Source organism: Malus sylvestris, chromosome 10 (genome assembly GCF_916048215.2).
Source record: "Malus sylvestris chromosome 10, drMalSylv7.2, whole genome shotgun sequence".
Classification (NCBI taxonomy): Eukaryota; Viridiplantae; Streptophyta; class Magnoliopsida; order Rosales; family Rosaceae; genus Malus; species Malus sylvestris.
Window position 1 is genome coordinate 453,437 of NC_062269.1, and position 71,436 is coordinate 524,872.

The following is a 71,436-nucleotide window of genomic DNA, read 5'->3' on the forward strand; positions in this document are numbered from 1 at the left end:
CAGTTGAAACAAGAAGAAATACCAAGAGAATGACACCTTTTTCTGGTTCAACAGTGTCAAACATCTCCAAATATACCTGGGCAGCATTGCAATTATATGTCAAACAAGGCTCACGAGCAGATATCCTTTGCACTGAAAAAATATATAAAATCAAATTAAGTAAAAAATAAATTTAAAAAGATTACAATAAAAACAAAAGTAACAACTAACCAAATAAGTCACCACCAGTGAAACGGTCATCGATGTTTGCAGAAACTAAAGCTCTTAGTAAGTTAGTTTTAGAAAAATCATCAAAGCTTTCAATCCCACCACTCATTTCAAACTTGTTAATCTGATCAACCCTAAGATAATAATAAAACTATACTCAATAAAAGCTAAGAAAAATCCAAATATTTTCACAAAAGAAAAACAAAAATTACTTATAAAACTAAGAAAAATACTTGCAACAAATTTTTTTGAGATCTTGAGCTAAAGTAGAGCCAGAACCAAGAAAGCCACAATTACGATGTTCAGAAGCCATGGAAACATCCAACACTTATGGAATTCTTAGATTCACACTATAAGCTTTTGGAACCTAGAAACCGTGAACTAAGAGTCATGAAACTTTAAGATTAATAAATAAACAAACAAATCAATAAAACAAAACATACCGATTTGTCAAATCCACAAATAAAGCAACACGAATTCGAATACTTATATCTGAACTTCATAGTATCAACATCACTACAGTTAGGATTTGACTCCAACTTTTTAGGGATTGTTCCATTTGATTCAGCAAATTTAAACGTGCCACTTGAGCAACTTCATACAACAACAACAACAACAACAAAGCCTTTTCCCACTAAGTGGGGTCGGCTATATGAATCCTAGAACGCCATTGCGCTCGGTTTTGTGTCATGTCCTCCGTTAGATCCAAGTACTCTAAGTCTTTTCTTAGAGTCTATTCCAAAGTTTTCCTAGGTCTTCCTCTACCCCTTCGGCCCTGAACCTCTGTCCCGTAATCACATCTTCGAACCGGAGCGTCAGTCGGCCTTCTTTGCACATGTCCAACTCACCGGAGCCGATTTTCTCTCATCTTTCCTACAATTTCGGCTACTCCTACTTTACCTCGGATATCCTCATTCCCAATCTTATCCTTTCTCGTGTGCCCACACATCCCACGAAGCATCCTCATCTCCGCTACACCCATTTTGTGTACGTGTTGATGCTTCACCGCCCAACATTCTGTGCCATACAACATCGCTGGCCTTATTGCCGTCCTATAAAATTTTCCCTTGAGCTTCAGTGGCCTACGACGGTCACACAACACGCCGAATGCACTCTTACACTTCATCCATCCAGCTCGTATTCTATGGTTGAGATCTCCATCTAATTCTCCGTTCTCTTGCAAGATAGATCCTAGGTAGCGAAAACGGTCGCTTTTTGTGATCTTCGCTAGATTGCTCCGGTCATTAGTGTGGATAAGTATATAAATGGATAGAGATAGGAAAGCAAACACAAGATGTACGTGGTTCACCCAGATTGGCTACGTCCACGGAATATAAGAGTTCTCATTAATTGTGAAGGGTTTACACAAGTACATAGGTTCAAGCTCTCCTTTAGTGAGTACAAGTGAATGATTTAGTACAAATGACATTAGGAAATATTATGGGAGAATGATCTCGTAATCACGAAACTTCTAAGCATCGGAGTGTGGTGTCGTCTTGACTTGCCTTATCTGTCTCATAGGTAGATGTGGCATCTTCTCTGGAAGTACTCTTCCTCCATCCAGGGGTGGTATCTTTAACTGGTGGAGATGCACAAGGTAATGTATCAATTTCACTTGAAGCTTACTTGTAGTTTCAGGCTTGGTCAAGCACGATACAAACCATGTAGTAGGAGTCCCCCAAGTCGCCGAGCTAGGGGGTCTGCTGAAAGAGGTGACAGACAAGGTAAGCAATCAGAGCTCCGACTGATTGTTCACCTTCTCCCCATCTTGCAGCAGCATGAAGGATAAAGAGAAGAAAAATGAGAAGAGATGATATGAGATACTTTTGCTTTTGAAGAAGTAACTTTCCACAGGCTTATTCTTGAACTGAGCTGGAGGGTTTTCTGGTTTCCTCCAGAGTATAAGGCCGACTGAAGAATTTGAGGGTCAAAACAAGTCCATCAAATCTAGAGTACGTTCCACCCTGCTGATATGGGATACTTTTGCTTTTGACAGAGTAATGGATGTATCGGCACGTGTGCTGTTACGCTTGTCTCCACATGCTTCCTTGTATCCTTCGCACTTGCCCTATCTGTTCCTCAAGCAGATGCGGAATCTTCCCTGGAAACATAAGATGTTGAAGATGAGTACTCGAGAGCAATGCCAGGTAAGTAATCAGGTACGGGGTTCCAGGCAGTCAGTTCCTGGCTGGAAGCTTGATTCCAAGTGCTGACTGATTGCTCTCTTTCTCCTTGTCTTGCAGGTAAAAACAAGGCCAAAGGAAAAGACATGGAAAAAGCATGATATGGGATACTCTTGCTTTTAACCCTGATGATATGAGATATTCTTGCTCTAGTATAGCTTGTTTGCAGAGGTATTATCGGGGGGAAAGAAAGCTGAATATTTCGAAAGGCTTCGTTGGGAGTGCCCTCTCAGATATGATGAAGGGTTGAGCATTTTTGCAGGTCTGCCTGTCCGTTGGGGATGGAGGTCGACATATATAGGAGTCTCCCTAACAAAAAGTAGTAATGCTATTCCTTTACCCTGCTTGGTCATAGCACGGTAGTGGGAGCTGCCAGTTTCACATGTTTTAACTCTGTCAGAGCACTTTGAAAAAATGGTCTGTGGTATCTGGCTCTCGAGATTCGGAGAACGATGCCTCTTCGATTTTTGAGAAAGCAATCATGCTGGGGGTCTGGCTCTCGAGATTCGAAGAGCAGTGTCTCTTCGATTTTTGAGGAAGTAATCATGTTGGGAGTCTGGCTCTCGAGATTCGGAGGGCGGTGCCTCTTCGATTTTGGAGCAAGCAATCTTGTTGGGAGTGTTGTCTCGAATGTGAGTAAAGGTTGGGCATGTTTGCTAGTCTACCTTGCCACGAAGCACAAAGGTTGACACACAGGGACTTTCCAATTATCCAGCAATGGTACTGTTCCTTTACCCTCTCTTCGATTTTGAGAAAGTAGTCATGTTGGGAGTCTGGCTCTCGAGATTCGGAGGACGGTGCCTCTTCGATTTTGGAGCAAGCAATCTTGTTGGGAGTGTTTTCTCGAATGTGAGTAAAGGTTGGGCATGTTTGCTAGTCTACCTTACCACGAAGCACAGAGGTTGACACACAGGGACTTTCCAATTATCCAGTAGTGGTACTGTTCCTTTACCCTTGTAGGTAATAATATGGTAGCTAGACCTTCAAAATTTATGTGTCTAAACTTTGTTAGTGTTGTTTCTTTGCTATTCTTTTACCTTTCTTGGTCAGAGCGATGTAGTGGGAGCTGCAAGCTTCACGTGCTGAAATTTGGCAGAGAACTTTGGCAAAGTTATCTGTGATACCCATGAGCTAGTGTTGCGTGTGGGAATTGGGTGATTGAACAGTAAGATTGATGTGCTTTCTACTTCACCAGAAGTCTTCGACAGAATGCCCATAATTTCTGCAAAGCTGAGTGTGCGTGTGACAGGTGCTGACAAGGCTAGAAAAGTAGGTGCCTCTTCGATTTCTGAGATCGGCCCTCGTGGTCTCTGAGCAGCCCAGCTTTTGAGAAAGCGAGCGCCTCTTCGATTGATTCGGAGAACGATGCCTCATCGATTTTTGAGAAAGCAATCATGCTGGGGGTCTGGCTCTCGAAGATTCGGGGAGCAGTGTCTCTTCGATTTTTGAGAAAGTAATCATGTTGGGAGTCTGGCTCTCGAGATTCGGAGGGCGGTGCCTCTTCGATTTTGGAGCAAGCAATCTTGTTGGGAGTGTTTTCTCGAATGTGAGTAAAGGTTGGGCATGTTTGCTAGTCTACCTTGCCACGAAGCACAGAGGTTGACACACAGGGACTTTCCAATTATCCAGCAATGGTACTGTTCCTTTACCCTCTCTTCGATTTTTAAGAAAGTAGTCATGTTGGGAGTCTGGCTCTCGAGATTCGGAGGACGGTGCCTCTTCGATTTTGGAGCAAGCAATCTTATTGGGAGTGTTTTCTCGAATGTGAGTAAAGGTTGGGCATGTTTGCTAGTCTACCTTGCCACGAAGCACAGAGGTTGACACACATGGACTTTCCAATTATCCAACAGTGGTACTGTTCCTTTACCCTTGTGGGTAATAATATGGTAGCTAGACCTTCAAAATTTATGGGTCTAAACTTTGTTAGTGCTGTTTCTTTGCTATTCTTTTACCCTTCTTGGTCAGAGCGATGTAGTGGGAGCTGCAAGCTTCACATGCTCAACTTTGGCAGAGAACTTTGGCAAAGTTATCTGTGGTACCCATGAGCTATTGTTGCGTGTGGGAAGTGGGTGATTGAACAGTAAGATTCATGTGTTTTCTACTTCCCCAGAAGTCTTCGACAGAATGCCCATAATTTCCGCAAAGCTGAGTGTGCGTGTGACAGGTGCTGACAAGGCTGGAAAAGTAGGTGCCTCTTCGATTTCTGAGATCGGCCCTCGTGGTCTCTGGGGAGCCCAGCTTTTGAGAAAGCGAGCGCCTCTTCGATTTCTGAGATCGGCCTTCGTGGTCTTTGAGCAGCCCAACTTTTGAGAAAGCAAACGCCTCTTCGATTTCTGAGATCAACCCTCGTGATCTCTAAGCAGCCCAGCTTTTGAGAAAGCAAACGCCTCTTCGATTTCTGAGCAGGCGCCTCTTCGATTTCTGAAGCTCCGTCGAGTGCAGATTTTTATAGGGGCTGACATTAAGTTCCAAAGCACATTTGAATCTCCACCAGTAGAAGCTTCATTCTTGCACTTCTAAGATCTTGATTTGTCCGACCTCTTCTCTCTTCAACACCTTTGAAAATGTCTGGCCCCTCCGACCGTCGTTTTGACTTGAACCTTGTTGAAGAGGCAGCCCCGCCTTCTCCAGACAACATATGGCGCCCATCCTTCGTCTCCCCTACTGGTCCTCTTACCGTTGGGGATTCCGTGATGAAGAATGATATGACCGCTGCGGTGGTGGCCAGGAACCTTCTCACTCCCAAAGATAACAGACTACTTTCCAAACGGTCTGATGAGTTAGCTGTTAAGGATTCGCTGGCTCTCAGTGTTCAGTGTGCAGGTTCTGTGTCTAATATGGCCCAACTCCTATTTGCTCGAACCCGCCAAGTTGAATCATTGGCGGCTGAAGTGATGAGTCTCAAACAGGAGATTAGAGGGCTCAAGCATGAGAATAAACAGTTGCACCGGCTCGCACATGACTATGCTACAAACATGAAGAGGAAGCTTGACCAGATGAAGGAAACTGATGGTCAGGTTTTACTTGATCATCAGAGATTTGTGGGTTTGTTCCAAAGGCATTTATTGCCTTCGTCTTCTGGGGCTGTACCGCGTAATGAAGCTCCAAATGATCAACCTCTGATGCCTCCTCCTTCTAGGGTTCTGTCCAGTACTGAGGCTCCAAATGATCCCCCTTCGGTGCCTTCTCTTTCTGAGGCTCTACCGACTGCTGAGACTTCTCCTAAGCAACCTTTGTGAAGGCTCCCTCTTGTGTGTTTATTTTGACTCATGTATATGTACATATTTGTAGCTTATCGGGGATATCAATAAATAAGCTTTCCTTCATTTCAACGTACTGTGTTAAATACACCAAAGCCTTCTTCGCTAAGTTCTTTGAATTTTCTTTTGTTGAAGCTTGTATGTTGAAGCTTTCTGAGTAGAGCATGTAGGTTGGGGTAGTGTTTCCTTAATTTTCCGAGTGAGGAAAACTTCTCGGTTGGAGACTTGGAAAATCCAAGTCACTGAGTGGGATCAGCTATATGAATCTTAGAACGCCATTGTGCTCGATCCTGTGTCATGTCCTTCGTTAGATCCAAGTACTCTAAGTCTTTTCTTAGAGTCTCTTCCAAAGTTTTCCTAGGTCTTCCTCTACCCCTTCGGCCCTGAACCTCTGTCCCATAGTCGCATCTTCTAATCGGAGCGTCAGTAGGCCTTCTTTGCACATGTCCAAACCACCGTAACCGATTTTCTCTCATCTTTCCTTCAATTTCGGCTACTCCTACTTTACCCCGGATATCCTCATTCCTAATCTTATCCTTTCTCGTGTGCCCACACATCCAACGAAGCATCCTCATCTCCGCTACACCCATTTTGTGTACGTGTTGATGTTTCACCGCCCAACATTCTGTGCCATACAGCATCGCCGGCCTTATTGCCGTCCTATAAAATTTTCCCTTGAGCTTCAATTGCATACGGCGGTCACATAACACGCCGGATGCACTCTTCCACTTCATCCATCCAGCTTGTATTCTATGGTTGAGATCTCCATCTAATTCTCCGTTCTTTTGCAAGATAGATCCTAGGTAACGAAAACGGTCGCTCTTTGGTATTTCTTGATCTCCGATCCTCACCCCTAACTCGTTTTGGCCTCCATTTGCACTGAACTTGCACTCCATATATTCTGTCTTTGATCGGCTTAGGCGAAGACCTTTAGATTCCAACACTTCTCTCCAAAGGTTAAGCTTTGCATTTACCCCTTCCTGAGTTTCATCTATCAACACTATATCGTCTGCGAAAAGCATACACCAAGGAATATCATCTTGAATATGTCCTGTTAACTCATCCATTACCAACGCAAAAAGGTAACATATTTCTTCAAGTGCTTCTTCAACCCTCAAAAAACAGACTTACTACCACACATTATACCAAACAGGTTTGGAGCATATTTATGAATCTTCAAGAAGTACTCGTTCTCTAAACAAATCAATATTAAGTATTAATTACAAATAAAAAAATTAAAATTTAATTAAAAACCCAATAACCAGATCAAACAGAGAGCATAACTTACTTATGGTTACCATATCCATAGAAGTTAACCTAGAATCGGTTGCTATGAATATGTAATTGCCCAAAATTAGGACAATGTTTGTAGTGCCAAATTCATCAGAATCTTCAAGAAGATTCAGATCATCCATCATAGCCGAAACAAAAAACATAGTGAGAAACAAAAGAGAAAGACTGAAGGAAAATCACTGAAATAAAAAAGACATTTTTACAGAATCAGTAAGCAAATACAAGAAAGCCAAACGGAATCAGTAAGCAAATACAAGAAAGCTAAACGGATCGAAAAAGCCATTTATGAAACACAAGAGTTAAAAGAGGAGAAAATACCTGCTCAGAGAATCAGAAAATGGAATTGAATGACAGTCTACATCCCCGAATAGAGATGTGAACGGCTATCAATTTGGTAGGAGGGAATTAAGAGGAGGGAAAGAGGGGGAAGGATTTTAACAGGTGTTTTTTTTAGTGAAAACAATAAAAAACAATTGGGCCAAAAATACTGAAAAAATAAAAAGGACGGGAATTTTGGGTTAAATACTAGGGTCAGGAGGTGAGTGGGCCACAAGATCTTACATAGAGAGCAAAGAGGGCTGGTGGCCGAACCAGCATCTTAGGAGCATAAGACAAATTAAAATAAATTAAGGGATAAAAAAATAAAAAAGACTTGTTTCGTGAAGGAAAAAAAAGACCCTTTTTTTCGTTTGTGATTTTTAGTGGCAACATGAACTTCAAGAAGGCAGAATAGAGCAAATACGTACTTACAAATACTAGCATGCAGAAGTTTGCTCACAAATTTAAGATGTTTTTCTTTCACCACACTAATGAAAATGAAACAAAGATGGCAGTTTGCTCAGATAGTTCAATACCAGAATAAAGAGTTACCATTTTCTTTCAACTCCATTAGCATACAAATGCAAATGCATATTGACACATTGACTGTATTGCCACAATCGTGCTTCCTCCTTTCTCGCTTCTGACCAAGCACTTCTTTGTACTTCAAATATCAAAGCAACTGTTGCAACCAGTGTATATATTTTCAGTAAGAAACAAATACTTTTTAAGCAAAATAAGAACTACTATTATCACAAAAACATTCTAATGTTACAAATAGATACTATAGAGTAAACAAAATGCAATAACAAAATCCTATGAATGTATTTTTATACTGTACTGTTTATATAGGGAGTGTAATGCTCCCCAACCACTCTGGTAAAGCCACCACTTCCTCAAATAGTCGAGACGTAAAGCACTTAAAAGAAGTGAAGTGTTGAATTTGATGAGGCAGAGACGTTTTCTACCAGACTCCCAATTCTGCATGGTCAAAAATAACAACAAAACAACTTAGGAAAGATATATGATCTAGCATTGCAATTGAAGATCTAATGATGTGCAATTATGTGGGTATTTAACAGTTCATCAGTTCAACATCTTCATATATATTAATTATATGAACACGGTTTAACATGATCACAAGTTTTGGCATTAGTCTTCCAAGTTTCTAACAAGATTTGCATACCATGAACAGGTAATTAAGCTAGTGGTTGTGGTTCAGCACTCATATAGTAATTAGTACTCAAAAACACATCTAAATGAACCACTAAACAAACTGTAAATACATTTATGGTGCGGCATTACAAACATCCCAAAACCCCACGGTTAATTTTGAACTCCATTCATCAATTGACACCAACTCTCAAAATTCATTTCAGTAGCTGCAATTTTGCTACAACTATGAACTATGAATAATCAACCCGTAACAAATTTATGCTTCAATTGTGAGTCTGTGACAGAAGAGAAACCCTAATCTTGAATTCAAACCACCAATTCAACCCCTAAACCCTCAGTATGCAATATACTCTATCTTCCAAGTGCTAAATTTCACAAACCCTATTCTCGAATTCCAAAATTTACCTGATTTGGGGGAGAATCGGTGCACAGTGCACTGGATGAGTGGAATCGAGAGAGACTGAGAGACTGAGAAGGAGAGCGGCGCCAATGGCCGTGATTCGTGAAGGAAGGCTCCTCCACTGTGAGGGATGAGAAGTCGAGAGAGACTGAGAGAGAGATCAGAGAGGTGATAGCCGAGAGAGATGTGTCTCAGGTGAGTCACTTGTGTGGGCGGATTCAAACGGAAAGACAAATCGGCGAGACGTTTTCTGGTGAGGTGAGGGTTTCAGTCTGAGGCGAGCCGCGAGAGAGAGTGACTGAGTGTCGAGTGACGGAGACAGAGTGTGTACTCAATGTTTGATTTATATTCTAACGGTTGAGATTAAATCTCAACAGAATCCGACGACCATTACAATTTCAAATATATATTTAAAAATTAAATAATTTTTTTTATTTTGGTTCAGTTCGGGATTACCAAAAAACCAAAAACTTGATACCAATTCCCATACAAAAAATTTTGGTTCGGTTCAGTATTTGGTACCGAATGTTTCGGGATTTTCGATTTGGTTTCAAGAATTTTTCGGTTTGGTTTGAGATATTCGGTATTTTTTTTCCACCCTAATGTTAACCCATTACTTTTGAAGAAAAATTTAGAGATAGAGGAACGGGAAGAGAGAAAAAATAGATAGCTCGTGGATAGTGAATTGCACATGCTCTTTTGTGGCCTTTATACCTTTATTTTTTTAATGCTAATCAAAATTTTCTTCTTCTTCTTATGTGGAAAGATAATCATCCAAAACAATTGATGCTTGCAGTGTTTTCCTTGAAGAGGAGTGTATATTATACAATGGAGCAGTGTTCTAAACGCGGTCAAGGCGGCCGCCTAGGCACTGGGCGTCGGACCGCCGCCGCGATTTTTCCAAAAACGTTCAATAAATCGGCAAGGGTATTAGGCGGTGTCTAGGCGGCCGACTGGGCGGTCTCGACGGTGAGCTAGGCGGTCTCGGTAGTGAACTAGGCAATTGCTGGAAAAAAAAAACGAAAAATTTGACCTGGACTCTTCGGATTTCTTCACCGGAGCCAGCAACGTTTTCAAGGATCTTTGATGTGCTAGACTATGTTTTGGGAAAATTTTCAGGGCAAGAAGATAGGGAATTAGGCGGAGAAGACGATGGAGAATTGGGCGGAGCAATCGAAGAAGTGGAGCTCGTCTCTGTGAACTGAAGATGAAGGAAGAAAAAATGTTGTTGGCGAATTTCTGCAGTCATCTGTGAAGATGAGAGGAGAGAGTGCGAAGAGAGAGAGAGAGAGAGAGATAAACATTTCAAATGTAGTGGTACGAACTGGATCTCAAATCCAAGTCAAAAGCTGATGGTTTTAATTAAGAAAACCATGGACTCTAGTGGTTTTAATAATGAAAACCATCCAAGGTGGACATGTGATGTGAAAGAGCAGACGGGTTGATGGTTTTAATCAAGGTTTTAAAAAATGCTAGGCACTAGTAGGGCGGCGGGGTCTAGGCGGGCGCCTAGGCGGATTTAGGTAAATTTCGTGTATATCTTGTAAATAAATACATATTGACATTTACAAAAAATTATACTTATATGAAATTCATAGATAAGATAATAAAAAAATGATAAAATGCAAAAAGAAGTATCCAACAAGTCTAAAATTTAAAAACACATTAAACATATATGTCATATAACCATAGTGAGGAATATTGTAGGAACCACACATAAAATGAAAAATAAGAGGAAAATAAAGAAATATATTAATATAAGATACTTAACTGTTAAAAGCCCACGGTACACATTATTTAGTTTGTAATTAGTTTTGTAACAATGCAAATTGCTTTGGTACAAATATGTTAAAAGACCTTTACAAATTCCAAAACCAAAAAGCCCACGAAACTAACCCCCAAAAAGGCTAACCAATTGTAAAAAAGGCATGCAAATTACAAATTGCTTTTATATCCAATTAAATGAACACAAAATCCAAAAAAAGCTTGCTAAGTTATTCACTTTACACAGGTCTTCTACGCAATCCTAGGCCTGCATCTAGCACTGGAAGCAACAGTGAAATACAATAAAAGAATTTAAAAATAAGTAAAAGAAAAAGATGGTGGGGACCATCTTTATGATAAAATGGTGCAATTAAACAAACTGAAGAACTTCATCTTCTTCCTCGCGACGCCGGGCTCTGCAACAAAACAAATTTCAGATTCCGATGTTCTCCACATACGCCCGCCTAGACCCCGTCCACCTCCGCCCAGCCCCGCCTAGTCCCGCCTAATCCCGCCCAGTCGTCCGCCTAATATGCTTTTTGATTTTGTGACCGATTATGACTTAATCACGGCGGTCACCGGCCGTTCAGCGCCTAGGCGCCGCCTATGCGGCCACCTATATCGATTTTTAGAACACTGGTTTTAATAATAAAAGCCACCACATAGTGGGCTTTTTATATTTTTAAAAGTTTGTTATATATATTGTGTGTGTATATAAATCTTATATAAATTATAAATTATTTAGATAATTTTTTTCTTCTAGGAAAGCATATCATATATGTACATAAAACATTCACATATATATGTTCTTCTATAAGAAATAACATATTAATCAATAATTATTTACATTTGATATAGTAAATTTAATTAATTCATAAAATATATAAGAAATTTACCTAAATCCGTCTAGGCCGCCTAGGCGCTAGGCGCTAGCTCGCCTCCCGACTAGCGCCTAATGTTTTTTAGAACCTTGTAATGGAGTGAGAACAAGTGTCAAGTTCAATTGGACTTGTAAAACGAAAAACATAAATTGAGATTTATCTGTTGTCTGAAAGTCATTTGGCGATCTGAGAAACCAAATGGAAAATTTGAAGCCTCTACTCGGTGTGGATTACACATCATATCCTTTGATATGAAACAAGAAAAATTGATTTCTTCAAATCTTTCTTATTTCATATCAAAAAATATGCACGCATATTAGTATGCAGGCAAATGATGCATATCTTAATCTTCCACACGCTCACGATGCTGCTTTCCTTCAAATTAGATTACGACCAAGGAACGCTCACGCTACCGTTTTTCTTCATATTAGATTACAACCAAGGAACGCTCACGCTGCCGCTTTCCTTCGGATGTACTTTAGCTCTGCTTTTAAGACGACTGTCAAGAGTTCTGAGCATCAAATACGACTCTTAAACATAACCTAAGCGCGACATTGCTTTTCTTTTTTGGGTAAATAAACTGACTCCTTTTATAATTATATATTTTTTTTTCCTTTCCTTTTCTCGTGAAGTCTATTTACTAATTGCGTTCTGCTAGTTGCAAATTACTTTGAGATTAGCTAGGCAGACTCGCCTATAAAGCAAGTCTGAAGGGACTCGTCATACACGTGTCCATTCCTTTTGAAAAATCCAATTAAAACCTTCTTATTCTTTTAGTTTTGCCATTTTTACTATACCAAAAGACACATCAGTCCTAGTCTCTCTCATCTCCGAAGTTTCTCCTCCCACACCGAGCAATCCGCCAATCTCCACCGTGAAAAACACAATGAACCACAACGAACGACATCAACCTGCAATTGCAAACCCAGTATCAAACCTACGAATAAACATTAAAGAAAATCCCTCCCTACAGCACAACGCAAACTATAAAATATTTACACAAAAAATGTCCAAATTTTTCTGATTGCAAATAGTGCATACAAGCCACGAATTTAAGTCAACCTTCCCACCAATTATTTTTAGAGAGTTTTAACAAAACACTCTTGGTACTGTTAACTGTTTACGAAAAATCACATTTATATATTTTCTTGGTACTATTCGTTATACCTTTAAAAATGACTTTTCATTAAAATGAAAGTTTTTTTGGATTTTTCGTTAGTTTTCTTTATTTTTAAGGAAAACTAATGAAAATATTTTGAAAATTTTGAATTTTAACGAAAATGACAAAATAAAGGGTAAATTGAATAGTACCAAAATTAACTTTTTAGTGTAAAAATATGATTTTTCGTTAAAGTAAATAGTACTAGAAACTTTTCGTTAAAGTTTCCTTATTTTTATAGAGACATTTTGCTCCACTAATTGCTCAAACAAATATTTTGGGAGACTTTTTGAAAAACCAAGGGGATCTCTTTAATGTATTGTCCCTCCATAATCTCTCCTAAATACACATTAATCTACATGACATGCATTTGTCCAATGTAATTACGATGTTTGATGTGTGATAGTATTGAGGCTTTATACTTATTACCCTCCATGGATCCTTAACTTGAAGTAAATTTGATGATAGCGTTAGTAAGTTAAATATTAGATTAGCCACCGACGGGGTTCGAATCCACGTCGTCATGCAAAGACACAATACATTTCCACCACCGTGGTAAAAGGTCACTTGTGTCCAAACTCCCTTTAAATCACAACTTTTGGTAGGCCAAAAGACAGAAACCTAAAGTCGAAGCTCTAAATGATGAATTTGTACTCTGAAACAATAAACCATGTTGATAAATGAGATCAAAACTGAATACAAATTGAATACAAACAATAAACCATTATGCTTGTGTTAAGATTTTGTATTTTGTGTTTGTTGTCACTTGTTTGTTTTAATTTTGCTTGTGCATTATGTGTAGATATTGATTTCCTCGTGACATGGGAGAGAAAGCGAGACGGACGGCGGGACGTAACGGCTTGCAAGTTATCATAGTCGTAGAGAGAGATTTGCCCCTGAGTCAGACGCTGGGTCATACGAGAAGAGAATTCAGTTTCATGGGTTTATAGCTTATACCATCACATTTAAATACCATCTTTCATCCCTGCCTTGAGTCAGATGCCTGAGCCATATCATTTCATATTGTCATGTCACAACAAGCATACAACAACAACAACAACAACAAAGCCTTTTCCCACTAAGTGGGGTCGGCTATATGAATCCTAGAACGCCATTGCGCTCGGTTTTGTGTCATGTCCTCCGTTAGATCCAAGTACTCTAAGTCTTTTCTTAGAGTCTCTTCCAAAGTTGTCATAGGTCTTCCTCTACCCCTTCGGCCCTGAACCTCTGTCCCGTAGTCACATCTTCGAACCGGAGCGTCAGTCGGCCTTCTTTGCACATGTTCAAAATCACCGGAGCCGATTTTCTCTCATATTTCCTACAATTTCGGCTACTCCTACTTTACCTCGGATATCCTCATTCCCAATCTTATCCTTTCTCGTGTGCCCACACATCCCACGAAGCATCCTCATCTCCGCTACACCCATTTTGTGTACGTGTTGATGCTTCACCACCCAACATTCTGTGCCATACAACATCGCTAGCCTTATTGCCGTCCTATAAAATTTTCCCTTGAGTTTCAGTGCCCTACGACGGTCACACAACACGCCGGATGCACTCTTTCCATCCAGCTCGTATTCTATGGTTGAGATCTCCATCTAATTCTCCGTTCTCTTGCAAGATAGATCCTAGGTAGCGAAAACGATCGCTTTTTGTGATCTTCGCTAGATTGCTCCGGTCATTAGTGTGGATAAGTATATAAATGGATAGAGATAGGAAAGCAAACACAAGATGTACGTGGTTCACCCAGATTGGCTACGTCCACGGAATAGAAGAGTTCTCATTAATTGTGAAGGGTTTACACAAGTACATAGGTTCAAGCTCTCATTTAGTGAGTACAAGTGAATGATTTAGTACAAATGACATTAGGAAATATTGTGGGAGAATGATCTCGTAATCACGAAACTTCTAAGTATCGGAGTGTGGTGTCGTCTTGACTTGCCTTATCTGTCTCATAGGTAGATGTGGCATCTTCTCTGGAAGTACTCTTCCTCCATCCAGGGGTGGTATCTTTAACTGGTGGTGATGCACAAGGTAATGTATCAATTTCACTTGAAGCTTACTTGTAGTTTCAAGCTTGGTCAAGCGCGATACAAACCATGTAGTAGGAGTCCCCCAAGTCGCCGAGCTAGGGGGTCTGCTGAAAGAGGTGACAGACAAGGTAAGCAATCAGAGCTCCGATTGATTGTTCACCTTCTCCCCATCTTGCAACAGCATGAAGGATAAAGAGAAGAAAAATGAGAAGAGATGATATGAGATACTTTTGCTTTTGAAGAAGTAACTTTCCACAGGCTTATTCTTGAACTGAGCTGGAGGGTTTTCTGGTTTCCTCCAGAGTATAAGGCCGACTGAAGAATTTGAGGGTCAAAACAAGTCCATCAAATCTAGAGTACGTTCCACCCTGCTGATATGGGATACTTTTACTTTTGACAGAGTAATGAATGTATCGGCACGTGTGCTGTTACGCTTGTCTCCACATGCTTCCTTGTATCCTTCGCACTTGCCCTATCTGTTCCTCAAGCAGATGCGGAATCTTCCCTGGAAACATAAGATGTTGAAGATGAGTACTCGAGAGCAATGCCAGGTAAGTAATCAGGTAAGGAGTTCCAGGCAGTCAGTTCCTGGCTGGAAGCTTGATTCCAAGTGCTGACTGATTGCTCTCTTTCTCCTTGTCTTGCAGGTAAAAACAAGGCCAAAAGAAAAGACAGTGAAAAAGCATGATATGGCATACTCTTGCTTTTAACCCTGATGATATGAGATATTCTTGCTCTAGTATAGCTTGTTTGCAGAGGTATTATCGGGGGGAAAGAAAGCTGAATATTTCGAAAGGCTTCGTTGGGGGTGCCCTCTCAGATATGATGAAGGGTTGAGCATATTTGCAGGTCTGCCTGTCCGTTGGGGATGGAGGTCGACATATATAGGAGTCTCCCTAACAACAAGTAGTAATGCTATTCCTTTACCCTGCTTGGTCATAGCACGGTAGTGGGAGCTGCCAGTTTCACATGTTTTAACTCTGTCAGAGCACTTTGAAAAAGTGGTCTGTGGTATCTGGCTCTCGAGATTCGGAGAACGATGCCTCTTCGATTTTTGAGAAAGCAATCATGCTGGGGGTATGACTCTCGAGATTCGGAGAGCAGTGTCTCTTCGATTTTTGAGGAAGTAATCATGTTGGGAGTCTGACTCTCGAGATTCGGAAGGCGGTGCCTCTTCGATTTTGGAGCAAGCAATCTTGTTGGGAGTGTTGTCTCGAATGTGAGTAAAGGTTGGGCATGTTTGCTAGTCTACCTTGCCACGAAGCACAAAGGTTGACACACAGGGACTTTCCAATTATCCAGCAATGGTACTGTTCCTTTACCCTCTCTTCGATTTTGAGAAAGTAGTCATGTTGGGAGTCTGGCTCTCGAGATTCGGAGGACGGTGACTCTTCGATTTTGGAGCAAGCAATCTTATTGGGAGTGTTTTCTCGAATGTGAGTAAAGGTTGGGCATGTTTGCTAGTCTACCTTGCCACGAAGCACAGAGGTTGACACACAGGGACTTTCCAATTATCCAGCAGTGGTACTGTTCCTTTACAGTTGTGGGTAATAATATGGTAGCTAGACCTTCAAAATTTATGTGTCTAAACTTTTGTTAGTGCTGTTTCTTTGCTATTCTTTTACCTTTCTTGGTCAGAGCGATGTAGTGGGAGCTGCAAGCTTCACGTGCTCAACTTTGGCAGAGAACTTTGGCAAAGTTATTTGTGGTACCCATGAGCTATTGTTGTGTGTGGGAAGTGGGTGATTGAACAGTAAGATTCATGTGCTTTCTACTTCACCAGAAGTCTTCGACAGAATGCCCATAATTTCTGCAAAGCTGAGTGTGCGTGTGACAGGTGCTGACAAGGCTAGAAAAGTAGGTGCCTCTTCGATTTCTGAGATCGGCCCTCGTGGTCTCTGAGCAGCCCAGCTTTTGAGAAAGCGAGCGCCTCTTCGATTGATTCGGAGAACGATGCTTCATCGATTTTTGAGAAAGCAATCATGCTGGGGGTCTGGCTCTCGAGATTCGGGGAGCAGTGTCTCTTCGATTTTTGAGAAAGTAATCATGTTGGGAGTCTGGCTCTCGAGATTCGGAGGGCGGTGCCTCTTCGATTTTGGAGCAAGCAATCTTGTTGGGAGTGTTTTCTCGAATGTGAGTAAAGGTTGGGCATGTTTGCTAGTCTACCTTGCCACGAAGCACAGAGGTTGACACACAGGGACTTTCCAATTATCCAGCAATGGTACTGTTCCTTTACCCTCTCTTCGATTTTTAAGAAAGTAGTCATGTTGGGAGTCTGGCTCTCGAGATTCGGAGGACGGTGCCTCTTCGATTTTGGAGCAAGCAATCTTATTGGGAGTGTTTTCTCGAATGTGAGTAAAGGTTGGGCATGTTTGCTAGTCTACCTTGCCACGAAGCACAGAGGTTGACACACAGGGACTTTCCAATTATCCAGCAGTGGTACTGTTCCTTTACCCTTGTGGGTAATAATATGGTAGCTAGACCTTCAAAATTTATGGGTCTAAACTTTGTTAGTGCTGTTTCTTTGCTATTCTTTTACCCTTCTTGGTCAGAGTGATGTAGTGGGAGCTGCAAGCTTCACGTGCTCAACTTTGGCAGAGAACTTTGGCAAAGTTATCTGTGGTGCCCATGAGCTATTGTTGCGTGTGGGAAGTGGGTGATTGAACAGTAAGATTCATGTGTTTTCTACTTCCCCAGAAGTCTTTGACAGAATGCCCAACATTTCCGCAAAACTGAGTGTGCGTGTGACAGGTGCTGACAAGGCTGGAAAAGGCTGGAAAAGTAGGTGCCTCTTCGATTTCTGAGATCGGCCCTCGTGGTCTCTGGGGAGCCCAGCTTTTGAGAAAGCGAGCGCCTCTTCGATTTTTGAGATCGGCCTTCGTGGTCTTTGAGCAGCCCAACTTTTGAGAAAGCAAACGCCTCTTCGATTTCTGAGATCAACCCTCGTGATCTCTAAGCAGCCCAGCTTTTGAGAAAGCAAACGCCTCTTCGATTTCTGAGCAGGCGCCTCTTCGATTTCTGAAGCTTCGTCGAGTGCAGATTTTTATAGGGGCTGGCATTAAGTTCCAAAGCACACTTGAATCTCCACCAGTAGAAGCTTCATTCTTGCACTTCTAAGATCTTGATTTGTCCGACCTCTTCTCTCTTCAACACCTTTGAAAATGTCTGGCCCCTCCGACCGTCGTTTTGACTTGAACCTTGTTGAAGAGGCAGCCCCGCCTTCTCCAGACAACATATGGCGCCCATCCTTCGTCTCCCCTACTGGTCCTCTTACCGTTGGGGATTCCGTGATGAAGAATGATATGACCGCTGCGGTGGTGGCCAGGAACCTTCTCACTCCCAAAGATAACAGACTACTTTCCAAACGGTCTGATGAGTTAGCTGTTAAGGATTCGCTGGCTCTCAGTGTTCAGTGTGCAGGTTCTGTGTCTAATATGGCCCAACGCCTATTTGCTCGAACCCGCCAAGTTGAATCATTGGCGGCTGAAGTGATGAGTCTCAAACAGGAGATTAGAGGGCTCAAGCATGAGAATAAACAGTTGCACCGGCTCGCACATGACTATGCTACAAACATGAAGAGGAAGCTTGACCAGATGAAGGAAACTGATGGTCAGGTTTTACTTGATCATCAGAGATTTGTGGGTTTGTTCCAAAGGCATTTATTGCCTTCGTCTTCTGGGGCTGTACCGCGTAATGAAGCTCCAAATGATCAACCTCTGATGCCTCCTCCTTCTAGGGTTCTGTCCAGTACTGAGGCTCCAAATGATCCCCCTCCGGTGCCTTCTCTTTCTGGGGCTCTACCGACTGCTGAGACTTCTCCTAAGCAACCTTTGTGAAGGCTCCCTCTTGTGTGCTTATTTTGACTCATGTATATGTACATATTTGTAGCTTATCGGGGATATCAATAAATAAGCTTTCCTTCATTTCAACGTATTGTGTTAAATACACCAAAGCCTTCTTCGCTAAGTTCTTTGAATTTTCTTTTGTTAAAGCTTGTATGTTGAAGCTTTCTGAGTGGAGCATGTAGGTTGGGGTAGTGTTCCCTTAATTTCCCGAGTGAGGAAAACTTCTCGGTTGGAGACTTGGAAAATCCAAGTCACTGAGTGGGATCGGCTATATGAATCTTAGAACGCCATTGTGCTCGATCCTGTGTCATGTCCTTCGTTAGATCTAAGTACTCTATGTCTTTTCTTAGAGTCTCTTCCAAAGTTTTCCTAGGTCTTCCTCTACCCCTTCGGCCCTGAACCTTTGTCCCATAGTCGCATCTTCTAATCGGAACGTCAGTAGGCCTTCTTTGCACATGTCCAAACCACCGTAACCGATTTTCTCTCATCTTTCCTTCAATTTCGGCTACTCCTACTTTACCCCGGATATCCTCATTCCTAATCTTATCCTTTCTCGTGTGCCCACACATCCAACGAAGCATCCTCATCTCCGCTACACCCATTTTGTGTACGTGTTGATGTTTCACCGCCCAACATTCTGTGCCATACAGCATCGCCGGCCTTATTGCCGTCCTATAAAATTTTTCCTTGAGCTTCAGTGGCATACGGCGGTCACACAACACGCCGGATGCACTCTTCCACTTCATCCATCCAGCTTGTATTCTATGGTTGAGATCTCCATCTAATTCTCCGTTCTTTTGCAAGATAGATCCTAGGTAACGAAAACGGTCGCTCTTTGGTATTTCTTGATCTCTGATCCTCACCCCTAACTCGTTTTGGCCTCCATTTGCACTGAACTTGCACTCCATATATTCTGTCTTTGATCAGCTTAGGCGAAGACCTTTAGATTCCAACACTTCTCTCCAAAGGTTAAGCTTTGCATTTACCCCTTCCTGAGTTTCATCTATCAACACTATATCGTCTGCGAAAAGCATACACCAAGGAATATCATCTTGAATATGTCGTGTTAACTCATCCATTACCAACGCAAAAAGGTAAGGACTTAAGGATGAGCCTTGATGTAATCCTACAGTTATGGGAAAGCTTTCGGTTTGTCCTTCATGAGTTCTTACGGCAGTCTTTGCTCCTTCATACATATCCTTTATAGCTTGGATATATGCTACTCGTACTCCTTTCTTCTCTAAAATCCTCCAAAGAATGTCTCTTGGGACCCTATCATACGCTTTTTCCAAATCTATAAAGACCATGTGTAAATCCTTTTTCCCATCTCTATATCTTTCCATCAATCTTCGTAAGAGATAGATTGCCTCCATGGTTGAGCGCCCTGGCATGAACCCGAATTGGTTGTCCGAAACCCGTGTCTCTTGCCTCAATCTATGCTCAATGACTCTCTCCCAGAGCTTCATTGTATGACTCATTAGCTTAATACCCCTATAGTTCATGCAATTTTGTACGTCGCCCTTATTCTTGTAGATAGGCACCAAAGTGCTCATTCGCCACTCATTTGGCATCTTCTTCGTTTTCAAAATCCTATTGAAAATGTCAGTGAGCCATGTTATACCTGTCTCTCCCAAAAGTTTCCACACTTCGATTGGTATATCGTCTGGGCCTATTGCTTTTTTATGCTTCATCTTCTTCAAAGCTACAACCACTTCTTCCTTCCGGATTCGACGATAAAAATAGTAGTTTCTACACTCTTCTGAGTTACTCAACTCCCCTAAAGAAGCACTCATTTCATGTCCTTCATTGAAAAGATTACGAAAATAACCTCTCCATCTGTCTTTAACCGCGTTCTCTGTAGCAAGAACCTTTCCATCCTCATCCTTGATGCACCTCACTTGGTTTAGGTCCCTTGTCTTCTTTTCCCTTGCTCTAGATAGTTTATAGATATCCAACTCTCCTTCTTTGGTATCTAGTCGTTTATACATATCGTCGTAAGCCGCTAACTTAGCTTCTCTGACAGCTTTCTTCGCCTCTTGCTTCGCTTTTCTATACCTTTCACCATTTTCATCAGTCCTCTCCTTGTATAAGGCTTTACAACATTCCTTCTTAGCCTTCACCTTTGTTTGTACCTCCTCATTCCACCACCAAGATTCCTTTTGGTGTGGGGCAAAGCCCTTGGACTCTCCTAATACCTCTTTTGCTACTTTTCGGATACAACTAGCCATGGAATCCCACATTTGGCTAGCTTCCCCCTCTCTATCCCACACACATTGGGTGATTACCTTCTCTTTGAAAATGGCTTGTTTTTCTTCTTTTAGATTCCACCATCTAGTCCTTGGGCACTTCCAAGTCTTGTTCTTTTGTCTTACTCTTTTGATATGTACATCCATCACCAACAAGCGATGTTGATTAGCCACGCTCTCTCCTGGTATAACTTTGCAATCCTTACAAGTTATACGATCCCCTTTCCCCATTAGAAGAAAATCTATTTGTGTTTTTGACGACCCACTCTTGTAGGTGATCACATGTTCTTCTCTCTTCTTAAAGAAGGTGTTGGCTAAGAAGAGATGTCACAACAAGCATATTCAACAAAATCTTACATGTTTAAAAATATAATAAAACAGATGTCCCTTCAACTTATCCGTAGCCATCTCCTCCTCCTCGTTGCAAGAAACACTGTAGATAGCCAAACAGTCGTATTGACTTAATTTGGTCCCAACAGTAACTTAGCAAAGTTCCCAAAAAAAAACAAAGGATATGGCTACAAAACAGGCAGTATTGTTGTGACTTTTGGAAGTAATCAACTAAACTTTTATTTGAAAAAGAAAATATTCATTTGTATTCCATTAGTGTGCGCTCAACGCTGAAACAAAGTGAAGTTTCAGCTCGCGCATGCCCCCTCTCTCTGAGAATATACACTAATACGTATTCTGTGAATGAGGTGTCTTGCACCACAATATATCCGATGATGCAGAGAAATAGAAAGACGCATCAGTTTCCCTGTCAAATTAGTTAATCACATCATCAGACTTAATGGACTTCTGCTGTCCAGAAGCCACCTTGGTTAAAATATGAATACGACATCATAAAGAATCATACATATATAATACACGCAGAAAGCAGAGTAAGCATCGTATCATCAGTGCTGTTCTATGTACATGGGGTACTATTAATGTCAGAAACATGTGAACAAATTTCCCTGTTTATGGCAAGAGAAATAACTGTGTGTGGCTATTACAATTTTAATCAGGCATCTCTTACCTTAAGCCTGACTTCCGTGCTTGAAAGTGATTTCTTTGGGCTTAAAGGAACAGCGCTGAACTTGGGAACCAACACCTTAAACAATGGTAAAAATGCCATGTACAGAGCGGCAAAAATTAAAGGAGTCGCAACAAGCCATCCCAACAACTGCAAAGATTGATACGAATTAGACGTGAATAGCAAGAGAGAAAGTGGGGTTATGGCTACAAGGTGATAAGTTGGCAACCTACTGCATGCGCAATACTTATTAAGACCTCATGTGAAGCTTGGCCAGTTAACACTTTCTTGAAAGCGTCAGAAGTTAAAGGAAAATGAGCACCACCAGAGACAAATTCACCAAAACGCAAGAAAGGTACAACCAAACTTGAGAGCAAAACAACAACAACAACAAAAAAACAGTAAGATACCAATCATATGTGTAGCATAAAATGTAAAAGGTATGGTACAAGAGAAACTAAAAGCTTTAGGACAAGTTCTTTTATATATGTTGTTTCTATTTCTAAGGCTTCTATCAACATAGAGACGAACGATGTACCAAGACAGCGACCAATCCACAATCTGTCATTGTTTAGACATTTTATGAAGGACGTGCAAACACAATTAGTCGCATGTACGGCGATGACATAAACGTAATGATATTACAAGATGCTAGGATAAAAGCACAAGTACCTCAGTTCTATTGGTGTAGCAAGGACATTAGCCAGCATGACAGTTGGAGCATGGCAGTGAGATCGCAGAAATGCAATTGCCATTCCACACAGAATCACAGTTGTCCCTATTAATGAAACATCGGTTAATATGAGGTATTTATTAACATTTAGAGAATCCAACATTAGTACTGACAAATCTCCAGAAATACCAGATCCATTACAACAACTACAAAGGGGGGATCATATCAACATCCTCCCAACTAAATCCAGCCTACATTTTCCTACGTGAACCTCCCACTCTCAGATAGCAATGCCTACATTTTCCTACGTGAACCCACTCTCAGATAGCAATTTCTTTCTGTTCTCCGTACTGATATAAGGCGGCAACTACTCCTCGCAAGTTTTCTTTAAGGAGGGTCCTATATTGCATATTATTGCAACATTGCTGAGCTACATCAGTATTCAGTAAGGAATGATCTAAGGAACAACTCACAGTGAGATTATTTTCGGCATTTAGAAGTAAAGTGTGACATGATAAAATTATGAAATTGCTTTTCCAGGCCGCAAATAAATCTGTTCGTGAGCGTATTAATAAGAGAAAATTCTGTTCAGGTGGGAAATCATCCTGTATTAAACTAAAATGGAGAAGCAACAGCCTTGATAACAATATTACTATGCAGAATTACTGCATTGCATTGAAAGAGGCACCGCACGGGATTGGAGAAGATAAAATATGCATACGTACCGCATATTGGAAATAATCCAATGGTAAGGCCAAGAGCTGCAGAGAAGGCCAACAGCTTCGGTTCTGCACCCCTTCAAAATCCAAATCAAATCTTACAACTTTCTTTCTCAGCAACCACCAAATAGAGTAACAATCAAACATGATTTTTTAGAGCAAAAAAATTGTTGAATCATTATCAATCAATCAAACCCGACAAAAATATTATATACCAAAAAAAAAACAGAATTTGTGAATCTGAAATAGAAGAAGAAAATTAGACAGAAAGAGAGAGTATAGGGTAGTAGTGGTACCTGCGGAGGATTTCGAGGAGGGGATCAACCACCTTCCTGTTGAACCAAATCGACACCCCATTACTACTTGCTGACATCACCACGGAACGGAGAGAGAGATCCCTTTTACAAATTTCAACGATTAATTCTTATATTGTGTGGTTTATAAATGGGTTTAGGGTTTGAAATTGAATGGATTTAGAATTCTTCTCAGGAAATGGAAGCCTCTAGCAGATCTAGTACAGGAGAAAGAAAGAAATAGAAAAACAAAACAAAAGATTTGAATAATAAACAACAATTCAGTATTAATCTGAAATTTTATGTTAAATTTGGTACTTCTCGAATTGAATTATCAAATGTTATTTTCTTATTTAAATAGAACTTAAAATGGTTGTAATTGTAAAAAGAAATTGTTGAAACAAAATTTTCATTAGTTGAAATGTAAGTGTGGAATAAGGAACCCACCATTAAAATGAATTAAAAATAAATTTGACACTGATGTCAAATTTAACCCTTCATCACAAAGCTTTCAAATTCAATCAGCAAATTGGATAGATTTTTTATGTCAAGAATGCATAATAACATTCTACCTAGACTTTTGACATCTCATTTGGAGATGCTCTAAGAGTATTGATGGGGTGAAGCTATTATTTTGGGAGTTTTTATAAAAAAAGGTTTGGCTAAATTTATTTTAACAAAAAATCAAGCTATAATTTTATTTAATGAAAAAAAACTTAAATTTTAATAAAAATGACACAATTTTAATATATAAAAATTATAAAAAAAAAACCTGATACGCAGGATCCGCACGTCCATCAAAGACACTGTTTATAAAAATGAACAGTACTACGATGTTTATAAAATTTAATGGTACTACACTATTTATGAAACTTAACGGTATTATACTATTTATGAAACTAATCAGTACTACACTATTTATGAAACTAAATAGTACTATGCTTTAATAAAAAAGGCTTCTCCAAACTTTTTATTAACAAAAAACCATCTATTAACATTGACTATTTTTGAAACTGAATATTAACTCTTTCTGGAACTGAACACTGATTATTTATGAAATTGTGGTCAGTTATATAAATAGTTAGTGTTTAGTTTCAGCAATAGTCAATATGAAATCATTGTTAGCGAGCTTTATGAAAAGGGCTTCTCCAAATTTTTTATTAGCAAAAAATCATCTAATAACTTTTCGTCATTACTTACCTGCATACATACATACATTAGTATGTGCAAACTACATAAAAAACCAAGAGGTATGAATATGATGCCAAATGCATAGGAGACAACAAAACTCATTTTATAATATGATCGATCAAACTTTGCTATTAAATTCATTTTACAGAATTGTAGGGAAAAAAAAAAAAAAACAACAACAACATAAGTTATATATCATCATAAACATCAACTCTACATTTAAACTTGAGACACAGTGGGCTAGTGGGTTCTTGGTTTTTAAAGGTAAAGGAAGTTTGCAACTGAGAATTTATGGTAGGCGCAAATTCCTTCTTTCAATGAAAGGGCAGTTCACCACTTGCAACTTTTATTTAAGGTTTCGTTTGGCAGCTCAGACTGTATTGATTATTTCAGTCGGATAGGATAAATAATCACCGGATAGTACTTACTAAATTAGTCAGGCGTTTGGTGAATATCGGACTAATAACTATATTATTTATACTCTGTTTGGTACTGAGCCGGATTAAAAAAAAAAAAAAACCACTAATTATAAGTAAGGATGGCAATTGATGAGTATAAAGATGAAATTGATCCTTCTATCCAATTTTATCGATACAGATTATATATTAGAAACCTAATTATATAAATTCAATGTAATTATCTAGAAATCCATGATTTTAAATCCTATCTTCACGATAAGAAGCAAATGAAAAAGCCTCAAATTAGAGCAAAACCTAATCCACATGCTTTTCAAATCTCATCTTCACGATAAGAATCAAATGAAAAAGTCTCAAATTAGAGCACAACCTAATTTGAAAAAATAAATTGCTCATCGTGGCGCATTGATTCTTCACCACCATAATCACCTTCAACAGCTCTATCTTTCGGGTTAAATTTCAAATCTGAAACACAGAGATATGAGGTGATTTTTTTGGAATTCAACCTCCTCCATCAGGCCAAAAAACGCAGATAACATCTCTCCAATTCTAGTTCGATCCGCCATCATGGATGTCTGAATAGGGACGCCATGGCCTGGGTTTAATACGCCACCTCTGATTTTCTGTTTATATGTGCTTGATGTTGATCGGAGGTGGGGAGGGAGAAAGGGAGAGAAGGAAACTTGGATGAGGATTTGGTGATGTGCAGGAACAGAGAGGTTGGAGAAAGAAAGACCCGACTAAATTATACGGAGGTATTGGAGTGTATAAATTAGCGGGTGTGAGGGGGATAAAAGTGGTGGGACCGGTTTTGTTTATCCGGTGCTTAATTAGTACGTTGGAACACCAAACGGCTGATATCGTACTACTAATACTATCCGGTCCTTTATACGGCGTGCCAAACGAGGCCTAAATAATTCCAGAACAAAACTGAAAGGAGGAAGTAACAAAAAATAAAAAACAAAAAGTTGGGAAAACTCAATGTTGTATCAAAGTCGGCAATGTGCAGCAGGGATGGCAACGAATCGGTTTGGAGACGAAAATGTTATATCCATCCCCATAACCACGAAAATTAACCATATCATAACCACAAATTAACCATCGGGTATTATCCATAACCATACCTCCCAGATAACGGATTTTTTTATCAGTTAACGGTTATATCCATCTTCATTAATACAAAAAATATATTCGCCCAATTGACGCATGATAATTTGGTAAATATTAATTTCGTCATTAAATATTTGATGTATAAAATGATTTAATTAATGGATCTTGTGGAACATAAAAATTAAAGCTAAACATTGATAATGTTGGTTGATCTTTGATATCTCGCATAAATACTATTAAATTCTCATAGATTTTGATTCATATCAAAACTTTTGAACTTTGCCACAAAATAAAACTCACACAATGCAATTTTTGTATTCTCAAGGTAATGGATTCGGTGAATAATGAAATACATATAATTATATTATATATTATTCGGTTCGAATTCGGGTACGGATATGGATTGGGGACCCCTATAACCATATCCAAAACCATAACTAAATAATATTCATGGTTTTTCCCCATACCCAAAATATACCCAAATTTTCATACCCAAATCCAATCCATTCGGGTGGTTATCCACGGTTATCGGGTTTAACGGTTATAATTGTCATCCCTCCACCTCTTCACATGCATGAGGCAATTCTACATGCTATTGAAATTTGAAATGAATGAAGTCAAGGATATATTCACACAAATCAATAAGACTATATATTAATGATTAAGGATTGATCAAGAGTGAGTGAGTAAAATCAGAGGAGGATTTGGTTAGGAATTGATGAAATTCACATAAATAAAGGATAATTATACTTATAACACGAAAAAGAAATAAGCTGCTCCGCTTTCCTCAAATACGCACGCGCTTCCGTTAGTTTTTTTTTTCATATTTGTTTTTTTTCTTTTGTCCTTATCATTAAATAAAGTTCTTAGATGAGTTTTGGTTAAAATTCAAAGTTTTGAAGTTATTTTCATTAGTTTTCCTTATATTTTAAGCCCTAGTAAGAAATTTAATTCCTAATGAGCTGAAAAATGGGGCCAGATTTGTCATTTGAACTAGCAACTTCCTTATTTGGGTAGTAAAAAATTAGGTTACATCTAGCCTTAAAGAACAGTGGGTCCCAAGAGAAAAGTAACTATCCATGTGAGCTAAGAAAAAGTAACTACCCATTTGCGAATACTCTTATGGAGACCTTTAAGGTAAGGGATACCCATTTTTTTAAAATGGAAATTAGTTGTGAGGCCTACACCATATCAAACTTCAATGATCTGAACCGTCTATTTTTCAAGTTGGACCTCATAGACCATCCTTGCAAAATATTAGGCCAATCGGAAATATTTGAGACATTTAATTGAGTTCAAAGAAATTGACGAATACTTTGTTAAGAAATAATGAAATTTCATCGTGATAATAAAATAGGCAATTGGTTTCGGATTAAATTGAATTTTTGCAATGATGATCTATGAACTGAGACTTACAAAATAAACTATTCGGATCGTTGAAATTCGACGTAGAGTGGATCCTACAACTAGTCACTGTTGGAGTCGTTTTCCTCTAGTTAAGTAAAAAACCTACATAGGTTAAATACAAGTAGAGATCGTGAGTCCAAGTGCCCCGGGGGGGGGGGGGGGGTGGGGGCGGAAGGTGCAATATAACATTTCATGTGTGCGAAAAGGTACTGCATTGTCTAGGCAGGATAGCCTAGTACCTGAGCAAGGACAGTTGGCCCAACTCGTACTCCGGAATGAATCAATCAGTTTGGAGTGCCTAGACTATTGATACGGGACTAATGAATGCATTCGAGTCCAGAACCACCTGATTAGATCATTCCTCTATAGGGGAAGGCTTGGCCTTCTACTCATTATGGGTCTAACCCTGGGGAGTGAGCGTACACTATTGTCACTCCGGAAAGGTGGTATTTTGGGCCTTTTAAATTCTTTTTCTTTACATATTTTTGTTTCAAAGGTCCTTCTCCATTTTATTTGTATGTTTAATTCTTAAGACATTTTGTTTAAAAAAAAATGCTTAAGACATAAAATTATATAAGATGTTCTACTAAAAGGGCTTCTTTTTACTAATTTCTTAATAAAAACACACTACATATTAAAATGACATTAGAAGTTTAAAGACCTAAACTGAAAACATAAACAAAAAACATACCTAAATTGCAAGGGCATTACAATTTAGTTATGAGATGAAATCTTATCTTGTCTGATTTTAGAGAAACAAACAAACGATTCATAAGTAATGAAATCTAACTTTGCTAGAATTTGAACTTTTTTAGGTTGAAATGTTCATAATTTTTTTTTTTTGAAATAACACGTCAAAAATCAAAAGAAAAGTTACACACCAAAAAAAAAATTAATTACCACATATATATATAACCTCATATAGAGCCCGAAAGTAAATAGCCCTCATTGGGAGATATTATTTGATAAAGCTTCAAAGATTCATCGGAGCTTTAAAATTAGTTATATCCACCACTTTTCTAGCTCCATACAAAACCCCTCACTAGGGATGCTCTAGTAATTTTACACATTTTTTGTTTTAATTAATATTAAGGAGGGAAAAGTGTTCACAAATATTATATTAATTTAGGGTAGGAGAGTTTCGATTTTGGGACATATTTAGAAAAAATTCTGTTTGTACCATACTTGACCAATCCCGAAACTACCGAGCACCGGCCAACGCTATACTGTCAAGGACCCAGAAGAGTTCCCCTCCGACCAGGAGGCCAATCACTACTCGACACGTGTCAAGATTAGAAGCCAATCAGAGCGCAGCACGTGTCAACATCAAGAACCAATCATAACATGACACATGTCAATGTGACAAAGCTACAAGTTTTTCTATAAATAGGGGTCATTCCCCCACAATATTGCCTAATGCCATTTTGTGTTAAATCATTCACAAGAACTCACTAAATTGAGAGCTTGATCCTTTGTACTTGTGTAAGCCCTTCACTACTAATAAGAACTCCTCTACTCCGTGGACGTAGCCAATCTGGGTGAACCACGTACATCCTGTGTTTGCTTCTCTGTCTCTATTCATTTACGTACTTATCCTCACTAGTGACCGAAGCAACCAAGCGAAGGTCACAAAACCTGACACTTTCTGTTGTACCAAAGTCTTCGCTGATTTTGTGCATCAACATTTGGCGCCGTCTGTGGGAAACGACACTTATTCCTACTCTCTTCAGCTGTGTCAAGCTGGTTTCTATCATTCGTACACTTTCTTTTGATCAGGCATCCCTCTCCAACATGGGAAGCGAAGGAAGCCACAGCACACAGAATGACACCCCCCTTGCACATAGTGCGAAACAACGAAAGAAGGAAGGAAAACGAGTTCTTCTTCAAGCTAAAGTCGATGAGTTGGAAGCTCAGAACAACAAGATAGCAATGAGGAATGAGGTCCTCCAGGAGCAATATGAGAAGCTCTTCGAGACACTCCACAAAGCTAGGCAAGCTCAGACACGCGAGCTTGTTGCCCCCGTGGAAGTCAACCATCAACTGGGTGCCCTCCAACATGGAGGGTCACATGCATTCGACATAGATATCCCTGATAGGGAACAGATTACCCCTCGACTTGATAATCAACATGAGGCTTCTCTTAACCCAGTTGCTTCGACCCGAACCATGAGAAGTGGAGGGAGACACCTCTTTGCTGAAGGGGCAGAAGGATCGAAAGCCGTCTTTCGCGATTGTCGGGATTTCCTGAAGCAACGTCGAGAGAATTCCATCCATATAAGCTCAAAGATCAATGACCCAAGGATTTCTGAGAGACTCGGTCCCCTGCCACGGCCCGAGCCGGCCACCAATTTGGGGAAGGGGCAACAAGTCCTAGAGAGACATGAGGGTACAGGGGACTCAGAGGTGTTCCGACAGACATACCCTGGAAGCCAGTACAACGAGTCCAGGGAAAAATCACATGCCCTTGATCAAACCTTCCTAATTCCAAGAGGAGATGGAGATTTACGAAAGAAAGCTCCAGTGGCACATAACTCCGCTCAGGACCCCCTTGTCCTACAACTTATTGAGGAAGTAAACAAGTTGAAGGCTGAACGTCAGGCTGAAATACCTGACTGGAACCAACCCAGGCCTGGCCCTCTTACAAGGAGGATCCTCAACACCCCCCTTCAAGCAAAGACAAAGCAAAAGCTTGGCTTGCAACTTTATACTGGAAAAGAGGACCCGATTGAGCACCTTAACCTCTTTGAGTCCACCATGGCATACCGGATGCACACCGACGAAGAGCGATGTCTTCTCTTCCCCTCCACCCTCTCTGGCGGAGCTCTAAATTGGTATTGTCGTCTTACACCTGAGACGGTAGACTCATTTGAGGAATTGAGGAAACTATTTGTTTCCCAACACATTTTCCAAACCGATCGCTTGCACTCTGCAGATGACCTGTACACTATCCGCCAGAAGCCAGACGAGTCATTACGTATGTATGCTGGCCGCTTCAGCCATGAATACTCCCGGTGTGCCGAGGCAGACGACAAGACTGCCCTCAAAGCCTTCACGGCAGGCCTACGTGATTGTTTCTTTAAATACATGATCAATGCCAATACTTGGAAGACTTACTCTGAGGTGATGGCGCAGGCTTATAACCATGCCTCCGCCGAGGCAAAGACATATCAAGAGAAACCCCCTACAACCATCCTTTATCAACAAGTGGGAGGTGGAAGCCAGACTCACCTAAATGAGAAGACCTCGACTTTCCAAACAGCAGTGGCACCTCCCCATGCCTTGCATAATGCTTCGCCGAATCAACAGACATATCAATTTCAAGGCAAGAGGAAGGATTTCCATCCTCACCACTCTCATTTCAGTAAAAAGAGTAAGGGACACTATCCCGATAACCAAGGGTATCGCCACAATAACGCTCGCCCCCAGGCAGTCAATGCAGTGGGTCAAACCCGCGTCAAGATACCCCCTACCCCAAGGTATGAGACATACACGCCCTTGAATGCCACATGCGCGGCCATTTACCCCAGCATAGCTCACCTGATACCAAAGCCAAAGCCGAGGCACCCAGATTACACGCCCCCGAATAACGCGGGCATGTTTTGTTGCTACCATGAGCATAACGGCCATGATAGCGAGAAATGTATCATCCTCCGTGATCGTATTGAAGCTTTGGCACGAGAAGGAAAAATTGATCAATTCCTCCTTCACCCTCAAAGGGATAACCGTAACCAACGCCAGGTGAATGTCATATATTCCATAAGCGGCGGCACACCCATATTTGAATCTTCCAATAGGGCCATGAAAAACAGTGAACGAATTCTGAGGCCTGGTCACCAAGTGTTTCACGTGGAAGACATCAGGGGAGGGAAGTATCAAAAGCCTAACTGGGATCCGATATGTTTCTACCCTGAGGAAGAAAGAGGCATCATCTACCCTCATAACGACCCATTGATCGTGGAGGCTCACATAGCCAACTTTGATGTTCGACGAATCCTCGTAGACACAGGGGCTTCGGTCAATATCATGTTTGCCGAAGCTTTCAGGGCACTCAGTGTAGCTGAACACTTGCTCGATCGCTCGATTTCTCCTCTGATAAGCTTCTCCGGTGATATCGTGCAACCCTTAGGGAGCATACATTTACCCTTTACTATTGGTACAGGCCCTTACACGGCTACCATTACCACTAACTTCCTAGTGGTTGACTGCCCAACGGCATACAATGTCATCTTTGGGCGCACAGGCATCAATGATCTCAAGGCTATGGTATCCACGCATATGCTGTTGATGAAATTTCCAACCCCCCATGGCAACGGCTATATCAGAGGAGATCAGCTTAGTGCACGATCATGTTACAACACTTCAGTTAAGCAACAACACTTGCCCGGACCCAAGGAAACCCTGTCTGTACATGACCAAGTCACAAAGACCAGCCTAGATGAAGCGAACTTGGATCTTCCTGATAGCAACAATCAACCCGATGATCCTCGAGATGACTCTTTCACCCAGCAAGCCCAACCTGCTGAAGAGTTGGAGAAGGTACCTATCTCAAGAGATTATCCAGATCGCATGGTGAAGATTGGCACCACATTGTCACCACCCCTTCGGTTAGCATTGATATCTTTTTTGAAAGAGAACACTGAAGTCTTCGCCTGGTCATACGAGGACATGCCAGGCATCTCTCCCGATGTCATCTGTCATCGTTTGAGTATTGACCCCAAGATCAAGCCGGTGAGACAGAAGCGAAGATCTTATGACGCTGAACGATACGAGGCAATGAAAGCAGAAGTTGAAAAACTCAAAGGCATAGGCTTTGTCCGCGAAGTCAATTACCCGACATGGGTAGCAAATGTGGTCCTTGTTAAGAAAAATCCGACCAAAGAAAGTCTTTTGCTTCAAAAGGTCTTGTGGAGAATGTGTGTTGACTACACCGACCTAAACAAAGGGTGTCCGAAAGATAGCTTCCCTCTTCCTCTTATTGACAGACTTATAGACTCTACGGCCGGGTGTGAACTCCTGAGCTTCATGGATGCTTACTCAGGATACAACCAAATCCTCATGAACCCTTCGGATCAAGAACACACAGCCTTCACTACCGACAGAGGACTATACTGCTACAAAGTCATGCCTTTCGGCCTAAAGAATGCAGGAGCGACTTATCAGAGACTAGTCAACTCAATGTTCGCCGAGCAGATTGGGAAGAGCATGGAAGTTTACGTTGATGATATGTTAGTCAAGAGCAAACATGCTGACCAACACATCACCAACCTATATGAAACTTTCACTATTTTGAAGAGGTATCGAATGAGGTTAAACCCCAACAAATGTGCCTTCGGCGTAGGCTCTGGCAAATTCTTAGGTTTCATGATTAGCCAACGAGGCATTGAAGCTAATCCCGAGAAGATCAAAGCAATCCTCGACATGAAGGAACCGGTAACTTCAAAGGACATCCAGAGCCTTACTGGCAAGGTGGCAGCCTTAACCAGGTTCATTTCTAAGGCCACAGACAAATGTGCTCCCTTTTTTAAAGCACTTAAGGGAAGTAGGAAGTACATTACATGGACTGATGAATGTGCCGAGGCATTCAAAAACCTCAAGGAGTACATGAGTAAAGCCCCTCTACTCTCCAAGCCCGAGGTAGGAGACATTCTCATTATCTACCTATCGGTATCAGCTTCAGCCGTAAGTTCCGTTCTCATTCGAAAGGATGGGAATATTGAGCGACCTGTCTACTACGCTAGCAAAGCCTTACAAGATGCGGAGACACGGTACTCTAACATTGAGAAATTGGCTCTAGCATTGGTCATGTCTGCTCGGAAACTTCGCCCTTATTTCCAAGCACACGCCATCATCGTGCTTACCAATTATCCTCTTCGACAGATACTCCAAAGTCCTAACACTTCAGGGCGAATGATCAAATGGGCAATAGCGTTGGGTGAGTTTGACATCTCCTACCAACCAAAGCCAGCTGAGAATGGCCAAGCAGTAGCAGATTTCATCGCCGACTTCACATATCCTGTTGACATTGCTTCTACACCTGAAGCAGTAGCTTCATTACCATCGGAAGCTCAGAAAGTAGAATCAACGACCTCAGCATGGAGTCTGTATGTTGATGGCTCATCCAACCAACAGGGCTGTGGAGCGGGACTAGTCTTGACTACGCCCGACAAAGTAGCAATGGAGTATGCTCTTCGTTTCAAATTCAAGGCATCAAACAATGAGGCCGAGTATGAAGCCCTTCTAGCAGGATTACGTTTGGCCAAACACCTCGGGGTTAAACAAATTGATATTTTCAGTGACTCCCAATTAGTGGTCAACCAGGTTACCAACAACTTTGATGTTAAGGACAGCTCCATGGCAGCATATCTTGCGCAAACACAACTTTTGCTCAAGCACTTCCACTACCAGATCACCCAAGTTCCTCGAGCGGCAAACAGTCATGCAGACGCCCTGGCTCGCCTCGCCTCAGCTGTGGAAGACAAGATTGGAAGAAAAATTCATGTCGAACTGTTGGCAACACCAAGCATCATGGCCGCAGAAGTATGCAACTTACAACGGGGGGATAGTTGGATCACCCCGATCTATAATTTCCTTGCTCATGGCACCCTCCCAAATGATAAAGTCCAGGCTAAGCAAATTCGATACAAGTCTACCCGCTACCTGATCATCAATGATCAACTCTATAAGCGAGGTTTTAGCCTGCCATACTTAAGGTGTCTTACGCCTGCCGAGGCGGAAATCGTCCTTCGGGAAATACATGAGGGAGTCTGTGGAGATCATGCTGGATCTCGGTCCCTAGCACACAAGACTTTTCGCCAAGGATATTACTGGCCAACACTCCACCAGGATGCCATCAAAGTATCCCGCTCATGTGACAAATGTCAACGATATGCGGCTATTCCTCATTCCCCTCCAGAGCCTCTTACTCCTATGATCAGCCCTTGGCCCTTCGCCCAGTGGGGACTTGATTTGATCGGCCCAATGCCGGCAGGGAAGGGCAAAGTCTGTTACGCAGTCGTTGCAGTGGACTACTTCACAAAGTGGGCCGAAGTAGAACCCTTGGCAACCATTACTGAGGCAAAGATAGAAGACTTCGTGTGGAAGAACATCCTTTGTAGATTCGGCATTCCCAATGCGATAGTCACTGACAATGGGCGACAGTTTGACAACAAGAAGTTCAGGTTGTTCTGCTCTAAGTTCAACATCAGCTTATGCTTTGCCTCTCCAGCTCATCCCCAGTCTAATGGACAAGTTGAGGCCATCAACAAAATAATCAAGCGCACTTTGAAAACCAGCTTGGACAAAGCTAAAGGCTGTTGGCCAGAATTTGTACCCCAAGTTCTTTGGTCATATCGCACTTCATATCGGACTTCAACAGGAGAAACTCCATTCTCACTTGCCTTTGGCACAGAGGCGGTTGTCCCTGTTGAGCTCGAGCAAGCAACATTCCGAGTCCAGAACTACATTCAAAGTGAAAATGACAAACAACTCACCCTCAACTTGGATTTAGTCGAGGAACACAGAAACCAAGCTCACTTGAGGAATGTCGCCTACAAGCAGCGCATCTCCAACTATTATGACTCTAGGGTCAAGCCTCGTTCTTTCAAAATAGGAGACTGGGTCTTAAAGAAAAGATTCCTCTGCGACAGAGTCCCGAGTGAAGGCACACTTAGTCCAAACTGGGATGGACCGTATGAAGTCATTGGCATCAGTCGCCCTGGCTCTTACACACTTAGAAGCTCCGATGGCAAGACCCTTGGCCATCCATGGAACGCTGATCACTTGAAGTACTACTACAAATAGACTCACGATGTACAAGTGTTGAGCTATAGCCGTTCGGCATCCTATGTAATGAAGGCCATTTGGCAATGAATTCAATAAAGAGGTAATTTAGCCAACTCAGCCCTCACTCTTTTACATTCATAGCAAGCGATGCCGGAACCCTTCTCAATCAGAAAGCAATCTGTCTTCCACAGTCACTACAAAACAAGCAAATGAAGACCGTGTCTAGCGGCTAAAAAAAAAAAAAAAAAAAAAAAAAAAAAAAAAAAAAACAGCTTCATCCAAAAAGCTTCACCCGAAAAGCTTCACCTAAAAAGCTTCACCCGAAAAGCTTCACTTAAAAAAGCTTCACCTACAAAGCTTCACCTAAAAAATCTTCACCTAGAAAGCTCCCTCTACATACTTTCACCATCAAAGCTTCACCCACAAAGCTTCACCCACAAAGCTTCACCTAAAAAGCTTCACCCAAAAAGCTTCACCATCAAAGCTTCACCTAAAAAGCTTCACCCAAAAAGCTTCACCTAAAAAGCTTCACCCAAAAAGCTTCACCATCAAAGCTTCACCTAAAAAGCTTCACCCAAAAAGCTTCACCCGAAAAGCTTCACCTAAAAAGCTTCACCCAAAAAGCTTCACCCGAAAAGCTTCACCTAAAAAGCTTCACCCACAAAGCTTCACCTAAAAAGCTTCACCCAACAAGCTTCACCCGAAAAGCTTCACCTCCAAAGCTTCACCCACAAAGCTTCAACACCAAAGCTTCACCTACAAAGCTTCACCTACAAAGCTTCAACACAAAACCTTGCTCCAAATAAACAAATTTTGTTCACAAAACCCAAGATGCCCTTGAACTTGTACAAAAACACTTGGGTAAACATAAACATTTTTTGTTTTACACCCACAAGGGCCCAAAATTTTCCTTCTTATTTATTCACTTATATATGTTCCCAAACATATTATAATAGATCCAACAACAAGCCAAAGTCCCAAATTTCATAATGGACAAAAGTACAAGCAATTCATCAATAATGAAGGTGCTACAAAAATTGGAATCTGCCCCAAAATAGAAATCCAACCCAAGAGACTTTTTCTCTCTCTCCCTCTTCCGCCTCCTTTCATCTATCAAATTTCTGCAACCTCTGCTCTTCTCCAATGGAGCTGAATTTTGGACACCCTATAGTTCTTGAGCACATGAACAACTTTCAAGAAGGAACCATTTCTGTTTGAGCGACGGAAATTAAAGTGTTGAAGCTCCAAACATGATAGTCGGCTTCTTGCAGATTTCGAAGCTGTTGTGATGTTTCGCAGATCTGGAAATATTTAACCGTTAGTTCATCCTGAATTTTTGATATGTTATGAAAGAGTCGATGAGGAACAACTTCAATGAAGAAAGCATACCGATCTGAACAAGAGAAAATGGAGTTTCGAAGCTCACAACAAATCTGACGGGTTGACAGACAAATAATAACCAGTCATTCATCATACCTGAATTTCTTGAGTTATACAGCTCCGAGGGATCTCAAATTTGGATATGTTGTAGTTCACAAGCTGAGGAACAACTTCAATGAAGAAAGCATACCGATCTGAACAAGAGAAAATGGAGTTTCGAAGCTCACAACAAATCTGACGGGTTGACAGAAAAATAATAACCAGTCATTCATCATACCTGAGTTTCTTGAGTTATACAGCTCCGAGGGATCTCAAATTTGGATATGTTGTAGTTCACAAGCTGAGGAACAACTTCAATGAAGAAAGCATACCGATCTGAACAAGAGAAAATGGAGTTTCGAAGCTCACAACAAATCTGACGGGTTGACAGAAAAATAATAACCAGTCATTCATCATACCTGAGTTTCTTGAGTTATACAGCTCCGAGGGATCTCAAATTTGGATATGTTGTAGTTCACAAGCTGAGGAACAACTTCAATGAAGAAAGCATGCTGATCTGAGCAAGAGAAAATAGAGTTTCAAAGCTCACAACAAATCTGACGGGTTGACAGACAAATGATAAACAGTCACTCATCATACCTGGATTTCTGGAGTTGTACTGCTCCGATGGCTCTCCAATTTGGATATGTTGTAGTTAAGGAATTAACGAACAACTTTCATGAAGACAACTTTGTGATTCGACCTACAGATGATGGTGTTATGTTGAAAAACAATTCCGGTTGTTAGGGGAAATGAAAAACAATTCCACCAAAGAAACATCATTATGATGTTTCATCATTATGGTGTTTTCATCATTATGATGCTTTCATCATTGTGATGCTTCCATCATTGTGATGCTTCCATTATGATGTTAATGCACCAACGGTTACACCTTCTGCAATTCCACTTATTCGGGCCTAGCAACCTTCATCAACAAAATCTATGAAGAAAAAGTCCGGGGCTACCACTTAGAAAACAAAAGAATGAAGTTTTGGTACTTACGACATGGACTATTAGCAAGACACCTCATTCGTCAACTCCCTCGACTAGAGACTTGGGGGACTCCCACCATATGCTACTACGCCTTGGTACTCAAAAGTTCGTGACTACTCAGTGACTTGGATTTTTCAAGTCTCCAACCGAGAAGTTTTCCTCACTCGGGAAATTAAGGGAACACTACCTCAAACTACATGCTTCACTCACAAAGCTTCAACAATACAGGTTTCAACAAAAGCAAAAATTCAAAGAACTTTATGAAGAAGGCTTTGGTGTATTTAACACAATATGTTGAAATGAAGCAAAGCTTATTTATTAATATTTTCGATAAGCCACAAATATGTACATATACATGAGTCAAAATAAACAAACAAAAGGGAGCCTTCACAAAGGTTGCTTAGGGGAAGTCTCAGCAGTCGGTAGAGCCCCAGAAAGAGAAAGCACCGGAGGGTGGTTATCCGGAGCCTCAGTACTTGACAAAACCCCAGAAGGAGGAGGCATTGGAGGTTCATCATTTGAAGCTTCATTACCAGGTACAGCCCCAGAGGACGAAGGCAATAAATGCCTTTGGAACAAACCCACAAACCGCTGATGATCAAGTAAAACCTTACCATCAGATTCCTTCATCTGGTCAAGCTTCCTCTTCATGTTTGTAGCATAGTCATGGGCGAGCCGGTGCAACTGCTTATTCTCATTCTTGAGCCCTCTAATCTCCTGTTTGAGACTCATCACTTCAGCAGCCAATGATTCAACTTGGCGGGTTCTAGCAAATAGGCGTTGGGCCATATTAGACACAGAACCTGCACACTGAACACTAAGAGCCAGAGAGTCCTTAACAGCCAACTCATCAGACCGTTTGGAAAGTAGTCTGTTATCTTTGGGAGTGAGAAGGTTCCTGGCCACCACTGCAGCGGTCATATCATTCTTCATCACAGAATCCCCAACGGTAAGAGGACCAGTAGGGGATATGAAGGATGGGCGCCATATGTTGTCTGGAGAAGGCGTGGCTGTCTCTTCTCCAAGGTTCAAGTCAAAACGACGGTCGGAGGGTCCAGACATTTTCAAATGTGTTGAAGAAGGAAGAGGTCAGACAAATCAAGATCTTAGAAGTGCAAGAAATGAGCTTCTACTGGTAGAGATTCAAGTGTGCTGTGGAACTTAATGCCAGCCTCTATAAAAATCTGCACTCGACGGAGCTTCAGAAATCGAAGAGGCGTATGCTTTCTCAAAAGCTGGGCTGCTCAGAGACCACGAGGGCCGATCTCAGAAATCGAAGAAGCACCTGCTTTTGCAGCCTCGTCAGCACCTGTCACATGCACAATCAGCTTTGCGGAAATTACGGGCAATCTGTCGAAGATTTCTGGTGAAGTAGAAAGCACGTGAATCTTACTGATCAATCACCGCTCTCCATATGCACCATCAACTCCTCGGGTACCACATATAACTTTGTCAAAGATCTCTGACAAAGTTTAGGCACGAGAATTTCGAAGTGCCAGCTACCCTACTATTACCCATAAGGGTAAAGGAACAGCACCACTGCTTGACAACTGGAAAGTCCCTATGTGTGTCGACCTCCGTGTTTTGTGGCAAGACAGGTTGGCAATAACGACCAACCTTTACTCACATTCGAGAAAAGACTCCCAACATAATTACTTTCTCAAAAACCGGAGTAGCACCGCTTTCCGAATCTCGAGAGTCAGATCCTCGACGGGATTGCTTGTTCAAAAACCGAAGAGGCACAACTCTCAGAACTTCGAGAGCCAGATTTCCTTAGATAAAGCTTGTCTGTAATCTCCACACGTAATATCAGCTTTCCATATACCACATACCACTTTTTCAAAGTGCTCTGACAAAATTAAAACACGTGAAGCTGGCAGCTCCCACTACATTGCTGTGACCAAGAAGGGTAAAGGAATAGCATTACTACTTGTTATTGGGAAATCCCTATATACATTGACCTCCCTCCTCAACGGACAGGCAAACCTACAAAAATGCTCAACCCTTTCTCACATTCGAAAAGGCACCCTCAACATAACCTCTCGAAATACTCAGCTTTATTTCCCCCCGATAATACCTCAGCAAATAAGCCACACCAAGAACAAGAGTATCTCATATCATCAGGGTCGAAAGCAAGAGTATCACATATCATGCTTTCTCCCTGTCTTTGTCTTTGTCCTTGTCCACACCTGCAGGACAAGGAGAAAGAGAGCAGTCAGTCGGAACCTGAAATCAAACCTCCAATTTGGAACTGACTGCCTGGAGCCTTTGCCTGGTTGCTTACTTAGCATTGCTCTCGAGTACTCATCCTCAACTGCTGTCAAGGTCATGAATTCCACCGGCAAATACCTCATGACAGTTGATCAGATATTGGCTCTTTACACTGAAGCTGCCAAGCGTGGATGAGTCACTATGAAGGAATGTTCTGAAGGACCATTTAAATGCAAAGGTTGCACACCACTTCTGCCATGCAAAAGATTGAAGCAGAAGGTTCAACGGTGAGCTGAAACAGATCACTACAGCACGACACCTTTCCATACCACATTCATTATTCCGTCAACAGCAAAAGTATCCCATATCATCAAGGTCAAACGTACTCTAGATTTGATGGACTTGTTTTGACCCTCAAATTTTTGAGTCGGCCTTATACTCTGAAGGGCACCAGAAAACCCTCCAGCACAGTTCAAGAATAAGCCTGTGGAAAGTTACTTCTTCAAAAGCAAAAGTATCTCATATCATCTCTTATCCATTTGCTTCTCCTTATCCTGGCAGTTGAATGAGAGACAAGGAGAATGAGAACAATCAACCGGAAGCCGACGTCAAACCTCTGATCCTGGGTTGCTTACTTGGAAGTTTGACTGCTTACCTTGTCTGTCACCTCTTTCGGCAGATCTCCTAGCTCGGCGACTTGGGGGACTCCTACTATAGGGTTTGTATCACACTTGACTAAGCCCGAAACTACAACTAAGCTTCAAGTGAAATTGATACATTACCTTGTGTGTCAACATCAGCTAAGTACACCATTCCCGGATGGAGGAAAGGTACTTCCAGAGAAGGGCAGATGAAGATCAGACCACACTTCGGTACTTAGAAGTTTCGTGATTACTCAAGGGATTGGATCTTGCAAGTCCCCAACCGAGGAGTTTCCCTCACTCGGGAACTTAGGGGAGCACTGTTTGTACCATACTTGACCAATCCCGAAACTACCGAGCACCGGCCAACGCTATACTGTCAAGGACCCAGAAGAGTTCCCCTCCGACCAGGAGGCCAATCACTACTCGACACGTGTCAAGATTAGAAGCCAATCAGAGCGCAGCACGTGTCAACATCAAGAACCAATCATAACATGACACATGTCAATGTGACAAAGCTACAAGTTTTTCTATAAATAGGGGTCATTCCCCCACAATATTGCTTAATGCCATTTTGTGTTAAATCATTCACAAGAACTCACTAAATTGAGAGCTTGATCCTTTGTACTTGTGTAAGCCCTTCACTACTAATAAGAACTCCTCTACTCCGTGGACGTAGCCAATCTGGGTGAACCACGTACATCCTGTGTTTGCTTCTCTGTCTCTATTCATTTACGTACTTATCCTCACTAGTGACCGAAGCAACCAAGCGAAGGTCACAAAACCTGACACTTTCTGTTGTACCAAAGTCTTCGCTGATTTTGTGCATCAACAAATTCAATACCCTATTAGGATATTGTATTGAGACACGTAATTTTTAAACTCTCTATTTTACTTTTCACAAACATTTTAAATTGTTAATGGTTTTTGAGTGTGTGTATGAGGTAAAATTTTCTATATGTTACACTTGCCAGCCTAACCCGAAAGTATGATATTCAATGCTGATGCACTTTGCCACAAGGTTGGAAAGAAGACCAGTTGTGTGGGACAAAATAGAGTGTGCGTGAAAATAACTACTCTATGTATAATTATATAAAAAAGTTATTAACCCATTGAAATATTACACGTGATAAATTGTGAACAATCTAATGATATTTCTCTTCAGAGGTCCTAGGTTCGATTCTCGTCAAATGTGAATTTGAACCACATTATTGCTAGCCCATTGTGAGGGTCACTTAGCACTACAGTCTAGTGGTATTCCTCTTCACTTGTAAGTAAAAGATCTTATGTTTGATTCTCGCCAAAGGCGAAGTTGAATCACCTTATTGCTAGCTCATTATAAGACTAAGCTCATCCCTTATTCGTATGGATAAATATTGTTTATTAAAAAAAAATCAGCAAAATTGTTTTGGGCCAAATAAATATCAGCGATGTCTGTTTGGGCTCGGTTAAGTGAGGGGATGTAACAGGCGACCAGAACCTTGCTCTTCGTCTCAACTTTCCCTCAAAAAATCGGCGATTTCTAAATTGCAATCTTCACTTCACAGTTGATGATTGACATACTCTCGCTCTCTGTGAGCTAAAGCTGTAAAGAGAGAAGGAAAGTACAGAAGAAGAAGAAAAAGATGAAGAAGAAGAAGAAGAAATGGAGGAATACTTGCGGTACATGAAGACATTGCGCTTTCAGATGAACGGTGCATTTCCATTTCCAATCCGTCTCTTTTCAATTGGTTAATATTTCCTTATTTTTTAATTAATTACGCAAATGAATTGATTTTTTTTAATTCAAAAAAATTATAGATGCGGAAGATCAAGCTGCGAAGGTCTCAGTGGAAGAGCAAATGCAATTGACCACCACTCAGACATTGGAGAACGATCTCAATTCTGGTTCTCCTTTCCTTCTTCTTCGCATTTATATTTCGTGCTTATTTGACTCAATTTCTCGAAAAACAAACTTAATTCTGCTCATTTCGGCTTACTTACGTATTTTTAAATTATTATTTTGATTCTGTTTTTGAATAACTTATTACTCCTAAAATCAATCCATAATTCGTGAAACAAGTAATCGAACAAGTTTTCATTTTATTCAAATAACATACTATTTAAAAAAAATCAACTTCTCATGCATAACTATTAACTATAATTTTTTAATTGGAAATGCACACTAGAAAATTTGTGCACATGACCTTGATGAATATCACCGGTCCTATTTTTATAATGTATGTTCTCAATTTGTGTATCTGTGCAGGGAGTGTGATCAATGTTTAATTTCGTGTTTTAAATTAATGAGTGCAAAATTCTGATTCATTTCCCTTCAATCTAATACCTGTATTTTTTCTCATATGGCGCAACATCGAATTATGTTCCCCAGCTTCCTACTACAGTTGACTCATTTTGAGTGTAAATTTAAATCTAATTATGTGAAGAAAATGCCAGCAATTTATAAAGGACCTTCAAACTGTTGAATCAGGTCTACCTTGATTCTTTACTGAAACTGGCTACTCTATGGTTCTCAGACATACGAGGAGTGAGATTTAGGCATGAGATTCATTTGATTGGTTGGACCTGTGTTCAACTTGTTTGAATATTGTAGTTATTCAAGGGTTGCTTTTGATTATTTATAAGTCCTTTACAACATTTCTAGCAATTAATTGTATTGAGTTCCAGATGTTTTAGTCATTAAAGTTTTCCTTTTAATTTGTAGTTAGTTGGGAAATTAGAATTCCAGCATTTTCCATTTGAACATTTCGAGCAATTTAATGCATTGAGTTCCAGATTTGAAACTATATTCTAAGTTGCCATTTGTTCTTCAGTAATTTGTTGCCTTTTACACTTTTGAACTGGGCCTCGTTTTTATTGCAGCAATATCTGAAACAAAACGATTATTGGAAGAGCAGATGAAAAATTCGAAGGGTCAAGTATGCTTGCTAATTTTGGAAAAGCTGAGAAAGATAGCTTCTTTGGAGTCTGATTCGTCCTCCCTTACCCTGGTAGCCTTTGTGTGTTTGTGTGGCTCTGCTGGTGCATGATAATTACGATGAGGTTAAAACTTAAGCAATCAACTTGGCACTAAACATATGGAAGTTGTGAGGTGTGCAAATTGTTGTAATAATCAATCAATTTTCATAAAATAAACAGGGAAAAATGTAAAAACATCTTAGATCCAAGTGACAGCTGCATCATCTTTCTCGTGTCTTCTGTTTTAACTTTTGAAAAAGTCATTTTCTTCCTTATGTCTTCTGTTTAAGATGGAATTTCTAATTGCCCACCAAACACGTGGCTTAAAATTTACTTGAGATAAAACACCTTGACCTGTTTTGAGTTGCTTCACATCAATGGTATGACTATCTTCTCATCCAATAGCAGCCTGTTTGATATTACGCTTGTGTAGGTGTTCCATTAGGTCAATACCTGGACTTCGGTCATTTTTTTATTCTTAAGTTTTGTTTACGTGCTTAACTCATAATCAGAAGCCCTTTATTCTCTATAATAGTATAATGTCAGGTAGCCTTGCTTATATTCAAGTGCGTATAAGCTATGCATTTCTGTACATTTTGTTAATACCATGTAGATAAGTTTTTAATCTATTTTCCGGCCATGCATGTCTGATTTGCTGTAAGAAGTTAAGAACGCAAGGAGCATCTAACAAGTTAAAATTCGAAGTTCCGATGTTGACATTTGTATTTTGCTGATTACACTTCATTTGTGAGTCCGAGTTATCAGTTTTGTATAAGACAAAATTTGTTTCATAAAAATATTTCTTTTGAATCTTTAATGGAATAGTAAAGGGAAGTTGAATCATAGGTAGTGCTTATCATTTCACATCCCTGACTAGTATTCATTTTACTTTTGACGAGAAATGAATAAGTTTATCGTATGTTTAATTGCTCAAGACAATAAATATTTTGATACCTATGTAGGCTCTTGAGCTTATAGATCAAGAAAGAATCAATTTATCTTCCTAGCTTATAGAAAAGAGGTAATTCAACACGCAAGCTGATTTGATAAACATGAAGCTGATATTGAATACCAACTTATTCCCAACAATGACACACATAAATCCAGAAAAAATACTTATCAACTTTCCATGTTTGTCATAACAGCACTTACTACATTAAGGTTAGGGAGGATGTCAATGCCAAATTGCAGCAGCAACAGGTTTGGTTGGAGTCACCTTCATTTATATTATGCTAATCTTCATTGCATTTATAGGTCCCTTTTTGAATTTTGGTTAGGATTGGGTCTATTCTCACTGCACTCACATGGAACTGGGAGAGCATGGAATGGCACAACTTCATATTTTCTTTTCGTCTTTCCTTATTTACATATATGATAGCTTGTTCAATGCTGTTGAATATCTTTCGAGTTTACTGTAATATGTATGTATAAAATTGCCTCACTTCTTTGACTTGATGTCTTGACTTTTTATTGAAGAAAGGGTAATGTTTGTGCAATGGAGGTGGGACTCCTATGGGTAATGAGAAGCTTAAAAAATGAAGCCCAATTCTTTGAAATCCCACTATAGTAATGGAATAGATTTTAAGGGGGAGGCAGTACTGAACCGGAACCCCATAATAACGCATGAATCTGTGTTTCCAACTGTCCACTACATGTGGCGAGTCATTTTCCCCTTTTCTTCATCAAAAGCCCCTTATATCTCCAGACTAAGGCTAAATAAAAAATTTGGATTTTTGGAGATATGAAACTCATGCATAATTATGTAATTCCTGCTGGGTCTTTTGTATCTTTCTTGCTTTGCTTTTGATATAAATTTTAAAGCAATGTGGATAGAAGTTAATTGTGTCACAGGACTGATTAGAATTTATGCAGGTTAAGGATAGATCTGGTGAGAAAAGAGGTGAGTTTCAAGGTCCATCCCTAGACTTCTTAACCATACGCTCTTCTGGGTTTGGGGTCTCTATCATCAAGTTTATGTTGTGTATTTAATAGATGGCAATGAGAGCAAATAAAATGTGATCTGTTAGCAAAGTTATTTATGCCTTCTAAAGTGAAGTCCTGAAAGAAAGCTGTGATTTAGAAACCATTGCATTGAAATTGTTACTACTTTGCAACACAGTTGAACCTAAAAGCATCATGCTGGAATTGATGGGACCTCTTTATGTGTGCTGCCTTTGCACCCTACCTTCTAAATGAAAATATGTAATAATCTTTCCGTTTAACAAAGAAGCAAAGCCTTCCTAGCCAAAAGAAATTTATCAATTATATTATGATGGGTTTTTTGTTTTAAAGTAGCATATAAATTGCGTCTATAAAATGGGTTGTGAACAAGCTGTGCCACTACCAAATTAGGTATTGTAAGAGCAACTGGGCTCTGTTATACGCCAGGAAGGAAAATATATCAGGCTCTATATGATGCGAGCAAGGTGTCTTGTAATGCAAGACATGCCTCTGATACATAGTAAGTATATCTTGCCAGAAAGTTTGACATGCTACGTTATTAGACAGTCAATTTGGGTGACAATTAGACAACCTAAACAATAGTCTAGGCTTGCAGTGGCCACATCACATGTGAGAGTCTGACAAGTGAAATCTCTCTCTCTCAACATGTATATGTAGGAAAACATTCTCTGGAAGGCAGTATGATATACTTTGTCGCCAGATTGTTTGAACCTTTATTTAGATGGATTCTTGTTCTATGTATGATTCAGAATGACACTCTGGCAACAGAATATTTTATACTATTTGTTGATTAGAGTGGATCATGGTTGCACAAAGTTTGCTTTGTTTGGTTTTCTGTTTTTTCTTTTTTATTTGGTATGTTCAGGCTTAAGTATTTAGCTAAAACTGACAATGTATTTTCATGAGAACCTACGGTTATGATATACAATTTGACTTGAAAGGAATCATATTAAGTTTATTCCGCATCTCACATCACATCCTGCAGAAAAAACTTTCCTTTCCTTTGTTAAATTAATGTTGCAACTATTCGACATCTCTTTGAGATCTGCTTCACAGTTTGAGTTGTGATTGTTTCTTATGCTGCTTTCTTGTACCGATTCAGACGAAGCAGGCTATTGAGCAAGTAAATTTGAGGGAAAATGATTTTAAGGTCAGTTGTTTTGCTAATACAAATAGGTTGATGTCTTTGTGGTATACATGCATGCACGGGTGCTTTCAGTCAGATGCAGATAGTAATATATAAGCACATAGGATGTTAAAGTTCCATGCTAAGATATGCTCTGGGAAGTTGGGCTCACATGATTACTTTATTTTCTACTAGTGTGTGTCCTTGGTTTTACTGTCCAGAATATGGAGTTTTGATGGATTTTGAATTGAGTGAACTAATTTTCATTTCTCTTCTCATTACGGGTGATTCCAGCCAGAGCTAAGGGAAATGGACATAAAGAGGCTGGAAGAAGAATTCAACGCTCTTCTATCAGATAAAGCTGGAGAAACTGAGTACTTGAAGACTCTGCAGGACCAAATTGTGAAACTGAAGGTAAACTGTTTATCAGGTTTTTCCTTGGTGTTTAAAGATGTACATGGTTGCTACTTAGTACTATAGTCCAGTGGTATTCCTCTTCACTTGCAAATGAGAGATCTTAGGTTCGATTCTCGCTAAAAACGAATTTGAACCACATTATTACTAGTCTATTGTGAGGCTAGCGCACCCCCTCCCCTTAGTGTAGAAAATATCGTTTGTTAAAAAAAAAAAAAAAAAAGGTGTACAGGTTTTTCCTTGTGCCTTGTTCCCATGGAAATTTGATGGTTTTGAAATGTAGGATAATTGAAGTACATGGTCAGTGCACATATTTTCTGGAAAGAAAATGATTTTCTTTAAAAAAGTAAAAATAAAATTTGTGTCCCCTTGCCTTGATTGAAACTATGCTTATTACAGGGAATATCTCATGTGGTAAAATGTGCTTGCGGAGTGGAATACAAAGTGGAATTGGACATTTGTGCATAAAAAAACTTGAAACACACGAATGGATTGGGCAAGATGGAAGTCTGGGAAACGAAATCATCAGTTGGCTAATGGCCACAGCCTAGAATACTTGGCTTGCTTTTCTGGTAACTGTTCAAACAAGAATCGAAACCAAATCTAGTACCTTTCTTGCAACAGGTTTGGTACAGTGCAAGTTGAAATTAATTTGTCATTTTGTGCATAAACGTTGGTTGAAGTTGTACAAATTTCGGTCACAAGTGAGAAGTAAATCACCTAGATAAACAGTCTATCTGCTATTTACTCGCCACATGCACATGTGTCTTGAATGTCTAGTAGACATCAGTAATGAAATTAAAAGATATAGAGGGTAGCCTGGTAGGGTGGAAACGGAAACTTGAGTTATTTTATATGTATATGCTTGCTTGCACAAAGCGAAATTACTTGCAAGTGGTTGAGATGTATATTCCCTTTATGTGTGGCACTCAGACTTTTGCTTGAGTTGTCGAAATATACTCCCCATATAGACAAGTGAAGGAGAAATAATGGAAAAAACTAAAATCCCTTGATCCCACGTGCTTCAAGTGCCGCTGAGATGTCATGGGCTTGATAGCTCTCCACAAGGGCAATGTTAGGGCTATCTTGTGGGACTACATCTTCTCTTTTGAAACTATCTTCACCGTGGATAAGCTTCTCACTGCCATACTCAACAGAACCTCTTAGAACAAGGGTCTTGTGGAGGCCGGCCAGCAGGTCTTCAATGTCTGTATCTCCTTTTTCCCCAACAAGTACAACCACTTTTGACAGATCAATGGCCCACCTGACGGAAAGATATCTACATAGGAGAACAGAAGAGTAACTTAGTAATACCTCAATATTCTGATGGCTTTCATGAGTGTAGTGTTGCATAATAATAATGTAGTAAGTGAATGAGACCCAACCTTAGTGCTTGTACTCTTGATGCAACCAGGGGTACAACATTTAACCTTGATGCCACACGAGTGTAGACAAGGTTGCATCGGAAGCCTCTCATCCGCAGCCGTTGGCGCAGGTTGTCGACCCGCCGAGTCTACAATTGATACAGCAGATCATAGAAAAAAAAATTATGAAACTACAAATATGTCTTAAGGAACCACTTTCCATTGAGGTTAGTAGTTTTTCTACACTATAGCAAGTTTCTCACCTTGGCTCCTGGCTTCACACTATAAGAGTAGCACCTAGAGCTACTTGATCCAGCATACTCCACGATATCATCGTCAGCCCCAACTTCTAGCCTGGCAAGCCTTGGAACCATGGACCTCACATTCTCGCCAGGCCATCTGTACTCAATATGGGTTTCATAATCTGCGTCAGCTGCCAAATCCCTCCACGGGTAGTACATTTCACTCCCACTTTTGCAGACCAACGCGTCAAAATCTTCAATGTTTACTTGGCAGCCTTTAAACGCTTTGACGATATCTTGTAAGCTGGAACCAGTTAACAACACAATGCCTACTCGACCCTGGCCATAGCCTAAGCTTGCTACTTTCTTTACATTCACTACAACTTTTTGAAATACTTCGGTGCCGTCTCCGTTCCGGTCATAACAATCCATGGCTATTACAAATAGCCTCTGCCTTCTGCCAGGACCATAAGTAGCACCGACATTGCTACTGGACGAAGACATTCTAGTTATGGCTTCAATCAGTTCCCTCTGTCTAGTTGCTGTATCGAGCTCTCCATTATGCTTGAAGTCTCCTTCTACAGAGAACCTCAAAGAAAGGTCTTCCACATCTTTTAGAGAGTCACTCAATGGTTCTTCAGGAATTGGCGTGATCTGAAGGCGGGTAGTGGGGTGACGGTTTCGGGAATGTTCAACATGGGAGAGGTAGTTCCGGCAGTGTTCCGGCCACGAAAAGCGGTGGATGTTCTTTAGGCCGTTCTTTCTGCATTCAAGCCACAGGTTTTTGTCTCCTACAAGCTTTAGCAGTGCCTCTTCTATGGCTTTCTGGTCATGTGGGTCAACTAGGAGGCCGTTGTTTAGTGCCTGGTAATACAGAGTCAGCTATCTGTTAGTTCATTAGGCACAAATCAGTACTACTTATTCCACCTCTCTGATAGTTGTGAAAACCACTAATACAAGTGTGCTCCACCTCTATTTGTGGAAACAATGTGGTATAAATAACATACTTACCTTCAGAATATCCACAGGTCCTCCATTTTTGGTGGCGACCACTGGTAAACCGTAAGCAGCTGCCTGGAAACGAAACCACAAGAACATTATATACATTTTTTGCAGTGAGGAATTTAGAACAAATAATTAGCGTCTCATAAGATTCTCTGCACCAGAGGCTAGAGCCTAGAAGTGAAGCAGAAGACGGTGAAAGGCTCACCTCTATAATTGTGAGCCCGAAAGGTTCCACGAGAGCTGGGTTGATGAAAACTCCCTTCAATAAATCCCCGTAAAATGTTACTCTTAGAAATTTAAGCGTTGAAAATGACCTTGTGAAGCCAACCAGGGCTCATTTTTAAAGACATAATTGAAGCCTGTATCATACAGTATGTATGTACCTTTGTTTTTGCAGCTAGACGATATATGTCAGGTACATCTGATTGCTTGTGATGCTTAGGATAGGCCACTTGCCCATACAGATCATACTTGTCAATGAGCTTGAGCACGGTTGTAAGAACAACCGAGCTACTATTTGACATTTCTTCAATGTCATCTCTGTTGCCAAGTATTAGTGTCTTCATAAGCAACAGGTGTAACCCAGTATTAGTGTCCGGTATAAGAATATATGATCCAGTTATCGGAGATCAAAGTATGAACTGTACCAAGTTGGCTAGCTCCCGAAGAGCTCGGCATTCCCCAAAGGCCTTGAGCAAGGTAGTAACATTTTTCTTGGGGTCAGGACGAGACAATGCAAGTATAGTGGGCTTGTGAGGGTTCGTAAAAAATCGCATTACCTGCATTACAACAAACAAAATCAGCCGAAAACACTACTACAGTATCGCCATATCCTTTTTGGTATCAGCAGGCATTAACATGCCTATTGTAAGTCGGTTTTAGTTTATTTATAAGAAGATCTTCATTCACTCTTTCCCTGGAGGAACGGACATGCTATGGAGGAGATGGGAGATTGTTTCATTTTCGGTGGACGAAATGCATATACCTGTATAACCAATTGAAGGGGATGGGAATATGTGAAAGGAGAAAATAGGTGGAAGAATTTGCAACCTCAGACCATATCGGAGGCAGATGCCTTTTGCTTTGACCTCTATCCGAGCCAATCAAGGATTTGAGATCTCCATCTCCTTCGGAATCATGGGCAGTAACATAGCTGAAGTCCATGCCTGGCGGTATAACCTAAATGTTGTCATCACATAGTGATTAGTCCGTACAAGACTTTGGGAACAAAAGAATGAAATCTGAGACATGACGTTGTTAAGTCATTAATCTTTCAGTTGGAAATCCACAATCAATGACAGTGAGAAGGAGAAGAGAATGTGAAGTATTGCTTACCACCATTCTTGGCATGTATCGCCCAAGGCAACTAACTCCACGACGTCTCCTAACCCTAAGCTTCCTCTCCAACTTGAGGTCAAAGCCATCGTAGAGTCCCCATTGCTCTTCGATCTCTTGCCTAGTGCTGGTGACCACCATTTCAGCAGAATCCAATCCCAGCTCCTCACCTTCGATCCTCCTCATGATCTTGTAGGTTGCGTTGATATCCTCCTTTGTCAACCTCCCTTGTTTGAGCAATTGTTCAAACTTGTTTCGGCCTAACGAATGCCCAGTTAGCACCATTGGCACGTTCAAAGCCCCAGACAAGTGAGCAGCCACATCCCCTGCATCAGCATAGTGACCATGAATCACATAAGGCCATGTGGGTTTCCCCCCATTGACTTCTTCACCAAGAGCTCTTGCCATGTTCACAATGTGGCCGAGAGCGCCATCGACGAATTCAGGTATGTGCGGCCAAAGTGACTCTTTGGGTATGTACCTGCAGGCAGCATGCCTCAATCAAATTAATATTCACATCTGGATTTGGACTAGGTCAGTAGACACTAGGGCAGTAGGATTAAGAAAAAAAAATAGAAGAGTATTACTTATCGCGGGGTCCACAGGGGAGGCGGACAATGTAGGCTCCACAGCTGCCACTTCCATCAGGCGGACATATGAGCATCTCATTTGGTTCACCGTAGCTGGAGTCTACCTCCGGTGAAGTAATTTGTCTCGTTAGCAGATCAACTCGGTAGACACCCTTTGTATTTGCGAGAGCACGAGCAAGTTCCACCACATACTTCACCTGAATAAAGCAGGTACCATACGTAAATCCGTATACATTTCATTAGCATTAATTTCATACATGATATTACTTCTTGATGATCTTAGTCATTTAGTGTATTATCTTTCTTAATCAGTAGATCATTGTTCTTACCTGACCGCCTGTATCGGAATCTCTTCCGAGTTCCATGTTTTCTCCACGCACCAACCCATGCACGCTACAACATGTCAAGAACAAGAAACACACTATGAAAAATTACACAAGCTGATCAAATTGTATGACACATTTTGACTTTTAACTGCATATGTAAAAATATATACGTACCTGATTAGGACAATGTAAAGATGCCTAGACTTGTTAACATCATCGGACCATACAGGCATGTCGGATTTAGTTCTTAAAATATCCTTGACACTTGGTTCTGCAGAACTCATGTCCCCTTTTTCCTTCTCGCCTTCAGACAGCTCGGAAAGGTCATCCTCCGCGTCATTGCGCCCTTGCTCCCGCTCCAGGCGTCGTTTGACTAGCCTTTGAGCGTCATCCCATGCTATCTGCACTCATTCATCCACACACCAATAAGAACCAGATTCTTTTTTTTCCTTTGTTAAGTAGCTAGCTTTAGTTGTTCACTCACCTGCTTCTTTTTACGGGCGAGGTGCCAAATGCGCCAGCACATATTCTCAAGCCTATTGCTGCTTTCGCGGGTATTCCTTGTAGCTATTACCTGCACCAAGTTTACACAACCCCACCAGAACCGTTAATTTAATACTTCTCACACTAATTAAACTTTTAAACATAAGTTAATTAGCTAGTTAGTTTCTTATTATTATTATTTTTTTAAATGAGTTTCTTAATTAGCTAATTAGTTTTTTTTTATCAACACTAAACAAACACACAACAACTTTTAGGATTGGACCCGAGAACATATTTACTTATATTTATGGGCGCCAAAAAGTATACAGAAAAACCATTTGTTAATCATGGGCCTACTAAACTTTGGAGAATATCAGTGTAAAACACATATGTGGCCCCCACATACCTCAAATATGTGCTCATCGCTCATCGCATCCCCGTCCTATTTTGGAACCATTTTTGTGAATCAGGTTCTCTCTATTTTTATTTCCACAAGTGCTTTATATCTCATTCAATTTACTAAATCGGGAGAATTATATATATATGTGTGTATATATATATGTGAAATAATTAATTCACTGCCTTTCTTCATTTCTTTGTGGAAATGCATTGTTTTGAAGGACACGTGAAAGTTTGAGGGCCACAAAAAATGAACGTTAACTAAAGTTAGCACGGGAGGGGTATGAGCTTATGAAAAGCAGCCTGAACTGCAAAACCTTGATTACTGAATTAATTAGTATTAATTTTACATAAAATTAAAAACTTAGTACCTTAACCCATGTCCTGTGGAGTTCAGACTCATCAAAGCTATTGACTACTTCTTCCACAAAGTACTTGGTCGGACTGAACAACTTCTCAGCCTTTACTTGCTCTTCAAACTTTGCAATTTTCTGCCTCCCGTCGTTCCTCTTCCTTGTGTTATTTCCTGCATCCAAAATTGCTTCTAAATAACCATTTAGCCAGTCGTTTCCCGCCATCTCCCTCCCTCCCTCCCTCCCTCTCTCCTTTCTCTCTGCTTTGAGACGGTGGACGACTAGTATTGATTCGAGCTTCTGGTATGTGAAATAAGGGACGTTTGATGGTATATATATATATATATTTCAGTTCTTGCTACTAAAAGCAATGAGAACTAAGAATAAATATACTTGTAAAGTTTAATTCTTGGAATCTTGTAACTATGCAATAAGAGAAAATAGAATACTGCATATATTGGATTACAATATATATGTATGTATAATTCTATAGAATATATATAGTTTGATGCTGTCTTGAAATATATGCTCTATAGTCTAGAGAGAGAGAGAGAGAGAGAGAGAGATGGTTTCAAAGAAACTAAAACTTTTTGAAACCATCTTGGGTAAAGAAGCAAGGCTCCTTATAAAGGCTTCGCCTTACAACTTGGCACTAATTAATTTTCAGAAAGCATATATCTACATATATGTCAATATGGATTGGGTGGATTTTGGTTCTCACATTTGCTTGCAGATGGTTCACACAAACATCCACATTTCTTTTATTATTTTCTCCTAAACACTCAAAAATCATACTAAGAAATGTTATTTAAATTTACCAAGTTAATCCGGTTTCATTTATACAATAATACATTTACATCCTCCAATCCAATTTGAATTCAAGATGGGGGTTTAGTATAAAATTGAAATTGAAATACCAAAAGATCGAAGGAAAAGAATTTAAGGTCTAAGGATGGGACCAGGATCCTCTCCTGAGCTAAGGATGAGGATCCTCCTCATCAAGGGATGTGGGCCGTTGGATGAAAATCCAACGGCTACAATTATTATAATTTTAAAGGGACCCCCTGTTTGTAGCCGTTGGATTTTCATCCAACGGCCCACACCAATTGATGAGGAGGATCCTCATCCTTAGCTCAGGAGAGGATCCTGGTCCCTAAGGATGGGGAGATTTTAATTTGGTGACTTATTTAACATTGAGAAGCGAAATATTACAATACCAACAAGAAGTTAGTCAAAGATCAATAGTCTATATAAGCAATTTACTTTGACGCTAACAAATTTTTGCATATACACTAGAAACCAAATGTCCATATATATGTTAGTGTATGGAGGGCGTGAAGTTAATGTCCTATATTGAAGAATTAAGCAACCTTGCGTAGAGTTTCTGTTGAATATTTAAGGCTAGTGGGTCATGGCTATGTAGAAGAAAGTATGATAAAAGATTGTTTAAAGGCATGTACATGAAAGTGGTGGATTGTCTTAGTAGTTAGGTCATTCCTCTTCAATCTACTGTGTCTCGAGTTCAAAGTCTTCTTCTCCTCCTTAGTGTAGATTAATGTAGGGTATCATTTGTACTTAAAAAGGCATGTACATTATTATGCCATTTTGTAGGCTTAATTCGCCCCCACAATTTACGTGCAACAGGGAGTTGTGATTTAGCTTTATGGATGCAATGAAGCTTGGTTAAAGTTTTTCACAGTCCTAATACAAAACCTACACAAAGATAACAAGAACACTCAAGGTTAAACCAAGAACAAAAATTGCAGAATTTTGCTCTTGGTGCTTTTGGATTTCAATGAAAAGTTGGAGAGAATTAAAAGCTTTTTCTTATAGCACTTTTATTTTATATGATTTTGTACGGAAGTAAATGAATAAAAACTCAAAATTTGTCCTCTATTTGATGAGGTTTAAGTGTCCATTTCTAAAATGTTTTAACAATCATTCCAAGCCATATACCTCTTGGTTTGCACCCTTTCAAATAAGAGGCATCACCTCATGTGGAACATGTCTATTCATATATATGAATTTGATCTATAGCTTGTCGAATATGTTTCTAAAGTGTATTTTATATTTAAATACAGGGTATCAAAGTTTAAAATCGAATGAACAAATCTTTACCTTCAGAAGGGTATATGAAGAATTTTGAATTTCAAAGCAGAACCATAGTTCGACACCTCTGACCGATCGATTAGATTAGAGAACCCCTTGTAAGTTTTTTTGTTGTTTAGCTGGTAGGTCGACTTGATTATCCGATAGCACCTGTTACTTTTCTCAAAATCCGATTTCTTCTTCACTCATTTCAAATTAGTTTTGAGGTGTGGAATCTCATTTTTTTATGATATTAGAGAAAGTTTGTCCATACACGAAGCCTATCAACCACATATACCCCATGCCCTCCAGTTAAATTGTTCACATGTTAGGACTCAAAAATTCGTCACACCTGAAAGGTGGGAGAATGTCACGTTAAAATCCATAGGGAATTAAGAAACTTTGCCGGGACTTATAATGAGTTGGACTATTCCTTAAATGAGATCGTGTAAAAATGTTAGTTAACGGCCTGCTACATCGAAGATTTAAGATACATTGCATGAACTTATAATGAATTAACTACTTGTTGGCCTAAAAATTACAAAGCCTACGTGACGCACATGCTGAATAAGTATTGCGCTAACTATGTCTTTTTGGTGAATACAAGCGTGACACCTTGCGACAAAGCGCAGTCGGGCAAGTAGAATATATATGGTGGTAGTGGTGTAGAATGAGCTGCTGACTGCTATGCCTAAGCGACTACGTCCGAAGAAGGAATACCTCTCGGCTTAGGGTTCTAGAACCTGAAAACAAGGTTGCTTAATTCACTCGAAGTTCAAAATCTTGTGCACCGGTTCATCTGCTTCAACTATATTTGTGAGAATAAAAGTGCGCCAAATCGGTATTAGGTTGTAGGAACAGAGGTACTCAAAGGAGATGAGTGTCTTCATAATGAACGTGGTTCAACCGTCTGAATGCTGAATTGTGAAATGCACCTGAGAGTAATGAACATAGAACACTTCACTTACCCAAGAAGCTAATAAAGTGATGTCTTTAGGTGAAAAAATTGAGAACTCTTCGTCGGTCGAGCCTTGGATAGATAACCAACCGACCATAAGTAGTGTTGTTTGAAGGTGCTTTTGAATCGTCTGTGTTGAGAATGAATCCCACATTGATGGGAAGAGGGACCTTGTATGGGCTTATAAGTAAGTTGGGTTACTCCCTACATTGCCAATTAGTTTTATGGTGTAATCTCAACTTTCTTCATGGTATTAGAGCAGGTTATCCCGTGTGTGAAGTCAAACGGCCACACGTGCTCCACGTCACCTTGTTGTGTTGTCCACGTATTAGGCTTGAAAATTCGCCACACATGGGAGGGGGCTTGTTGAGAATGAATCTCACATTGATGGGAGGAGGGACCTTGCATATGCTTATAAGTAAGTTGGGCTACTCCCCATGTTACCAATTGGTTTTATGGTAGAACCTCAACTTTTTTTAGTTTGATTATACAATTCCAATGTTGTTTACTTATCCAAACTAAAGATGTCGCCGGTTGTCAACACAATATTGCTTACCTTATCCAAACTAAATGTGTGTTGACGGGAGAGTTAGAATAGTTAATATTTTTCTTAGGGCTGTGAGAAGGGTTTTGCATAGAGTATTTTTGAGTTGTTTGTTGAGTTGTAGGGGCCTCTACGTGGCAAATCCTATTGTATTGATAGGGATGACTTCTGTGATACCCAACTCTATCAAATGTTATAATTATGATAATTTTTCGGGATATTCTCTTAATATATTTGGAATTATTCTCGGTCGAAATTCTATTGCCGCCAAATATCGCCACTTCGACCAAGACTTCGACCCTGGATTGGTTATGTCATTGATTCAACCTTTATCAGAAAACTAATCATGAACCTTAATATTTCTGTCATCCAACAACTTTAGTGCAAAATCGGGTCCAAACACTACTCCCGTATTACCAATTAACTTTGAACTGAAACCTCAACTTCCATCTCACTTAACTTAATTCCAAACAAACAAATTACACATCCACACAATATATATATATATATATATATATATATATATATATATATATGTCGTGTTAAAAATGAATTTATTGTATTTGGGTCACATATATCATGTCACGTAACATGTTTAACAATCATCTAAGTCCGAAAAGAAATTGACACAATAAGTGATCATGTCTTAGTCTAATTAAGTTTCTTTAATTAGAAGATAGATAAAAAGGAAGGAAAGAAGGAAAAGAAAGATGAATTGTCTACAAGATGAATTGTCTACCTACACCGCACTAGAGGCAAAATAGTAGAGTAAGAGAATAATTTCCGAGTTTGCTTTACATGCACAATTTTGCGTTGTTGGTCTGTCTGTCAATTTTTTTTGGCATGAGAAGACAAAAGAGAGGCACCGTCCTTAAGTTTCTTTTGTCTTATTCAGCACGACAGAACAGACAGTTGTTTCCAATCTCTATTGTTTGTCCGGTTCTAATGCCATATGCGTTGCATTGCATCCCTTCGTTTTGCAATCACAGCACTCACTAATCAAACGTTACACTGCAGAGTGCAGAGTATACAACATTCGTTATATACTTGCGGGCTTTTCCAACCACCCACTAGCTAGCTAGTGTTATATATGACATCATCACTAACGATGCAGGGACACAATGATATTCTTTTATTTCTTTGTATCGTGTCATATTCTTTTGTGATCATACACTGATTATTCTTGTTAATTTGACGTATTTCCATGTCATGTCGTGTCATGTTCTCATGTCCGTGTTCTTGTCATGCATCATAGATCATCACACAGCAATATACTACTCTTAGTGTTGTCTTTCCATGGTACATTGAAGCATGGTAGTGCATGCAGTTGCATGATCCCAGCTTATTGGTCAAACTAGAATAATGCTACTTTAACACACAAAATTGATGTATTGTTAACACACTTTTTAATATAAACTCGTATGTATTAGTAGGGGCTCATTGCTCACTTATATTATGAAGTTATAGTTTTGTGTGTCTAAATAGTATTATTATTTTTATATAAAATTAAAAAAATAAAGTAAAATTTAATTGTATGATATTCTAACATTTCATAGAAGATTGTTGCTATTTTAACCAATTTACTGACCACATTATTAATCATCTTTTGAATAAAGGTACAAATTAAATACAACAATGATCAATAGGACTAGACCAAAATAAAATAGATCACTATGTATAGCTTTTCTCTTTGGCGCTCAAAAGGACTGAAAAAAAAACTTAATTGCAAGAGGACAGTTGTGTGATGTATGATTAGTTAAACTCAATATGTCTTTTACGTATTTAATAAAAGTCCTAATACATAAAATACATACATTGGCAATATGTTACTATTTAATATAAAAATGTAATGTTCGTAGCATTATTCTCTATAGAATCATATTGTTTGGGTTAAATATTTGAACTTTGGGTTGAAGGAAGAGAAGCCCGAAAAAGAAGCCCAGAAGGCATAACTCTGCCCCGAAAGCCCAGCATCAAACCCATTCACCCAGCCTAAGGCAAAATGATGATTCCACATTAATGCAAGAGCAAGTAGGAGTAAATGGCCTACATGGAAGTGACACTTGATGGAAATCAACCTACTCTCAGCCTAAAAACACTTTTTGAATGGCAGAGTACGTAAATTGCTAATGAGTCACTACCCCTCATGTTGCTTTCGGGCAGGAACCAAGCTGCAAGCAGTTAGGCTAACTTGCTTATAAAAGGAGGAAGAGGGCCCAGAGAAAAGGACACTCAACCAATCAAACAAACAAATACACAAACTTTGCTCAAGCCAGATTTGCATATGAAGCTATAGTCAGCCCCCAACCTCAATCCTTTTCAGGACTAGCCCTCATAAAAGCCATCTTTTGTCTAGTTTAATAGGTCTGCTACTCACCAGTAGTATCGATTCTCTTGTGTAAATTTATTTGTCATCCATCCTCTTTTAAAGTCCTCAGATCCCTGTAGTTGCAAAGAAAAGAAACGACGAAAGATCCAGCCTTGCCCGGCAAGGTTCAATCTTGCCCGATTCCCTTTTTGATTTGGTGTTGTAATGAATTCCTTAGTATGTATTCAAATCATTTTAGGTCTTTTAATGATCCAAAGTTTAGCTCACTCTCAGACCTGGTTTTAGTTAAATGGTTTTACTATCTTAAGAGTGAATCCACTTAATGCCTTGATTAGTTCCGAACCTCTGCCCTTTTACCATACAAGATAAACAAAAGTCCTTGATCTTAAGGCATAGAAAAGAATCTAATGTGGACTTAACTCATCCACGACAATCCTTTGATAATGAGAAGTCAGAGTAACTTGGGGCGCAAGTAATCGGCTTAAATCTACTCAGTTTACATCTGTCATACTGAGATGGCAGTGGCATGCCTCAACACTTAAGTTGGTTTTGATTACGAGCCTCACGACCTATGTTTGAGGCCAGACAAAGACACATTTCAGAATTAACTCTGTCATCTTTTTACAGCCCGACGAACAAAGCGAGAACCCGACAGTCAACCAAGGTGCCAACTCCGCAGGGAGCTGTGTGCTCGAGCCAGGAACACCCACCAGCAACATTCCTGCCCGAACGTAGTTTTGGCACGCCCGGTGGGATCAAATCTTGTATGTCGAGAAGATAATGGAAGGAACAAACCTTCGAGTGAGGATCAATGTAAAGATTGCCCCACTCACACTAAGATCCAGCATGACAAATCTCCCCGAAGATTTACAATGACCTATCTTGATAGAAAGCCCGACCCCTTCTGAGAAATCAAATGAGAGGGTTACAAAAGAAGATCTACAGGCTACCCTGATGGCTATCTTGAAAAGCCTGGAAAAAAGTTCTCTAAATATGGAGAGAAACTTTGGGGGAGCTAAAGAAGAAATGGACAAAGGTTGTTCCATGAATCCACAAAAAGGGTCAGATCTGAAGCACTTTACTCCATAAAATGATAATGTTGGAAGGGCAGTAAACCAGACTAACCCTACGAAGGAACCAGTTGTTTCCTTGTTCCCTTTACTAACAGAGGAAGGGGATAAGGAAAATAATAAGGAAGAAACCGAAGCCAGGCCAATTAGCTTTGAATGAGATCAAGAAGCCCAAGTTGTCTGACCCCTTGTCGTTCTCATTGAATAATAGGGGTAATACGGGCTAGAAATAACGCAAACATTGGGAGAATCTCAAACTAATGCAGTAACATGTGCTGATCCTTTTCTACAAGCCCCCGTAAACATGATCAATTTAACGTGGGCAGAGAAATGGAAAGAAAAAGCTACCGAGGAAGTAAGAGCTAAAAGGTGACAAATTGATAGGTTGACAGAATGAGCTATCAAGTTACCTAAAAAGCCCAAGGCAGCAATAATCAAAAGGGGTGGTTTTGTGCAATAAATGTCAATGTGAGTGCAAGCTGGAAGTACCAACTGCAAGAGCTATCCTCGATCAGGAATTGATCAAGAGAAGAGGAAAAGAAGAGCAGGAATCCCGCAAAGATATCATGCGAGCAGCCGACAAGGAAACCTCTCGGAGCGTCTTCCAGAGGTTGGGAGGAGACTCTCAACCAAAGAACTTGTTAGAAGTATTCAGAAATTATGAAGCTTCAGAAGAAGTAGAGGATAAGAAGGTCGAGACACCAAGGTGGGTAGACGTAAAGCCACCTCAACCAAGTTATGCCAGTGATGTTAGAATAAAAGGAAAGACAGTGAACAAAGTCACTAAAAAAAATGATGCCCGACTCGGGCGGAGATGGTATATAGTTGGAAGGGACGGAAAACCTGTTAAAGAGATGGGAGTTTCCATGATCAGGAGAGTCCAAAGGCAACATAAAGCCCACATGAACTCATTGAAAGTCTCCACCATCTCAGAAACCTCTAAAAATGGAGAGGTAAACAAGGTACCTAATGAAGGAAAGAATCAAATCTGCTGGAAAACCAAGAAGGATGAAGAGAAAGCCAATAGCAAGACTGAAGGGGAAGATATGGTAATGATACCAACACCTAGGTGGAGCCCAGGAAAATATGGTATCCTAAGAAGAGCTCAGGAAAATATAAGATCCTAAGAAGAGCTCAGGAAGATATGGTAATGATACCAACACCTAGGTGGAGCCTAGAACCAACCTGTTTCGGAACAATCTCGTCCGAGAGAGGGATACCATTACCATTGTTGGTTGATACACTCTGTAAAAGCCTAGTGTAGGTACAAAACTTCGGCATAACTCGAGAGGAGGCGGTGCCTGAATTAATATTGCTAGAAAAAGAACAAGCCTGGATAGATGGGTTTATAAACCACATATGGGGCAAGGAGGAAGATGTACTTGGACCTAGTGACTTCCACCTAAACATGATATATGTTTTATCAGCCATGTTTCACGCTGAGCATGATCAACCTCCCATCATGGAATGTGATTACTTGGCAACAGAACCCATGATGGCGCATGTTAGTGTTGAAGATACGGGACAATGAGAACCTAACCAAACTGGATTGCCTGAACCATTAATAAGGAAGCCTGAAAGGATATACTCAGACAAAATGGTTTTTGTCTGCCCGAGTTCAAACCTGGCCAACCATCTCAAGTCCATTTATGTAACTGCACACCTGGAAGGAGTACCCTTCAAGAGGGTCTTGATCGACGGTGGGGCCGCAGTTAATGTGCTGCCATACAAGCAGATGAGAAGATGTATAGGAGTGAAGGGGATCTTATTCCCACCGATCTTACAGTTTCTAGTTTCTCCGGAGCTATCACCAAGACGCATGGGATACTGCCGTTAGAGGTGGATTTAGGATCAAAACAAATTATGTTAGCCTTTTTTGTTGTGGACATCACTTCCACTTATGGAGCTTTACTAGGCCGAATCAATACCATTTCTCCCTATAGCCAACGTTGCAGAAGCCAATTTCTATAATCCCAATATCGGGATTCTTCAATGTTCAGGAACTGATAAGAATGGCCGCCCCGACTAAGGTGACGACCCAAAAGCTTTTGGAACAAGGGCTAGCTCTTACAAGGGAAGAATGGGATCGGCCCTATATCATCCCGACTCCCCAACACCTTTAAATGTCAGAGTAGAAAAGGAAGGACTAAGTGATTGCAGTCAGGTCCTTGATAAAAAGACTATTGGTATATGGGAGAGAGAAAAAACAGGAAAGGGAAAGCTCAAACAAAGAAGAAAATGACTGGAGCAGAGAAGCCTCAAGTGGCCAGATGACTAAAGAGGATTGTTTTGGGAAAGAGCTAGAAGCGGCCATCCAAATGGCTGAATGTATAAATGACTTGGACGGCCCAGAAGATTTACTAGAAAGTCAAGAGCTGGTTGAGTTTTTGTGTGCAGAGCCTGATAAACCAACCCTAGAGGTGCAAGAACCCTTGGAGACCATTGATAGGGACGGAGGAAGATCCAAGACCTATATAGATCGGTGGTTTGTTGAAAACTGAAGATCGGGTAAGGATTGTCAACCTTCTGCATGAATTCAAAGATTGTTTTGCTTGACATTACACTGAAATGCCAAGTTTAGACCTAACCTTAGTAGAACACATGATGCCTATTAAGGAGGGGTTTAAACCTGTCAAGCAAGCACCACGGAGAATGTCAAAAGCGATCAAGGAGAAGGTTAAAGAAGATATCGAAAGACTGGTAAAGGCCGGATTTAGTAGGCCTGCCAAATATGTTGAGTGGTTGGCCAACATTGTTCCTGTATTAAAAGTCATAACTAATGCAGTTAGGTGTTGTGTTGACTATAGAAACATTAATGGAGCCACGCCTAAAGATGAATATCCCATGCTAATGGCCGACTTATCTATAAATGCAGTAGCCAAACACAAAGTTGTGTCTTTCATAGACGGAAATGCAGGATATAATCAGATAAAAATGGCTAAAAAAGATATACATAAAACAACTTTTAGATGTACAGGTCATGTTGGAGCATATGAATATGTGGTGATGCCATTTGGTCTAAAAAATGCTGGTGTCACTTATCAAAGAGCAATGAATGCCATTTTTCACGACTTAATCGGCCATAGCATGAAAGTATATATTGACGATATTGTGGTGAAATCCAAGAATGATGAACAGCATCTGGTAGATTTCAAACAAACCTTAACAAGAATGAGGATCCACAAGTTAAAGATGAATCCAAAGAAGTGCGCTTTTGGAGTAAGGTCAGGCAACTTTTTGGGATTCCTCGTTCATCATAGAGGAGTGGAGGTTGATGAAAACAAAGCTCGGGCAATAGTGGAATCACATTCACCCACCAATAAGGTACAACTACAAAGGCTGCTAGGAAAAGTCAACTTTCTAAGGAGATTTATTGTTAATTTAGCGGGCAAGATTCAGCCGCTAACTCTTTTGTTGAGACTAAATGATAAGGAAGATTTTGAATGGGGCCCGCAACATCAAGAAGCTTTCAACAATATAAAAGCTTACTTAGCCTCTCCACCAGTGTTCATGCCACCTCAGAGGGGAAAGCCATTAAAACTTTACATCTCTACCTCGGAGAGATCAATTGGAAGCTTGCTGGCCCAAAACAACGAAAACGGAAATGAACAAGCTGTATACTACCTCAATAGAATCCTTACTGAGGTGGAGACAAGATATACCTCAGTGGAGAAACTATGTTTAACTTAGTACCTTACTGCTTGCAAGTTAAGGCATTACATGTTAACTTGCCATATCCACATCATCGCCAAGACCAACGTGATCAAATACATGCTGGCGAAACCTATATTAACAGGAAGAATTGGGAAGCGGATTCTGGCATTGTCTGAATTCAGTTTTCAGTATGTACCTCAGAGGGCAGGCAATTGCAGACTTTTTAGCCAAGCATCAAGAGTCCTAGGAAGAAATAATCAACATCTCAGGAACCTTGGAGGTGGCTAACATCTTGATCCCACCAAACAAAGCTATCTCGGGCAGAAATGAGTGGATTCAGCAGGAGGTAGAAATGATATCCAACCTTTGGGTTACCCCCTGGAAGTAGTATTTTGATGGATCTTGTACCCAAAATGCTGCTAGAGCTGGGATCGTTACTATTGATCCTAGAGGTACTCACCATGGTTATTCATTCTTCCTGGATTATTAAGAAACTACCAACAATCGGGCAGAGTATGAAGCCTTGATAATTGGCCTAGAAATCTTGATAGAATTGGGGGCAACTGAAGTTGAAGTGTTTAGTGACTCAGAATTGGTAATCAATCAGTTAAATGTGGAGTATAGATGCAGACACATCACTATGGCCAGTCATTACTTGGCAGCCACCCAATTATTGAGCTATTAGGGTTCAAAAATATTAGCTAGCTATACACCTAGAGAAGCAAATACGATTGCCAATGAGATGGCACAATTGGCCTCGGGAGTACATATCCAAGAAAGGAAGTTTGAGAGAGACAAAGAAGTCCAGAGAAGAGATCTCTCCTCCATCATGGATAGGGGATTTAGCCTAGATGTAATGATTGAAAAAGTGGAAGCCGAAGACTGGAGGACACATGTCTTTCGGTATTTAAAACATCTTTCATTCCCTACAAGGACACTTGCCAGAGACCTACTTCTGTATACCACTTGTTTATAGCCAAAAGGAACTTTAAAGCTTGGACACCAAGTGAGGCAACAAAGAACAAGTTATGGAAGATTTAGGGAATAAAACTTATTGGATTTAGGGTAATATGATAGTAGTATTAATGATTGTTATGAGGAATTCATCTGGTTAATGCATATGTAATTGTTTCAACCATGAGGAATATAGCTGCTTAATTTGTAGCTAGCTATAGTATTGGTTTAAATTCTCTAATTTTATCTTCTTGCAAGTCCGATAGTGCTTTGAAGTATGGATGGTTTTTCTTGTTTTATTTGGTAAGTTAAAAAAACAGATGAAGTATGACTAAATATTTGTTCATGCGAAATGTGGAATTCTTATTACAAGTTTTAACAAGGCATGAATCTTGGCAAAGTATGCCAATGTATGTCAGTCCTTACTTAATAATACTTGGTTTACAGATCGTGTGACACTGTGACCCATATGTGCAATATGTGTAAAGTCTGTAAACTGGAATGTGCAATATGTGCAATATGTGCAATATTTTTTCAAACTGCAATTTGTGATTTTTTCCATACTGGAATCTGTGTAAAGTCTGTAAACTGGAATGTGCAGTTTTTTCATCTTCATTCGGCTTTTCAAACTGCAATATGTGCTACTGCAGTTTTTTTTTTTTTGCACAGATAATGTGCAGCAAACATGAAAATAAGTATCTCAAGAAAATAATAGTAGTCAAGTAATAAAATTGATAAGAAGCAAAGCATCAAACTTATTAGTAATCATTCTTACCGCATGTACATAATCAAATATTTCTGCTACCGTAAACTCTGTTATACCATTCATAGTGTACGTTTTCCCATTGCTTGTTTGACCATATGCAGTTTTTTCATCTTCATTCCACTTTTCAAACTGCAATATGTGCTACTGTAGTTTTTTTTTTTTTTTTCACAGATTTTGTGCAGCAAACATTTTTAAACAGCAAAAAAATAAAAAAAACCCGTGTACCCGGACCGACCGGCCCGTTTCAAGTAGGCCTAGTAAGGTCCGATTCCTATTTTCAGAATTGTAATGTCCGGCCGGCCCACCCCGTCTCCTTTAATTTAGGGTCTGGTCCGGTCCCTTAAAAAATGGGCCCGGCCCAACCCGTGCCCAGCCCTAGCATGAGGGAATCTGTGGAGCTCATCAAGCTGGAACCAAGATGAGGTGGCTACTTAGGAGATATGGTTATTTTTGGCCCAAGATGGAGAAAGATTGCAAAGATTATGCCCGAGGATGTGAAGAATGCCAAAGACATGGGCCACTCCAACATGTGCCTTCGATGCCTTTGAACCCTGTGGTCAAACCTTGGCCCTTTAGAGGATGGGCAATGGACTTCGTTGGGCATATTCATCCAGCTTTTAGTAAAGGACACACATTCATAATCGTGGCCACATATTACTTCACCAAATGGGTGGAGGCTTCAACTGTCAAGAATATTACTTCAGCCACGGTTAAAAAGTTCATTGAAACCAAAATTTTGAACATATTTGGGGTGCCCAAGGTAATTGTCACAGATCGTGGACCATCTTTTATTTCAAAAGAAGTATAAGAGTTTGCCGACAAGTTTAGAATAAAGATGATTCAATCTAGTCCTTATTACCCTTAGTCAAACGGGCAAGCAGAGGCCAGTAATAAAATTCTGGTGAGTATCATCAAAAGAACGGTAGCCAAGAACCTAGAAAAATGGCATGAGAGGTTGGGGGAAACTTTGTGGGAATATAGGACGTCGAAAAGGACGGCAACTGGAACAACCCCTTACCCTTTGACTTTCAGGCAAGATGTTGTGATTCCCATAGAGATTAATGTGAGTTCGGTCAGAATTCAGAATCAGTTCGAGTTACACATTGAAGAGTATGTACGAGCTATGTGTCAAGAGATTTAAGATCTTGATGTAGCTAGAATTGAAGCTTTAAACAAGATTCGAGAAGGAAAAGAAGTTGCCCGAGCATACAATAAAAGGGTAAATTGAAGAATTTCAAAGAATGACAGTTAGTCTGGAAAGCAATCCTCCCTTTAGGAGCACAAGCTAGGGGCTTCGAGAAATGGAGCCCGACTTGGGAAGGCCCTTTTATTGTTAATCAGGTATTGGGCAAGGGTGGATATTACTTGGCAAATGTGGAGTGAGTATTACAAAAGCATCCAATCAATGTTAAGTTCTTAAAAAGATATCATCCGACCTTATGGGATGTTAAAGATTGCTACATAGAAGAATAATAAGCAAAGCCTGGGGTGTAAGAGGTTAGTTTTTACATTCATCATACGTAAACCTCAAGAAAAATACAAGATAAAGCAATCTAAGAAAATCTTATTCATTTGAGCGAAAAATAAAGGTTACATCAGATCTAGCTCAATGGCTTCATACTAGTACAGATCCCAGAAAATGGGTTTTACATTTTTGCTCAACCCTTTCCAAATAATGTTCCAACTCTTGTGATTCTCCTGCATCTTCATCCACAAAACCCGATCAAGTTGTGCGGCCAATAAAAGCTTGATGACTAGCCCCGGAACATACCCCCATAGAGGTGATGGTGAAGTCTGACTTGTGGGGGCAGCAGGTAAAGTGGTGATTACTTGACGAGCCTGCAAGGTTTCAACAGGCTTAATGCGAGTAGAGCACCTGACGGAAGTTGTTAATCTCAATGATTGTTCCTTAGGCACATTGTTTCTAACAAAAATGAAGGTTAGAGAATACCATGTCGATCCTAAGGGATACAATCCACCATCTTTAGAAGAAAATTTAGAAAAAAAAAGGTTACCCGAGGACGATGAAGACCATCAAGAGGGAATGACTTAATAGCAATCCCTTCAATAAACATGGAAGAATGAATTAGGCTCATAGAGCTTCGAATATCATGGTGAAAAATTAAAGGAAGAAAGGATCAGGAGAAATTGAGAGTGATCACAGAACAAGTTGGGAAATATTCGAAGGCTTTGAGGGGTTTTTCTCGAGGAAATTATAGGAATATGAAGAATCAATCAGTTTTAAAAACCCAGAAACTGAAATTCAGCCAGATTTTATAAAGGGGACCAGTTGACGATTGGAATTCGCGAGAAGATGAAGGGACCCAAGTTTGCATTAACTACATCAAAAAATGCGAGTTCCGAGTGAAGTGTGCGAAGGTATAACTGCTATTCAAATCATTATTGGCGCCTAAAGCTTGAAGGCTTAACAATGATTGAAGGGGGCACTATTTGGGTTAAATATTTGAACTTTGGGTTGAAGGAAGAGAAGCCCGAAAAAGAAGCCCAGAAGGCATAACTCTGCCCCGAAAGCCCAGCATCAAACCCATTCACCCAGCTCAAGGCAAAATGATGATTCCACATTAATGCAAGAGCAAGTAGGAGTAAGTGGCCTACATGGAAGTGACACTTGATGGAAATCAACCTACTCTCAGCCCAAAAGCACTTTCTGAATAACAGAGTACGTAAATTGTTAATGAGTCACTATCCCTCATGTTGCTTTCGGGCAGGAACCAAGCTGCAAGCAGTTACGCTAACTCGCCTATAAAAGGAGGAAGAGGGCCCAGAGACAAGGAAACTCAACCAATCAAACAAACAAATACACAAACTCTGCTCAAGCCAGATTTGCATACGAAGCTGTAGTCAGCCCCCAACCTCAATCCTTTTCAGGATCAGCCCTCACAAAAGCCATATTTGTCTAGTTTAATAGCTCTGTTGCTCACCAGTAGTATCGATTCTCTTGTGTAAATTTATTTGTCATCCATCATCTTTTAAAGTCCTCAAATCCCTGTAGTTGTAAATAAAAGAAACGGCGAAAGTTCCAGCCTTGCCCGACAAAGTTCAATCTTGCCCAATTCCCTTTGTTTTATCTTTTGGTTAATAGATATGGTGTTGTAATGAATCCCCTAGTATGTATTCAAATCATTTTAGGTCTTTTAATGATCCAAAGTTTAGCTTACTCTCAGATCTGGTTTTAGTTATATGGTTTTACTATCTTAAGAGTGAATCCACTTAATGCCTTAACTAGATCTGGACCTCTGCCCTTTTACCATACAAGATAAACAAAAGTCCTTGATCTCAAGGCATAGAAAAGAATCTAATGTGGACTTAACCCATCCACAACAATCCTTTGATAATGAGAAGCCAGAGTAACTTGGGGCGCAAGTAATCGGCTTAAATCTACTCATTTTACATCTGCCATACTAAGATGGCAGTGGCATGCCTCAGCACTAAAGTTGGTTTTGATTGCGAGCCTCACAGCCTATGCTTAAGGCCCGACAAAGACACCTTTCAGAATTAACTCTGTCCTCTTCTTACAGCCCGACAGTCAACCAAAGTGCTAACTCTGCGAGAAGCTGTGTGCTCGAGCCAGAACGCCCACCAGCGACATTCTTGCCCGAACACATATGTAACACATGTATTGGGCACGATTTCTCCTTTTGTATAAGAATTTTGTTTGGGTTGAGTCAAGTCCATCATACATGCACGAGTCATGACTAGTAGTTATCCACCTCACAACTTACTTTCATGTATTCGCATATAAGTGAGTTTATTCGGTTTATTCATTAATAATGAAGCTCATTAGTTAAGTTAGATATCGATATTAATGAAGCCCCATCATTGGATTCTTGATGTTTTTGTTCATTGAGAGAAGAATGAAGGGAGCGAAAGGGAAAACAGAGAAAACAAAAATTAAAAGTGCATCTGATCATGATACTACTCGACTTTGAGCATGCATGTTTCATATCAAGTCACTATATATATATAGAATAAAAAGTTAAAAGGATTGAGAATGCTATCGCTTTTCCTCTCCTTTATTACTCTCGTTTCACTTCAATGAAAAACGTAGAAAGATAGAATTAATTTGCATTCATTCAAATAATTAAGAATCTTATACTCTACACCACAATCGTTATCGTTAGGAATAAATTTCTCTATCAAGTTGCTTAATTTACTTGTATCATGTATGGTTTCTATGAGATCTCAACTTTATGTTTTTCTTTTTCTCAAATGTTGTAACGCGAACATTCGATAAAAACTATTCATTACATATATAATGTATTTTTTTAATATAAACTAGCAATTGGCACATACAAAGTGTGTGAGAAAAAATTTTATTTTTGTTTTTGAAATAGAAGGAGAGAGGAAGAGAGTGATAGAGAATGTGGGAGTGGAAAGTTTATTTTTTTATTTTTTTAATTAGAGATATGTTAGGATTACATGTATGTGAGGCTTTGAAAGAAAAAAGCAAAATTTGGTTGTGTGAAATTACATTTCTGCCCTATATTTATTATTCATGTTCTGTTTTAATTAGAGTGTTAAACTGATAATTTCATAGAGTTTTAGTTGACAATGAGTGTTTTATTAATTAGTAGAGATACGAAGGCTTAGCAAATTTACCATTCAATGAGCTGAGGAAATGGTGGAGGGGTGTGTGTGTATAAACCCTGCCAACTTTTTATCTTATGGGTTCCACATGGTTTTTGCTTAAATATTGAGTTATAATATATTGGCCTAAAGGAAAATTTCAATTGAATATCAGAGTGCGCAATGAACAAGACTATTATTAAACAAACTGAGAATGCCAAAACGGCTACAAAACCCTAAGAGACTACATTGTGGCTAACTTATTGATTGAAACTAACTAATACAAGCACTACTATATATAGTGAAAACTAAAGCAAAATCCTAATCCTTAAAGGATATAGAAAACTCTAATAAACCCTAAATCCTAGCCCTTAAAGGATATAGAAAATTCTAATATCCTTGTCCCACAAGAAAACCATAAACAAAAATAAACTAATAACTAATTTTCCAACACCCTCTGTCAATCTCATGGCGGAACACATACGAGTTTGCCAAAGTAGATGTGGATGCAAGACTCCAAATTCCAGTGCTAATGTCAATGCCGATGCCGATACCGATGCCGATATCGATGCTGATGCTGATGCTGATGCCGATGCAAATTCCAACTTCCAAACAAACTTGAACAAAAAACAAAAAATCCAACTTTCGTAACGCCACTCGAATGATCACCAGTCCAAGCACTCGAGCGATCGTCGCGGTGAGAATGACAGACAAACCAAACAAATCATATTTCTTTCTCGCCCGTGTGGGCCTAAGCCTCAAACAATCAACCAATTTTTTCTTTTTCCTTTTTCTTGTTTCTTCCTTTTTTTTTTTTACTCCCCCTTTAAACAGCACATCTTCTTCTTTTCCATTTTCATGTATCCTTCTTCCTATATCCTCTTCTATTTTCTTATTTTTGCAGAAACATTACTCTGCGATCTGACAAACACGACATAGAAAACGAACACAGATTGACTAGAACAAAAGCGGACAACTTTCATAAAACTCACCTAATTCAGACCCCAAAAAAACCAATAATAATCAATCTTGAGGAACCTAACAGATAACGGAGGCAATAGAGAAACGGATATCAAACAAGCAGATTAGATCCCGAAGGATCAAACCTGCTCTGATACCAAGTTGAATATCAGAGTGTACAACAAACAAGACTAACAAATAATAAAAATATTATTAAACAAACTGAGAATGCCGAAACAGCTACAAAACCCTAAGAGACTACATTGTGGCTAACTTATTGATTGAAACTAACTAATACAAGCACTACTATATATAGTGAAAACTAAAGCAAAAT

General features: G+C 40.0%; 4 protein-coding genes and 1 long non-coding RNA gene across 8 annotated transcripts; 1 reads left to right on the forward strand and 4 right to left on the reverse strand.

Annotated features, from left to right (window-relative positions):
• Positions 1-5,841: 5,841 nt before the first annotated feature.
• LOC126586629 (uncharacterized) lies at positions 5,842-19,765 on the reverse strand. Its single transcript, XM_050251537.1, has 2 exons — positions 18,893-19,765; positions 5,842-6,011 (listed from the first exon to the last, which is right to left on the reverse strand). Exons 1-2 carry the CDS (start codon positions 19,425-19,427, stop codon positions 5,890-5,892), a joined length of 657 nt encoding a protein of 218 aa, XP_050107494.1. The 5' UTR covers positions 19,428-19,765; the 3' UTR covers positions 5,842-5,889.
• Positions 7,674-10,140, reverse strand: LOC126586634 (uncharacterized). Its single transcript, XR_007610867.1, has 2 exons — positions 8,843-10,140; positions 7,674-8,242 (listed from the first exon to the last, which is right to left on the reverse strand). It is a non-coding gene; the product is annotated as an uncharacterized LOC126586634 (long non-coding RNA).
• A 1,341-nt stretch (positions 19,766-21,106) lies between the features above and the next one.
• Positions 21,107-23,738, reverse strand: LOC126586631 (uncharacterized). Of its 4 annotated transcripts, none has more exons than XM_050251540.1 (6): positions 23,469-23,738; positions 23,179-23,241; positions 22,453-22,558; positions 22,014-22,146; positions 21,784-21,930; positions 21,107-21,198 (listed from the first exon to the last, which is right to left on the reverse strand). In XM_050251540.1, exons 1-6 carry the CDS (start codon positions 23,527-23,529, stop codon positions 21,160-21,162), a joined length of 549 nt encoding a protein of 182 aa, XP_050107497.1. In that variant the 5' UTR covers positions 23,530-23,738; the 3' UTR covers positions 21,107-21,159. The 4 variants fall into 4 exon arrangements, with proteins under 4 accessions (XP_050107497.1, XP_050107495.1, XP_050107498.1 ...); XM_050251538.1 differs by having other exon boundaries at positions 23,179-23,249; positions 23,469-23,735; XM_050251541.1 differs by lacking the exon at positions 21,107-21,198 and adding an exon at positions 21,301-21,522 and having other exon boundaries at positions 23,179-23,249; positions 23,469-23,733.
• Positions 23,739-42,138: 18,400 nt separating this feature from the next.
• On the forward strand, positions 42,139-47,569 carry LOC126586632 (uncharacterized). The gene is made up of 6 exons (XM_050251543.1): positions 42,139-42,329; positions 42,436-42,522; positions 43,498-43,625; positions 46,658-46,705; positions 46,976-47,095; positions 47,495-47,569. The coding sequence occupies exons 1-6, from the start codon at positions 42,281-42,283 to the stop codon at positions 47,561-47,563; spliced, it is 501 nt and encodes a 166-aa protein (XP_050107500.1). The 5' UTR covers positions 42,139-42,280; the 3' UTR covers positions 47,564-47,569.
• A 354-nt stretch (positions 47,570-47,923) lies between these two features.
• On the reverse strand, positions 47,924-53,810 carry LOC126586625 (sucrose-phosphate synthase 4). The gene is made up of 14 exons (XM_050251532.1): positions 53,211-53,810; positions 52,442-52,531; positions 52,132-52,358; positions 51,961-52,024; positions 51,629-51,828; positions 51,042-51,522; positions 50,757-50,885; positions 50,354-50,485; positions 50,090-50,266; positions 49,912-49,965; positions 49,713-49,775; positions 48,723-49,565; positions 48,481-48,608; positions 47,924-48,374 (listed from the first exon to the last, which is right to left on the reverse strand). The coding sequence occupies exons 1-14, from the start codon at positions 53,415-53,417 to the stop codon at positions 48,095-48,097; spliced, it is 3,075 nt and encodes a 1,024-aa protein (XP_050107489.1). The 5' UTR covers positions 53,418-53,810; the 3' UTR covers positions 47,924-48,094.
• Positions 53,811-71,436: the final 17,626 nt, after the last annotated feature.

What these genes read in the sequence shown, in the direction of transcription:
- LOC126586632 (XM_050251543.1), top strand. Translation starts at nt 42,281, where the DNA reads ATGGAGGAATACTTGCGGTACATGAAGACATTGCGCTTTCAGATGAAC. An exon ending in ATTGCGCTTTCAGATGAACG is followed by an intron (nt 42,330 to 42,435) that starts GTGCATTTCCAT and finishes AAAAAATTATAG; the next exon opens with ATGCGGAAGATCAAGCTGCG. An exon ending in ATTCGTCCTCCCTTACCCTG is followed by an intron (nt 43,626 to 46,657) that starts GTAGCCTTTGTG and finishes GTACCGATTCAG; the next exon opens with ACGAAGCAGGCTATTGAGCA.
- LOC126586631 (XM_050251538.1), bottom strand. Translation starts at nt 23,545, where the DNA reads ATGTCAGCAAGTAGTAATGGGGTGTCGATTTGGTTCAACAGGAAGGTG. An exon ending in CTCCTCGAAATCCTCCGCAG is followed by an intron (nt 23,250 to 23,468) that starts GTACCACTACTA and finishes TGGATTTTGAAG; the next exon opens with GGGTGCAGAACCGAAGCTGT. An exon ending in GCTACACCAATAGAACTGAG is followed by an intron (nt 22,147 to 22,452) that starts GTACTTGTGCTT and finishes TTTGCTCTCAAG; the next exon opens with TTTGGTTGTACCTTTCTTGC.
- LOC126586625 (XM_050251532.1), bottom strand. Translation starts at nt 53,417, where the DNA reads ATGGCGGGAAACGACTGGCTAAATGGTTATTTAGAAGCAATTTTGGAT. An exon ending in TCCACAGGACATGGGTTAAG is followed by an intron (nt 52,532 to 53,210) that starts GTACTAAGTTTT and finishes AACTTGGTGCAG; the next exon opens with GTAATAGCTACAAGGAATAC. An exon ending in GACCTGTGGATATTCTGAAG is followed by an intron (nt 49,566 to 49,712) that starts GTAAGTATGTTA and finishes CTGTATTACCAG; the next exon opens with GCACTAAACAACGGCCTCCT.
- LOC126586629 (XM_050251537.1), bottom strand. Translation starts at nt 19,427, where the DNA reads ATGGAGTGCAAGTTCAGTGCAAATGGAGGCCAAAACGAGTTAGGGGTG. An exon ending in CCGAAGGGGTAGAGGAAGAC is followed by an intron (nt 6,012 to 18,892) that starts CTAGGAAAACTT and finishes GTAGAGGAAGAC; the next exon opens with CTAGGAAAACTTTGGAAGAG.